The sequence below is a fragment of the Carex rostrata genome, chromosome 23 (genome assembly GCF_964058835.1).
Source record: "Carex rostrata chromosome 23, lpCarRost1.2, whole genome shotgun sequence".
Classification (NCBI taxonomy): Eukaryota; Viridiplantae; Streptophyta; class Magnoliopsida; order Poales; family Cyperaceae; genus Carex; species Carex rostrata.
In genome coordinates this window covers 3,312,780-3,384,868 of record NC_135940.1, presented here as the reverse complement: position 1 = coordinate 3,384,868, position 72,089 = coordinate 3,312,780, and the positions used below count along the sequence as shown (strand labels likewise).

At 31.7% G+C, this 72,089-nt stretch overlaps 3 protein-coding genes and 1 pseudogene across 5 annotated transcripts; 1 reads left to right on the top strand and 3 right to left on the bottom strand.

The window, feature by feature from the left end:
- Positions 1-18,288: 18,288 nt before the first annotated feature.
- Positions 18,289-25,926, bottom strand: LOC144574859 (phosphoinositide phospholipase C 6-like). 3 transcript variants are annotated; one of them, XM_078324943.1, is made up of 9 exons: positions 25,260-25,926; positions 23,316-23,512; positions 22,749-22,884; positions 22,005-22,274; positions 21,036-21,253; positions 20,588-20,705; positions 20,073-20,225; positions 19,581-19,667; positions 18,289-18,750 (listed from the first exon to the last, which is right to left on the bottom strand). In XM_078324943.1, exons 1-9 carry the CDS (start codon positions 25,617-25,619, stop codon positions 18,457-18,459), a joined length of 1,833 nt encoding a protein of 610 aa, XP_078181069.1. In that variant the 5' UTR covers positions 25,620-25,926; the 3' UTR covers positions 18,289-18,456. The 3 variants fall into 3 exon arrangements, with proteins under 3 accessions (XP_078181069.1, XP_078181068.1, XP_078181070.1); XM_078324942.1 differs by having other exon boundaries at positions 21,975-22,274; positions 25,260-25,924; XM_078324944.1 differs by having other exon boundaries at positions 21,036-21,246; positions 22,001-22,274; positions 25,260-25,924.
- Positions 25,927-38,916: 12,990 nt separating this feature from the next.
- LOC144574939 (nifU-like protein 3, chloroplastic) lies at positions 38,917-42,105 on the top strand. Its single transcript, XM_078325043.1, has 3 exons — positions 38,917-39,231; positions 39,594-39,883; positions 41,225-42,105. Exons 1-3 carry the CDS (start codon positions 38,997-38,999, stop codon positions 41,414-41,416), a joined length of 717 nt encoding a protein of 238 aa, XP_078181169.1. The 5' UTR covers positions 38,917-38,996; the 3' UTR covers positions 41,417-42,105.
- Positions 42,106-47,054: 4,949 nt separating this feature from the next.
- On the bottom strand, positions 47,055-49,360 carry LOC144574858 (GDSL esterase/lipase WDL1-like). Its single transcript, XM_078324940.1, has 6 exons — positions 49,075-49,360; positions 48,090-48,167; positions 47,811-47,951; positions 47,620-47,696; positions 47,370-47,519; positions 47,055-47,279 (listed from the first exon to the last, which is right to left on the bottom strand). Exons 1-6 carry the CDS (start codon positions 49,183-49,185, stop codon positions 47,063-47,065), a joined length of 774 nt encoding a protein of 257 aa, XP_078181066.1. The 5' UTR covers positions 49,186-49,360; the 3' UTR covers positions 47,055-47,062.
- Positions 49,361-64,492: 15,132 nt separating this feature from the next.
- LOC144575189 (BTB/POZ and MATH domain-containing protein 1 pseudogene) lies at positions 64,493-66,231 on the bottom strand (annotated as a pseudogene).
- Positions 66,232-72,089: the final 5,858 nt, after the last annotated feature.

Below are 72,089 nucleotides of genomic sequence, written 5' to 3'. Positions count from 1 at the left end.
ATATAAGTTTGTTTGATATATTTTCTAGGGATGTTCTTTTAGTGGCACCAAAGCTTAAAATCTCAAGTAAAAAATATTAGGGATATTTTTAACACAACTTAAAAATAATATAAGAGCACAGCATCACATTATTTATACTATTTTGACCAAACATTATTCATGTACAAGTTCTGTTGAGCATACTGCTATGACAATGACATGTTTGGCAACAATTTTGGTGGCATTGTACCTGTCATTTTAGAAAAAAAGTTTAAAAATCTGGAACAACATTCATAAGCCATGATCATCAAGTGTATTAATATCCACATGATTTTTATTCGGCAACTTAATTGGGGTCGTGATCCAACACACAAATGTGGCGGTACAATTTGGGCCATAAAAGATCCGAGTCTATATTAGAATGGAGGTATCCTTGACACGCACTTCAACGGTGCCATTTTCTCATGCTTGTTCTTTTGCAACACATCAATATGTAGTCCTATGTGTGGCACATTCACAAGCTTCCATATTAGAGATTAAAACCCACATTAATGCTTCTTGTCATCATGCCCAATTTTTTATCATAATGCAAATAGAATGTTTTTTCATAGTCCCAGAAGTTTTAGTTGAATATAGTTAAAAAAAAAAAGTTTTTGCTATACCAAAAAATATTGTATTAGGTTCTATCAATAAACGAATATTTCATCGTGTAAATTTTTCTTTTGATACAGAATTAAATTAATAAAGTGTACTTTATGAACAAACTAAACATATATTGATTTTTTCTTGAGAAAATATTCGAGCATTACTAATAATTGTATATAAATCTTCTGTGTTGCTAAGAGCGAAAAAAAAAACACCAACGTTTATATTGAAATCCAATATTAAAGCCTTTGCATCTCCACATATAAACATACACTGGTTCCAACCACAGTAGATCCATAGTGTCTTTTGGGTTTCATGATCGGCCAAGAGCATGGCTCATTCGGTACGCCGCGTTGTACCACAATTTTTTTTTAAAAAAATAAAAAAAATAAAAAAAACAGAGAGAGAGACAGAGAGAGAGAGAGAGCGCTTCAACTCAATCCGAAAGGTCACCACTCACACTCACCACCAAAAGAAAGAAACGGGTCAAAAAAAAAATAATAACAGCAAAATAAAAATCTAAAGAAGGGGATCTTTTTATGTTTGGTATACTTTTTGAACTGAGAGGAAAAGGCGTTTAGGTGATAGGGATGGAAATGGAAATGGCAAATGACCCACTTGCACTTGCAGCCTCCCCTTTTTCATGATGTTGATTGATTGGAATCTGATGCCACCTCATCTTTTCATGTCATCCCCTTTTTTGTAGTCTTCCATGTAGTGGGTCATCTTTTATTATTCGTTAGTGACAACTTCATGATTCGGGAAAGGTTTTGCGGGCTAAAATATCACGTTGAGTTTGGACCGGAGCTCTTAATCCCCACAAGAGAGAAAAATATATATACTACGATTTTTTTTGGTCCAAGGAATAATTCAGATATATAATTTGTAAAATTCGTGAATAATTTCGAAAATCGGATAATACGCATATTAATTCACCACCGTCAGATTCAAATAATTTGTGAATCTTGTTACTATGTTTGTCACTAGTCAATACACCTAGTAGATGCAAGTATATAGGAAAACGAGAGTTTGATGAGCATCAGGCTAAATTCAGTTCATTGTATGATATAATATGTTCTATATGCTTCAAGATTCACACAGCCTACTTAGGTTCACGGGCATTTATAATTTTAAAATTTTGCTCGAATCTCAAAGCAAATCAAACAGTCCTGATCAGGCATTAGATCAAATATGATCTAATATTCATTTATTCTTTCTTTTGTAGCCTTCCATATAACTGGTCACTAGTGATATAATACACTGAGTAGATGCAAATATATTGGAGAGCGAAGGAGTGTGATGATTAGTGGGTCCAATTTGATATACTATGTTTGATATGCATCAAGATTTGTGCCCTTAAGATTAAGGGTGGTTTACAATTGTAATTTTTCATACAAATCTCAAAGTGAATCAAACAATCCTGATTGAACATCAGATCGAATTGGGTCCAAGGTCTATTGAAAACGAGGAGGGTTCCAATGCCTCATATTTTTCATACCTCATCATACTTCATATTTTATATTTTCGTCTTTAAAGTTCAAATTATCAATCCGGACCGTTCAACGTAATATTTATACTAAAATATGCATCAAGATGAAATTTATATTTTTCGGAGCTTTTTTACTATTTTTTAAGATAGGTACAAAATCAATGTTTTTGAACTGTTCAAAAAACAATGATTTTCTACCCATCTTAAAAAATAGTAAAAAAATTTCAAAAATTATAAAATTTCACTCCTAACCATATTTTAGTATATATATCATGTTGAACGGTTCAAATCGACAATTTGAACTTTCAAAATAAAGATATAAAATATAAAATATTATGAGGTATGAAAGACATGAGGTATTGGAACCCTCCTCATTGGAAACCCTCTTCCCCGTTATATAAGGAGTTAGGTCCAATTTGATATGTTCTGTTTGATTCGTGTCTGTTTAAATTAAGGCTGGTCTACAATTTTATTTTTTCACACAAATTTCAAAGTAAATAAAACAATTTAAATTGGACATCAGATCGAGTTGGATCCAAAGTCTATTGGAAACCTTCTTTCCCAATGTATAGGGAGAAAATACAAAAGAGTGAGAGTAGAGATGCTATGAGTTTTTTTAGTAAATAAAAAAAAAAAATTTTAATATGAGCTAATTTTTTTTTCTTCTTCCAAAAATAATTAGTACCGGATTAAATTTTCCGTAAAATATATCAAAAAAATGATTATATATTAATATAAATTTTTAATCCATAAAGACAATTTAGCTCTCTTGTTTCCTCACTACCTTTGAAGCTTCTGACTGCATGGAAATTAACCTCTCATATAAAACTTAATTCATTCACAAATAAAATGATTAGTATTACCAAAATGAGTCATATTCATCAATCATCATTGTATTTGGTGGTAACCTGTGTTGATAGCAATTAATATTAATTAGGCGTGACTTGGACTGTCTATTAATTAGCATAATTAATTTTAAGTGCAAAACTTTAATCCTTAATTTCCGTTAAAAAGATATTCCAACTTGAGATGTGTACCAAATAGCACATGATTGACACTACAATAACACACACACACACTCTCTCTTGTTGATTTATTTAAATATATATAAGATAATTGACCTCTTTGACCTTCTTTTAAAAGAGTTTTAATTATACAAGACTCTATTTATTTATTTTTTTAAAATGTTCTAAAGATATTTTAAACAAAAACTTTTGACGCAACTTTTTAATCATGTGTACACATCGGACAGAGAATTGGCGCTAAAGCTGTGGTTTTCAACGATTTGATACTTGCTAGAAGGCCAAAAAATTATTCATACTTGACTATTTGTCGTTTATGAGTAGCTCTATATCTCCATTCCATTGGGTGTTCGATTCGTCAACAGTTACGATTGAAAGATCAAATTTCGGATTTAATTTCTGCCTTTCAATTACATAATCTGTCTTTTTTTTTTATTAAATGCATCTGAATAATGTGTAGAAGTCTAAATTTAACTAAAAACATACTCGCCACACATACCGCCACACGATGCATTACAATTAAAATTAAATAAACTGTGAAATTTAGCGATATAATGTGTTTCCTTATTTCATTCATTCCTTATTTCTCCCTCTCCAATTTAGTTATATAATTATGTTTCCTTATTTCTTTCATTTCTTATTTCTCTTCTATGTTTCTATAGCTACTGTCATGATAAATCTAGAAATATTATCAATTTTATTTCTATATAGATCTATATTTAAACTTGCAAATGATTGAAACCCCTTAAATAATCGGCCAAAATGTCACCAACAAAATTTATGTAAATATGTGAAGTTTATACTTATAGAGATAGTTTTGTATCAGTAAAATCAAATATGTGGCAGGTAGCCCCTAATTCGTAAAATAAGAAGACATGGTGATAACAAGCAGGTTATTAAGTCAAAGCATTATTTAACTGGAAAATTTATTTTTAATACCATAAACCAACAAAATTAACGTAGGTTGCACGGTCCAGGTTAATTAATTTTTACTACCTTGTAATTTTATGCTTATTTGTGTTACTGTTTTCACTAAGGTTATATCATTTTATACTTATCTGTTAGTGATTTTTAGCACTATAGTACTTTCAATCTTTGAATGTTTGTTATTTTGAATGGATTTTCTCTGAATTATGTTAAAATTACCTCCTGTTTCCTCAGATTTTGTTCAAGTGTGGTGGACCCTAAAAAATTAAAAATAGGTTGAAAATGAGAAGTGGAGACAATTAATTTTTCATATAACCTTATTTCAAAACGGCACAAGCTAATCTAAAAAAAATAACACTCTCTCTCTCTCTCACAGTCTCTCTTGTTGATTTATTTAAGTATATATAAGATAATTGACCTCTTTGACCTTCTTTTAAACGAGTTTTTATTATACAAGGCTCTATTTAATTTAATTTTTTAAAATGTTCTAAAGGTATTTTAAACAAAAACTTTTGACTCAACTTTTTAATCATGTGTAAACATCGGACAGAGAATTGATGGCGCTAAAGCTGTGTGGTTTTCAACGATTTGATACTTGCTAGAAGGCCAAAAATTTATTCATCCTTCACAATTTGTTGTTTATGAGTAGCCGCATATCTTCATTTCATTATTAAGTACGTTGGATATCCGATTCGTCAACGGTTCCGATTGAAAGATCAAATTTCGAATTTAATCTCTGGCTTCCAATTACATAATCTGTCTTCTTTTGATTAAATGCATCTGAATAATATGTAGAAGTCTAAATTTAACTAAAAACATACTCGCCACACGTATCGCCACACAATGCATTACAATTAAAATTAAATAAACTGTGAAATTTAGCGATATAATTTGTTTCCTTATTTCTCCCTCTCCAATTTAGTTATATAATTATGTTTCCTTATTTCTTTCATTTTTTATTTCTCTTCTATGTTTCTATAGCTATTGCCATAATAAATCTAGAAATATTATCAATTTTATTTCTATATAGATCTACATTTAAACTTGCAAATGATTGAAACCCCTTAAATAATCGGCCAAAATGTCACCAACAAAATTTATGTAAATATGTGAAGTTTATACTTATAGAGATAGTTTTGTATCAGTAAAATCAAATATGTGGCAGGTAGCCCCTAATTTGTAAAATAAGAAGACATGGTGATAACAAGCAGGTTATTAAGTCAAAGCATTATTTAACTGGAAAATTTATTTTTAATACCATAAACCAACAAAATTAACGTAGGTTGCACGGTCCAGGTTAATTAATTTTTACTACCTTGTAATTTTATGCTTATTTGTGTTACTGTTTTCACTAAGGTTATATCATTTTATACTTATCTGTTAGTGATTTTTAGCACTATAGTACTTTCAATCTTTGAATGTTTGTTATTTTGAATGGATTTTCTCTGAATTATGTTAAAATTACCTCCTGTTTCCTCAGATTTTGTTCAAGTGTGGTGGACCCTAAAAAGTTAAAAATAAGTTGAAAATGAGAAGTGGAGACAATTAATTTTTCATATAACCTTATTTCAAAACGGCACAAGCTAATCTAAAAAAATAACACTCTCTCTCTCTCACAGTCTCTCTTGTTGATTTATTTAAGTATATATAAGATAATTGACCTCTTTGACCTTCTTTTAAACGAGTTTTTATTATACAAGGCTCTATTTAATTTAATTTTTTAAAATGTTCTAAAGGTATTTTAAACAAAAACTTTTGACTCAACTTTTTAATCATGTGTAAACATCGGACAGAGAATTGATGGCGCTAAAGCTGTGTGGTTTTCAACGATTTGATACTTGCTAGAAGGCCAAAAATTTATTCATCCTTGACAATTTGTTGTTTATGAGTAGCCGCATATCTTCATTTCATTATTAAGTACGTTGGGTATCCGATTCGTCAACGGCTCCGATTGAAAGATTAAATTTCGAATTTAATCTCTGGCTTCCAATTACATAATCTGTCTTCTTTTGATTAAATGCATCTGAATAATATGTAGAAGTCTAAATTTAACTAAAAACATACTCGCCACACGTATCGCCACACAATGCATTACAATTAAAATTAAATAAACTGTGAAATTTAGCGATATAATTTGTTTCCTTATTTCTCCCTCTCCAATTTAGTTATATAATTATGTTTCCTTATTTCTTTCATTTCTTATTTCTCTTCTATGTTTCTATAGCTATTGTCATGATAAATCTAGAAATATTATCAATTTTATTTTTATATAGATCTATATTTAAACTTGCAAATGATTGAAACCCCTTAAATAATCGGCCAAAAATGTCACCAACAAAATTTATGTAAATATGTGAAGTTTATACTTATAGAGATAGTTTTGTATCAGTAAAATCAAATATGTGGCAGGTAGCCCCTAATTTGTAAAATAAGAAGACACGGTGATAACAAGCAGGTTATTAAGTCAAAGCATTATTTAACTGGAAAATTTATTTTTAATACCATAAACCAACAAAATTAATGTAGGTTGCACGGTCCAGGTTAATTAATTTTTACTACCTTGTAATTTTATGCTTATTTGTGTTACTGTTTTCACTAAGGTTATATCATTTTATACTTATCTGTTAGTGATTTTTAGCACTATAGTACTTTCAATCTTTGAATGTTTGTTATTTTGAATGGATTTTCTCTGAATTATGTTAAAATTACCTCCTGTTTCCTCAGATTTTGTTCAAGTGTGGTGGACCCTAAAAAGTTAAAAATAGGTTGAAAATGAGAAGTGGAGACAATTAATTTTTCATATCAACCTTATTTCGAAACGGCACAAGCTAATGTCATGACTATCATCTTTTACAAGTAATAGCACAAATAAATTAGAAATAATACCCTTCTTGTAAAATACACATATAAAACTGACAAAGGTCATTTTGCAAAATTTCAAATTGGTATATACTGTCTTCTCACTGGTAAAATTTCAAATTGGTATTTATACTTAATCAGCCTCATCCAGGTAGTATGCATCCTCACAAAGAAGAAAATCTAAAAATTTAGCAACTGATTTAAAAAAAACTCCAAAACAGTACTAAAACAAAACCAAAAATAAAAATGTATCTAGGAAAGGAATTAAGCTAAACTCTTTGTACATCAGTTATTAGACATCCTCGTGAGTGCACCACTGAAAAATTTTCATTTGTTAGATTTTCTAACTATTTTAGCAATTGCCCAAAGTCCATCAAATAAAAAAAATGGCATTGTTAACATAAGACTGATGCTGTTTTTCAAATAATACCTCTGATATTGACCCTTAAGCACAACAACACTTTGAACATAAACATTAAATTTTACAGGTGAATAGGGTATGTTATAACACAAATTTTCATTTTAAACAACAATTTCAATTTGAAAATGCACATGCTTACATGTTTTTCACATTATGTATTTTTCTCCAATGATATTAGGCAAAGACTCTTATTCTTTCTATCGGAGAAGAAACAATCAATAAAGCACAAAGACAAACAATTCTTAACGTCGGCATCTATTTACCCGAGTATGTTTTCTCGGATTGCCAGTTATATGTTGTATTTTCAAGAGGTACGTCACGACGTACAACAAAAATCATGCTGAAATGGAAGGAGGAAATTGATGCCCCCACCATATTAATTTAACATTTTTAATTTTATTATATTTTTCCAATTGGAGCAATTATAATCTACTTTTAATATTATTTTGTTCATTTTCAAAAATATTAGACTACATCGAAGATGATCACACTGGCAATGATAGTATAAGATTTTTTTTAATGTTATATTTGATCCATTTTTTTCATTTGTTGTTGTTTCTTTTACTGTTATTATTTATAATTTATCTCTCTATTTTTTTTTCATTTGTGTTTTTTATTTTCATTTATATTTTTTACTTAATTATGGATAAAATGTCAATAAAAAAAGTTTCTTCATATTCTATTCAATCTTATAATGTTCCCGTTGCTACGCACAGACACTAGTAGCGTGTCCGTGCGTTGCAACAAAAATATTATAAAATTAAATAGAATATGAAAGTCTAATCCCCAGATTTCATTAATCGTGACACAAATAGTGTCGAGAGAATTTCTAATCTTAAAAAAGCCTAAAAAACAAAATATTAGTTTTATATTCTTCATTCAAAAACATGCTTAATTGCAACTAGATACGGATGGAGATCCTGTGCACACTAGACATATTAAATTTTGAATAATAAGTATATATATATATATATAACATATACATACATGCATGCACATAAAAAAGTAGCTCATAGATATGCAGAGATATGGTTTTGTCTCTATCCTTTAATTAAGGGGCCCTCCTTTCATGAAATTAATATGTGGTGAGCATGAGCAACCAATTGGTGTGGCGGGTTACCGACGTTTAACAGATCTTAGTATAGCTTGCAAAATGCCAAGAAATTAATATATCAATTTTAGTTAGAGTAAGGCTACGGTGCTACGGCTTAATATTTGAGTTTTCAAAATCCTAACGGTCGATCCGAACCATTCATCTTGTTCTCCATATTACTATGTGTTTGGAGACCAAATTTTATATTTTTTGGAAATTTTTTATTATTTTTTTAGATAGGTAGAAAATCAAATATCTGAATGGTGCTGAATTTTTTAGATCAATTGATTTTCTACCTATCTAAAAAAATAGTAAATTTTTTTCAAAAAATGTAAAATTTGGTCTCCAAACACATATTAATATGGAGAATAAGATGAACGGTTCGGATCAACTGTTAAGATTTTGAAAACTCAAATATTGAGCCGTAGCACTGTAGCCCTCTATGCAACCCATAGCACCGTAGCCTTACTCTTTTAATTAATTGCATATATGTAGAGCAAACTTTACTAAATTAGCCTCACATCAAACTTTGCAAGTAGTAATTTTAGAGATGTAATGTTAATAATTGAAACATTATTTATCATGTCAGCAAAATTGATATTCGAGAGAAAAACATTCTAAAATAAATGTGAAGAAAATTACTAAATTAATGACGTGACAAATAAATTCAACCTTTTATAATTACAGGCATGGAGATGGTCTTATATGCTATATCACATTATCTAAATTAAAATAAAATCTTATAGAAAGGATAGTTAATCATACATTTGTATATGTTGTCTGTGACTCTGTCTTATTTCCCATGATCTTTTATTTATTGATTGAATTTTGAATTTATGTAATTTAACATATTGCAAAATTAAGATCGCGTACTGCTCACAATCTCTGAGATGAAAAGGTGATGATTGCTTTTATTCTTTGCCATGCATAATTGGTGCTCCAATAAGTGATGCTGTCTGTGAGCCGACATTTTTAAAAATAACTAATTAGCAAAATATTTTAATAATAATAACTAGGTTTTAGATAGAATTTTAAAAGTACTCAACTGTGGATTTTTTTCACGGTTCCAACTTTTTCTTTTTGCAAAACATAAATTAAAAAAAAAAAAAAAATTTTGTATTGAAATATTAGAAATGTTGAATATATTTCTTTGAAAATAGATGGAATACAATATAATTTGATTTATTAAAAAGACTGTAACAAATAACCCGGATCAATATTTTTCATGCTGGATTTTTCGCGACTGTAAGAAAAATTAATATATTTCTTTATGTGTTATTGTAAAAAAAAATAAAAATGCTTGGATTTTGAGTTATTGATCCTGATTGAAAAGTCACTTCTAGGTAATACATAAAATATTGTCATCCTTTTAGTACATTTAATTTCTAAAAAGTTGTATATAGTTTGAAAATTCTTTTTGAATAACAATCATTAAATAACTTAAAGTTTTTTTTTTCAAAAATAGATACAACTTTTGAGTATAAAAATGATATATGTGTATTTCGAGTTGAGGGAAATGATATAACAAGACTGCTGGTGTTCTTCATATTTTATATGTGAATGATGACCCCTTGATGAATTAATAAAATATGCATGCAATTGTGATTAAGGAGTTAATCATAAATTACTAAAATTACTTAAAATCGAGAAAAAAAGTTTTCAAAAATAACACACACCTATCATATTTTTGTTTTCATAATATCACATGACACAAGAATTGACACAAGACAGATATTACTCGAAGGGTCATGATACTATAATAGATCTATTATTTGGGTAATATAACACATTGCTTATAATTTACAAAATTAAAAAAATGTTTTATATTTATTGTCAACACGACATGAATCCCAACGAGTCACATCAAAACAAGAATACACTAGAAAAAAAAATTTAGACATATCATATGGTGATGTGTTTATGATGTTAATTAAATTAATAACAAGAGTTATAGTATATTTAATTATTATATGATGTCAGAATAAATGACAAATAATCTAAAGAAAATTTATTTGATATGTTGCATAGGTCATATAAATTCGAGTTGGGCTATGTTTATGAAGTAAGGGTATTTCACGCTTATATCTTTATTTTTATGGTTCAAACAGTCGATACGAACTATTTAACGTGGTCTTCATATTATAATATCCTTGCAGATTTATTTTATATATATTTTTTTAAATTTCTTACTATTTTTTCGATATGTAGGAAATTTATAAATTTGAAAGTTTCTAGACCATTGAAAAATATGAATTTTCTACCTATTGAAAAATAGTAAAATAAATTCTAAAAAAATATAAAATTTGGTCTCCAAATACATTTTTACATGGAGATCACATTGAGCGGATCGAATCAACTTTTTATAATTTGAGATAGGAGATACGAGTGTGAAATAAAAAGAATCTTTAATCCATAAAGATTTGTAGTCCAACTCTACAAATTTATTTCTTGATAAAAATATGGCATATTAGCTAGTATAACATCAGTGTCATTTCAACCTATATAACACCAACTCTAAAACCTATCAAATTGACTTCAAACGGTGAATCCAAACCGTTCAAACTGATCAACTTCATTAGTTGTGCGTTTACATGCAAAATTTATACTTTTTCGAATTTATTTAGTATTAAGTCAAGTGGTCAAATGTGTGAGTTTTTAAGTTAATTTTAATACATTAATTTTTCAATATTTTTACCGCTTGATTTGGTACTAAAATAACTCGAAAATATAAAAAAATTTGTATGTAAACGCATCACTCATAATGTAAATCGGTTTGAATGGTTTAGATTAGTCGTTCGGAGTCGATTTGATAGGTTTTAGAGTTGGTGTTACATAGGCTGAAATGACACTGATGTTATACTAGCCAAACTCTATAATAATATGGTATTTGATGAGCATAAATTATGTATACTTTTGCCTAGGGTTTTATATCAATAACTTGACCAATTTTCATGCATTTAGTTTAATTTAGTTTAGAATTATACCAAGAATCAAGTTACTGCCAAAGTCTATTTAAATTTCAGGAAATGGAGCAAATTATAGATCTTCTCGCAAGCTTTCCGAAAAGTGGTAGAACACTGAAAACGGAGTTACAGATAATGAGTTTTGCCCATTTGAAGTCTGGTTCACAGAAGAGGCAGTACACGGACCGTGCAGACTCCACACGGACCGTACAGAAAGCCGACAGAGCGAATATGAAAATTCCAGATTTTGATATCTTTTCGTATTTTGATCATATCTTGGTCATACGAACTCCGTTTTAGGCAAATAAAGACTTGCTGGAAAGAGGACAACGAGATCTACAATTCTAGGAAGGTTATAAACCCGAATTTATAATGTGCAAGTCGCATGAAACTTTTTAGAAAAACATCAGCTGAAATTTATTGCCATATCTCACGAGATCTTGATTGATTCACCCTCCATCCTTGGTTGCTTGCTCCCTAAGTCACAAAATAGCTATAAATGAGAGAGAGGTAGTAGGAGGAGAGGTATCTTACCTTTTGGGGGATATCCCCTTTGGGGAGGCCATCTCTGACTCTGAGAGACCACCATTCTTCTCCACTTTGTTTCGAGAGCTTGGAAAGAGGAGTCTTGGCTTGGAGCTTGTCTTCTTGGAGTTTTATCATTTCTTTCTTCTTTTTATTTATTTTGTTTTCTCTTTAATTATGTTAGTTTAAACTCTTTAGTTTCTAGGGTTACGATGTAATCGAATGTTTTGTTTGCATGTCAGTTATTGGATTTTTGTGTTGAAATTTGTGTTTGCTTGATTGTGTAGTATTTTAATTGCTTAGTGAAAGTTGTTTGATTTTTATTGGTTTGCCACTAAATGAATGATCACATCTAAAGCGCATTTCAACTCTTACTATCTCTCAACCAAACTAAGTACATAAGGTAGGATTAGTGATCCGAAAGGTGAACATTTCTTCTTATCGACGAATAAGATGTTACCTTTAGTATACCAAACAAGTAACTAGGAAACGAAACCAATATACGAAAGTTGAGGTTTAGAATTCTAAGAGGGTAGATATTGCAACTCCATACCAAGTTAATAAACCAAAATACGACGGTTGCGATTTAGAAATATTAGGTCTGGTTAGTAGATACCTACACAGGGGAACAACACAAAGAAACGGTATATGGTGCATTAACTCGAAGTCAACATGGTCTGGACAGGAAGCTGTACGGCCTGTGTAACTTGACACTACCCGTGTAGGAAGCTACACAACCCGTATTAAGGACTGAGAGGCAGAACTAAGATGAGTCTGAAACCATAGAAACCCTTTTTTTATTCTTTCTAAAACCAAAACCAAAAATCTTTATTGTTTTAAGTACAATTAAATTACCATTTCTCACTTCTAGATTTTAGTTAACCTAAGTAAAGTCCAGTAAAGTTCGAACCGTCCCTTGGATCGATACTTGATAATACTACGCAGCAGGATTGTATACTTGCAATCTGAGTCGAAAGTGTAATAAAGGTTAAAAAGTACAGTTTACTATACTGAAACTTTGTGCATATGCATTTGTGTGAACAGTATTACTTATATGGTTATTGGGCTTAACGTTTAATTAATTATTTAAATCATAGAGGGCCCAAATGACAAAGTGGTAATTAAGTGGGGATCATTGGAGATGCCAACCACACCTAAGAAATATTTCCTAGGTGATCCTATGAGGTGGCAATTAAGGATGAATACAAGTGTTGTTAATAGATTAATTAGCCTATACTTATCCTTTCGTAATTTGAATTTTGTAAATAATTTTAAGCCAATTAAAGGCATCACCTGTTTTCCCCAAATTGAACCAACTCGATTTGAGTCAATTTGAATCTACTTTCCCTCATGTGTTGAGATCAATTTACAAATACAATAAACATTGTTTGTTGCTGTGTGGAAGTCTAAGATTGAAATTTAAATCAATTCAGCACGTTTTAGAAAAAGGAAAAAAATGATTTCTGGTCAATTCCTTGATGGATATCACAGATAACATCTAGTTTTGTGTTATCAAGTAGAGGTCAATCATAAGATGGTAATTCATATCACTCCAGGTATATGAGGTGCAAGCTATAAATCTGAACCATTCTTTTCATGTGGTACAAATCTCGAAGCAGACTCCCTACAGTCCCAAGTCCCAACCGGTTCCGGATTGAGTTTGGCCCAACTGGAATTAATCTAGGCCGTTCATTCCTTTAAATTGCACCTCAGGTGCTTGAGCGGATACGCACTCATAAGATGGCGGAGGTGCAGAGCTTGACCTAAGACAATGGATGAGCTTCAACCTTACACCTCAAGAACCCTATTACCTGATTTAGAAATCAAATCTTGAGATATTAAATTTAAACAAGTTAAATTGCTAAATAAGTTCCTAATTAATCAAATAGTACAAGGATTTAAAATTTTTGTTTTTACACTGTTGGTAGTGCTTGTTAACTTTCATGTCATATGTGGATCTTTCTGTTTTGAAATCTTTTATGTTCAACTTGCACAGTAATTTCCTAATACCACTTTATGCCATTTGCCTTTTTGGGTCTAAATTTTCAAAGAACTTTTAGAATCAAAGGTCAAAACCATATAACGCATTTCTGGATGGGTTTGAAAACTAGAAAAAGGTGCAATTATTAACTTTACCTCCTGAGGGAGGCACAACTCACAAGTGGTCAACCATATCACAACAAATACATATTCCCCATAGCATTAATTCTACTTTTAATTATATGTTCCCCAAATTAATTTCTTTTTTTTTACTCAGTCCCCACCTTTTTATTTTGTCATCATCAGGTTCATGGTATTTCATTTTGGAATGAAATTTAATTCTGTATATTTTTTATAATAATAATAATAATAATAATATCATCGGTTCATCCATGATAATAATAATTTTAAATATAATAACAAATAATTAGATAATATATATAATATCAACTGGGGGAGTTTAATCATTCACACGTGAATCTGGAAGCTCAAATGCACACCACACAAGCGCACAGAAAAAAAAGCACATGCGTGCACATTAAAATGAAAATAATTTTGTGATATTCGGTGAGATTAGAAGGAATATACTTTGAGCTCCATTTGAGGAAAATGAAATAATAATTGATTCTTTTGGCCTTTTATAAAGTGCTGACTCGGAAAACGATCTGAGTACACCAAAAAACACTACATAGGTTCCAGATTTCCAATAATTTTTAGTTTTTTTTTAGTTATTTTCCAAATAATGCAATCCCTCTCTCACTTCATCAATCCGTTAATTTAGTTTCTTTAATAATATATATTTTTAAAATGATTTTTTTTTTCTTGTTTGAAATTAGATTTTTTAAAATCATCTTACTTGAGATAACTTTCATATTTAAATTATACTTTTCATAAGCTAGACCTCTTCATGCTCTCTAGTAAGAATTGATGCTTGCATCTCAAAATTATTAATTATTTAATGCCATGCTAAAGTACATTTATTTATTTTACTGATTTTTTTTTCGTCGAAAAAAGTAAAAAAAAAAAAAACACTGAGACAAACTAAATTTTTTCATTCAAATAAAAGATGCATCAATAAACATTTAATAATTTGGGGTTTTTTTTTCAACCTAACCATTTTTTTTAAGTAGAGAAAAAATGTACATATATAGTAGAGTTGGAAACTTAGAGCGATAACCATAGTCCATAAATAATAAATATGACTAATAATTAATAAGAGAAAAAATATATATTTTTTTAAGTAAAGAATTGAAGTTAAACTACCAAACTGTTTAATATTCAAAATAATTTTTTTCATTTGAATTTCGGCTCAGGATGTAGAACTTTCACATGAGGATATTTTTTTATTTTTGAAAAGAGATTTAATAAATAGAATAGATTTTTATATGTGTAATATAACTTGGCATTAATGAAATGAGATGCACACACTCTGTGTACATTTGGGGGACCAACTCCACTCACCATTGGGCCCACCTTGCCTTGCACTCTCCGTGTAGAGAGAGAGAGAGAGAGATAGAGAGAGAAAGAGAGGACAAAAACAAATCATGCGCTTTTAAGTGGATGCTAGAGAGCTTTCAATGGGGTAATCTGTTTGGCATTTGAACTGATTTCCACCAAAGGAAACACATCAACTGTACCCTTTCATGCATTATTGGTGTGTGTCTGACTCTAAACTCCAAATAGTATACTTTTAGGTATATATAAATAAAGAGAAATATGTTAATTTTGCTCTTCAGTTGTCAATAATAAAAGATGAATAAAGGTGAATGGAGAAAATTGTGTACAATCACTTTGTTTAATTATTAAAAAAAGTTCTTTTAATTTGAGGTAACAAATTTAACTATCCTCACATTTTTCTTCCATTTCCTTTCCTTGACAATGGATTAATTACAATATTGACAATCATTAAAAACATTAAAAACATGATATGTAATATACGCATATCACAACATATGAATCATTCAATTATTCTCATTCTTTATTTTTAATATCCAAAAATATATCTTTTTTAATTCTGACATCAAACGTGTGAATTATCTTTATTACTAGATCAAATGTTAGTTTCTCGATTTCATCTTTTATTTAATATTAAAATTTGAGTATGGAGCAACACCAACGATCACACATGAAGATGAAGCAGAGGATAAAAAAGGCAACGTGTGAGTAGTGTTCTCTCGATTCTCATCCTTTATTTAATTTTAAAAAATGAGTATGGAGCAACACAAATGATCACACTTGGAAATGCAACAGAAGATCAAAAAAGGCAATGAGTGAGTGGTGTTTTGTCAAGCTTTCTCCCAGGGTCAAGGTGTCTACATTAACTCAATTAGGCACCAATCAAACAACCCCTGCATGTTTGGGTTTGCCCCATTTGGGTCTGGTCCGGTACCAGTCACCTCAGAGACCGGTATCTGGGCCACACCTACAGAAGCATCTATGATAATTTTTTCCTTTTTGGGTTTTCTCAGAAAAAAAAAAAGAAAAAAAAAGTTAATGCAGAATTTTTTATTTTTAGAAATTTAATAAAAAGTTTATCAGGAACAAGAAAGAGTTTTATTTTTGCTTGATTCCATAGAAAGAACCAATTCATTCGTATTTCTAAAGAAATCGAATTATTGATTCAGTTTTAATAATGTATGCAAGGAAAATGTGTGAGTCTGTGGGGCCTACGGACAATTCTAAAAAAAGTCACCACTACTTAGAGCAGTTAGTAAGACACCCCACTCTCCCAAGGGAGATGTGGGTTCGATCCCTGCCAAAGACAGAAAAATGTGTGAGTGTGTGGGGCCTACAGGCAATTCTCCAAAAAAAAGTAATAATAATGTATGCAAAGATATTTTTTTTAGATAATTTTTTTAACAATGCTATTTTGACTTCATGCAATAGACGAGTTATGTATATTTTTTTTTATTTTGACTCTATTGTCTGTGTGCAACATGAAGTCAAAACAACGTTGTTAACTAAATTTCAAAAGAATCAAATTATAATTTATCATTTAATCATAGAAAAACCAAAATAATTATCAAAAGAACCAAATTAATTCATTTCATTCTATGGAAAAAAAAAATCAAAATAAGCTTTCTATTCCCGATAATATTTCTAATAAGTTTCTAAAAATTTAAAATTCTGTACAAAGGGTGAATGTAGTTACACATTGCTAATTAAGTAATTAGTTAACTAATGCTTTATATATTTACTGGTTGCTCACTGAAATAAGATCCAAAATTAGTTTATTTTATTCATCCTACTTCCTACATAGTAATTTGATAAGAGTTCAAGCTATAGATAATATCTTGTGAAATCTTGTGAGATCTAGCGTCGAGTGAGCTAATAGTTAAAAAAATAAAAATTATTTTGAGATACGCGTAATTTATTAACTTTACTCAAAACAAGAAGAGAAAAATTGATCCAATAACACAAACTTTCTACTTATATTGCAGTTGTTACTCAAAACAAGAAGTTAAAATGCACCATTGTGCTTCAACCATACCTCACGTCTCTATCTCCGTTTACAAAGTTCAAATAGTCGATCCGAACCGTTCATCTTGTTCTACATATTAAAATGTACTTAGAGACCAAATTTTATATTTTTTGGAATTTTTTTACTATTTTTTTTAGATAGGTAAAAAATCACTGCATCTGAACCATCCAAAAACAGTGATTTTGTACCTATCTAAAAAAATAGTAAAAAAATTCCAAAAAATATAAAATTTGGTCTCTAAACACATTTTAATATGTAGAACAAGATGAATGGTTCGGATCGACTGTTTGAACTGTGCAAACGGAGATAGAGATGTGGGGCATGGTTGGGGCACAAAACCAATGGTGCGTTTTAACCCTTCTCAACTTTATTACAATAAATTACCAATTAAAAAGGGAAAAATGGTAAAAAGCTCTTACCAGTGGATTAATGTGTTTTGTTACTTAAAAGAATGAAGTGTGACGACAGTTCTTTCCCCCCTTTTTTCAGGAATCATGACTTTTTCCTTGTTTTTTCTTTCTATTTTTCTGTAGAAGTTCAATTTAAAATCACTTAACAATTTAAAATTTTGAAACTGATTAACAAAGCAATGTTGTTCTTTTGTATACAGTTGAGACAAAATGCGTCAATTTACAAAAGGGTATTCGGTAAACTTACAGCTTTTTATTATTGTGATTTTATGTCTTTCAATTTCATACACTCATGTATCTCTGCTAAGGCAGCGAATATTCAATTTTTCTTTTCAAAATTGAATTTATCGAGAAGTCCACTTTCAATCATTTGAGTTAGCTTGCTATGAGATTGTATGATTTCAATTTTAATTTAACACAAAAGAGAGACTTCCAGTAAGTGTTTGTAATTTGTATATACACACAAGAACTCCAACTAAAGAACAAGAACAAACTCAAAAATAAAAACAAAAAAATACACCAAATGATGTTTACAACACAAGCAATAGAACCAAAGGAGACCCTTCTGAGTGATTGAGACCACACCTTATGCCAATGTAATTAATATTGATTGCTGCTTCAACAATCAATAATATCACCTCTTTTGAAAAACTTGCCAGAACTCACACAAATTTAAAGCGCATGAGAAGCCTTACAGACTTATATACAGAGCCCTTTTTGTCGTACAATGGAACGGCACGGATGCCGGGCCGGAGTTCTGAGATGGGCAAACAACTCTGACCACCAAAATCATGTTTTTCTGACATGTCGTATTCTTTGACCTCGATTCTAAGCAGTGCTAACTCGGGTACGGTTAGCGGATATGAGAATTCCTCGTCCCATACTGGGATCCAGTCGTCTTCTATCACTTTCGTTTTCTTCATCAGTGTGTCATCTGGTACACCTTCAATGCCTACCTGTTGTTCATTTGTTAAGTACAAAATTTTTAACTACTTTTGATTAATTTTTTTTTCTTAATTTTCAGGTACAAGTATAACAAAGGTTTGGAGTATCTTAGATAACAGAGCAAAGCTGTGCTTTGATGCAATGGGTACAGTTACAGGTATACTGAGAGTTCATTTCTTTTTTTCATGGTGAGAGTTTATGTTAAAAATGTCCTGCGGGCCAAGTTATTTTAGGCTGAAATTAATAGTTTAATTTCTAAATTTAAAAATGGATTAAACAATATTGAGCCGCATAGATTCTGGGCCATAGTTTCTACACCATCTCTGATTATGAATAGGTGCAAACTAGATCAATAGGATTATAAATATGCTGTAGCAGTTCGGATTTCAATTAATCCATCTGAATACACACATATTACACAGACAAAGAGAAAGTGAGAAAAGATGGGGCTAGCACACCAGCTGATGGTTGTTTTCAACTTGTTCATGTAGATACCAGTGGGAGACGCTGCTGCTAATGTTGCGTGCATTCGACACAATAGTGTGCAGAAGGAAAAGTATGGCTAGAGTTACAAAGAACTTCTGCTGCTCTTCTATTAGTAATCTCTATTTTGGATTTAATTTACACATGGATTTCTGATTCGGATAGAAACTAAATTGAATTGTAAACCTATATTCCTATCCAAATTTGTTACAGTTTCTTCTAACAACCACAATTAATTGCACACAAATTGTGAAATAATTTTAGGTTGATCTCCAATAGTTGGTTACACCACTATTGTTACTTCTTTATGGAACAGAGAGGCTCAAAATAGACATTAAACTGAATTAAATGTTGATACCTTGACGTAGAAGTCAGGAGGGGAGTAGGCATCAAAATGTGTTTTACTAAAATCCATTCGCCAACCATCACCCATGTAAATCTTCACCTGTTTCCAATTATACTGAGAAAATCATTATCACCATTTAAAAAAAAAATGATAGTGGTAAATTCACATTGTTTTGTCCATTTGTGACATATTTTTAAATCTTAGTATCCATGTATAAACTTTTTAAATTGAAGCCTGCAAAAATTGGAATTCGCATCGCATCCCCTGAGATATCTCAAACTTTCAGTTGATATGTGGAAAATCAGGCCCGTTCAAATTCTTTCTGCTCGCATCTCAATGCACATAGGCACCAGAAAAAAATTTGATCTGGTTTTAACTAAATTGAAAATTTGAGATATCTCAGAGGATACGGACCCAATATATTGAACGTGTTCTTCTCTTAAATGTTATGATTTCATACACTTTCAGAATATAATTGTTTTAGATTTTAGAAAGATTACAAACCTTCAGAGTTTGTTTCAGTGGTAATGAAACAGAAGGGTCAAAAACTTCGCCATTTGGACCCATATTCATCAAGAAATCAGGCTTTCTAACGTAACCACAACCACCATTGGCTCTGAAAAATCCTTGCATCAACCTAAGTTGTTTACAATGTCCCTGTGTAAATAAACAAAATCCAAAAATCAATATTTAAGCTTCAGAGGATTAATAAAATGGGATTGCACTACCTTTTATTTTAGTAGAGTATAAATGCCATTCAATTTTCAAGCAATACCGAACTTTACGCAGTTTGACTATTTTAGTAAAGAGGAAGTATTATTGTTGTTACTGAACTGATCATATGGCTTCAGGGCGAATGAACATATAATCAAAGAAAAGACCAAAAAGGTACCTAAAAGTATTAACCTTACAGAGATAATTAACTATGAACAAAATAAGATCACATCACAATATTGCAATATATTCTAGCTTTCTTCTTTGAAGAAATTTGTGTGTGTGTGTGTGAGAGAGAGAGAGACCTGCGTGTTGAAAGCAACCATCTGCGCACCGTGAGTCCACGCAAGCATCGGCTTGTAGTTCGTAGATCTGACACGGGTACCCTTCGGGTACACCCTCAAGAGGTTCCTCTGTGTAAACCTGCATTGTTCAAAAATTCATCAACTCAAATCTCCACCAACTTATATTTTATAACCACCCATTTTTGTCCATTTTACTATTTCTTTTTATTAAAGGGTCCCAGTGCACCCCAACATCTTTTAGATGCTATTCTCAATAATTGGACTTGCGTCTCTCCAAAGAGAGATGAGGGCTTGTGCCAATGCACTAAGTCCATGGTTCTTACTCATTTTACTATATTTTCTTTGTTTTATTTCATATTGATGTTGTTATCACTCGTTTTAGAAATCCAAACCACTTGGTTGTAATTTACTTTTGGTTGACCACCAAACTAGAATCAATAACAAGTACCTGATGACGTCTGCACTATGGGAGGTACACGCCTTAGCGAGTTTCTGTTCGCTGAGGCTGAGGCGCCTGACACTAGTGGGGTCGACCTGCAGAGCATCCTTCGTTGATGAGGCGCCTTTGGGTTTGCCTGCCTGGATCGCTATTAGCTTTCGGTACTGATATGCTGTGTCCTTTCCAAATTTCGGGTCTTCTTCTTCCTCCTCCGATTCATCTTCATCCTATATCAATTTGGGTGTTACTGTTAGAGATGACAAGAAGTTGCACAAATGAAGAAAGGGAGAAAAAAATCTCCAGTTGAGCACAGAAGTAAATAATTGGTATTTTTTAAGTAAAGCAAAAAAAATTAGTTTATTTTTGTAGCACAAGGTTCAAATGTCTCGTGTCTTTGTATGCCTCACATTCTTACCTCCCTTTTCAAAGTTTAAACATTCGATTTGAACTGCTCAACATGATATCCGTATTAAAATATGATTGGAGACTAACCATAAAATAAAATAAAATGTGCTTGGAGACCAACTTTTTTATTTTTTTTTTGGAATTTTTTAGATAGGTACAAAATCACTAAACCAAAAACAGTGATTTTGTACATATTTAAAAATATATTAGAAAAATTGAAAATATATTAGAAAAATTGAAAATATATATAAAATTTGGTTACCAAGCACAAAAATATGGAGATCATATTTGAGCAGTTCGGATTGATTGTTTGGACTTTGAAAACGGAAATAAGGATGTTGAGGCAAGAGTGAGATATGATAGACACGGGGCATTAGAACCCTACTCATTCTGTAAGAGTTATCAAATTTAACTTTTCAAGTAATACACATCTATTTTGATGCGTTTTTCTTAACACCCTTCAATTAATAAAGCATACTTCTAATGGCTAGTTGATCCTTTTATAAAAAAGACACACTGTATCAGTTATGTACAAGCATGTACCAGTACAAGCCCATAAAGAACTTTACGTGCCTTGTCATTAAATGACTCAGACTTCAAATCCGACAAGTCCTTTCCGCCAGTATCATCCGCCTCTTCACCTGAGATTCTTTGACTCGTTGCATTGCCATTGGAACTTCTTTGAGATCCAGTCGTTTTGGTTTGATCCTTTGATTCGAGGTACTCTTTGGGGGGTTTTGTGGAGATGATTATCCGGTGTTTTAGATCTTCAGGAGAGGGGAATACCGTCAGAGGCTCATCACCGGGGATATATAAAATATCTCCAAAGGTTTCCTTGATCATCTATATTGAACAAGAATGCATATGTAAATATCTAAGAGTGAGGTTACAGTACTATGCATAGCGCGGATTGGTGTGTACTATGGATAAATATCTTTGTTTCAAAGTTCTAAATAGTCGATCTGAACCATTCAATGGGATCTTCATATAAAATCCGGAGGCCAAATTTTACATTTTTTATAATTTTTTTACTATTTTTTAGATAGGTAGAAAATCACTACTTTTGAATGGTCCAGACTCTTTAGATCAAGTGATTTTTTACATGGATTGAAAAAGATTATCTTTTTCAATCCAAGTACATTTTCATATGGAGATTATGTTGAGCGGTTCGTCTCGTCTGTTTGATTGTTAAAAACAAAGATATTGATCCATAGCACAGACCGATCTGCGCTTTACAAAGTAACATAGTCTCACTCTTTGTAAATATCTAACAAGGCAAGGAGTAAAAAGAAGAAAATAATTGAAGTAATTAATTACCTCAGCTACTTTGGCTTGGAGATCAGGTGTGAGGTGATCTTCAAGAGTAATCACAACAGGATAAGGTGAGGCACAGAAGGCATACTCTTTAATAGACCGTAAGCATTTAATTATTTCTACTGGAGAAGTCAGTGTCCTTAAAAGGAAAAAAGTAAAAATAAGGGAACTATATTATTATGAAATTGAAGCTTCAATGAAGAATAACATGTCAAAACAAACAAGGGAACTATAGTTTTTCAGAACTTAGTTCTATATAGTAACATGCTTACAGTTGCAACTAAACGTGTGGTCAGTAGATTTTGTATTGGACCACTATTTTTGTTTGTCTTTACTTGTATTATTGTTTTGTTTGTCTTTACTTATATTATTGTTTTGTTTGTCTACTAGCAAAAATTCTTTTTTCCTGTCAATTTGTTAATTCTTTCCTTTTCTTTCGGTTTCTTTCATGTTAGTCACATTTGACAGAAACAAATGCATTTGTCTGGACAAACGAGCACCTTTTTTTTGTTTCTTTTACAGAAATAAAATAGAGAACAAAAAACTGCTCCTAAAAGGGCAAATCAATACCTTCCATGAAGAATATCAACATTATCTTTGGTAGAATTAGGCCACATATCGAGTTCGATAACCCGAACACCTCTCTGTAGTGCTTTAATGATTGGGATATCACTACAATCACTACTTAATTGGTTCCCCGTTAAATATGAATTATGCCCCGTAAATATGTAATAGTGCGATATAGGAAGTGTCATATCTTGGTGTACCTGAATAGAAAAGGCAAGATATCATCATTGACACATATTCAGATTCAGTTCTGGTATGTGGTAGGTACCAGTATACCGTTCCCATGTCAGTCTGTAATCTGTTAACCCTTAAAGGGGACAACCGAAAAAAGTTTCTCATCCAAATTATCAAGTATAAAAAACCAATACAAGACCAGATAAGTGAATTCATATAACCTATGGTACCTTACTCTTTGAGTTTGAATCTAATCTGTTCGTATATATTGGCACAAATCTTAAAATATCCCCTGCATTATCAGATTGCCACAGATTCTGATCGGGCGATCCAGATTTAAATTAAATCGGTGAGATAATGCAGAGGATCCAGACTCCCAGATAAGTTGGTACCAGTATTATAACAGTTAAGCTCCTACTGGACCTCTTTTTTTTTTAAAAAGATTTAATATGGCCAGCTTTGGTGACATCAGATACCAGCAACTCGTCTACAAGTCAAAATGGAAATCCAAATTGTTGTATAAGAATTATATCCCCACACTTTTGAGTGAAGTATTTTGTTATCAACACAATTTATAATCCTACCAAAATTTCAATGTGAAGAATTCGATGTATTGTTTTTCTTACCCATTTAAAACTTCAACGTAAGAAAGTGTCAATCATATAAATTTTTAAGAACGTATTTACAAATACTATTTGTTAGATTTGTAATTTGGAACTCAATTCCTCCTCTTTTTCTAACTAATTTTCAATGTGAACAGAATGTCTGATTTAAGTGCCTAACAGAGCTTATATGTTGCAAAAGCATGCATTTGGGAGGTCAAAATCCAAGAAAAGATTGCAATCATATTAGTTCTTAACCAATCTAATCTTCCAAATTAAAATTAACGTTGATAGCAATACCAGTAGGTACAGTACCCTTTACATAAATTTGGTACCAGTAGGGTAACAGTCAAAGCACTAAGTTTGCAATAATCTCTTAGTGCTACCATAGACTGACAAAGGCAGTAATACATTCTACCAATGGACCGTAATGTCTATATGTGCCATAATTAGTCACAACGTGACTTGGATCAGGTGTCATGTCATGACAAAATCCTAATTTTACATGCCGTGATGTGATCAAATTGGGATGGATGGTCATGGCACGTTAGTCATGCCGTGACCACACGTGTCGTGTTCAAATATACCTGATCGCGTTTGTCACATTTGGTCATGTTTTATTATTTTTTCGTAATTTAAGTTAGTATATTTAAAAGTTCACCATTAGATCAAGATCTAATGGTCCTGATTAGTGATCACGCATGATCACGTACTGTGCTAATTTTCCGAAGAATGATCACAGCACGGAACATGCAAGTCACGGTACGTATCGGCAGATGTCCCATGCCATGCTGTGACAGAACCATGCCGCATCGGCCACAACATGACTTTTTACATTTATACGAGACCAAATCGTCTGCTCCCCGGGGGGCAAGAAATTCCTGCCCCCAGAGTCACTGCGGGTGGGCCCTCATTTAAAAACAATAACAGTAGTTAAATCCTTTAACAGTAACCGGTCCCACCCCGCAGTAACTCTGGGGGCAGGAAATCCGGTTCCCATTTATACCTACCAATGGTTAGTGACTAACTGAACATTGACTTACAATTAATGTCTCCTCACGAATTAATTTATCCTCAAAACCCATTAATGTGTTCAAGATTTCTATCACCGAGTAGTAAAAAAAAAAAAAAAAAATGAAAAAAAAAGAAGGATATGAAATGAAAAACTAACCTCACGTTTTATAGGTGGGTTAATGTCAGGAGAGAAAAGGAAATGATAGAACTCTTCAATGGTCAGGAAATTTGAACCAGACGGTTTGACGATCTTCTCCAGGTAATGCTTCGGGCCTGTCACATGGCCACCTCGCAATTTCTCCATCAGTCTTGCCACCTCAGCAGTGCTGATTCTCTTCTCCCCTTGCGACTCCACAAGAAATCTCCTCAGTCCATCGGCACTGATTGTGGGCTCCCCGCCACCTCCCACCCCGTCAGCATAAGTCTCAAAAGCCCTGCGCACATCATCTGGAGGTTGTATCTCGCCGATCTTGAACTTACGCGTGAAGCAAAAACAATTGTATGTTGAGATCGCCATTGACGGGAAGAGCTGTCAATGGCGATTGATCGGTCAATGCAAGTACGAGTAGTCCGTTGATTTGATGAATAGTTGGGTTGACTTTTAAGGTAAAGATGTGGGCTTTGGGGACCTCCTCTCTCTACCTTTAATCGAGGTGCCTCAATGGAAATGAAAAGGATTTAGTGTCAACTGTCAAGAGTAGAGAAGTGCAGAAATCTCGTCAATGGAGATTGATTTTTAGTATAATTAGTAGTAGTAGGTAAATAAGAGGCGATTACAATGGAGGTTTAGGTAATCGGCAAGTCTTAAAATAGTAATATATTGCAAAGTAAAGGAAATGCTGCATCTACTCTTATGATCTTATCTAAAAATAAAGTAGATATAAAAAATAGAAAAGAATAGATGCGGAAAAATGATATCAGCGTAGAGAGCGTGGTATGGCATAATGGCAAGGTGACGACCATGTCATTGTGAGGACTGAGGAGGAAGACGGCTCACGGCTACCGTTGACCGGGATGTACGTAGGAGCGGTCTTTTGACAAGTGGTAGAACGAAATTGTCACTTGAATGTGGGATCCATAAGTCTCAATAACTGTTTCAATCTGTAAACCAGTCTCAATAACTGTTTCAATCCGGGTCAATGTAGGGCACGGTGTTACTTTAAGATTCGTGCTAGTATGAGATGGACGGAATGGATCTAATATCAAACGGTGCGTTAAGATGAAGCGAATGCACAAGCGTCTTTTACAGATGTTCACTTGAAAGTACGTGTCGGGTTTTAATTAGTTTCCCAGAAGTATTTCCTTTTATGACTTGTGAAGCAAACCATCTTTCTGGAAGGAGTACAAGTTTGTATAAACTCGCTTTACTTTAGTTGATAGGATATTTTGTTCCTTTCTGACGAAACAGAATCTCCTATCTGGACACCTTTATACGACTTTCTACTGTTTTGATGTGGTGACTGTCGCTTGTTCTAAACGTTTCCAATAACTTTTTACACGTACTTCAGTAAGAAAGGTCGTGCGCAACTTTTAGTACTTGTAGCATAAAATCTAAGAAAGTGGTCGGCTTTACAGTTCCTGGACAAATGGCAATAGAACAGGAGTGAGTCTATGGTACTATGCATATCACGGATTGTTACCGTGCTACGGCTCTATATTCGAGTTTTCAAATCCTAACGGTCGATCCGAACCGTTCATCTTGTTCTCCATATTAATATGTGTTTGGAGACCAAATTTTACATTTTTTGAAATTTTTTTACTATTTTTTTAGATATTTAGAAAATCACTTGATCTGAAAATTCTGAACCATCCAAAAACAGTGATTTTCAATAAATCTAAAAAAATAGTAAAAAAATTTCGAAAAATGTAAAATTTGGTCTCCAAACATATATTAATATGGAGAACAAGATGAACGGTTCGGATCGACCGTTAGGATTTGAAAATTCAAATATAGAGCCATAGCACAGTGCCAAATCGTAATATGCATAGTACCATAGACTCACTCATAGAACAGAACTAGTCTCTGTTGCGGAGTTTATCCTCTCCGTTTCTAACGAACTGGATTATTCGTCTTCCTTGCAAATTACAATAAAAATGAATAGTCTTGATTTGTTTTGACTCTGCAATAATTACACACAACTGGAGGAGAGCTTCATCCTACAATTATCATGGCACTCGTTATCTTTAAACGATCCTTCGAATAAAATTAACTGAATAAATACCCTCTTTTGTCTTTTCTCTCTCAAATTATTCGCACAATTTTAAAAAAATATAAACATGGATGCGTTAATTAATAGCAAATTAACAAATTTTTGTTATTAGCGGACAGTTAAACCCAGTTAAACCAGTTCGGGGACGAGCTCGGATTTGATGGCTCGAGATACCAGAACATTTCTCTATATATAATTTCTGAAAGGTCATTTTCTCATAGTTCTTCATTGTGATAAAAATATTTTTCTTGATAATGAAATTATTTCTTGATTGACTAGGTTAGATATTTCATTTTGGAATTATAATTGAATAGTAATATTATTTGATTGTAAAGTTGTATGTTAGTAACACAATTTAATGTTAAGAAAGTAAAATTATTTGATATACAATTTGTTGGATTGGCTTCAAAAGTTAAATTTCAAATTATTTATCAGATTTATATCTGGCGATATATGTTTGTTATTCGAGTTTTACAAATTAATATCAGCTTAAGAAAGGTATGAACTCACTTGATAATGACTTGTTTTAACAATTTTGATAATATTTTCTCGAATCAATTGATTTAAGTTTTGAAATAGAAAAATTAACTTATATTGTTGAATGTATAGATAGAATTAGGGTTGATGTAAAAGTTACGGGTCAATTGACCTCCATTCTTTTAAATTATTTTTGTATTTATGTATGATTTATATAATTTAGAGTAAAATGATATGGAATTATAAAATTGATCTTCATTCTTGGTAAGAAAATTTTATGTGATTGACATTTGATCCCATGGTTCGAAAGCTTGGCTCCGTTTTCGGATAGAATGCCAATAAATTTCATGCATTTTGAGTACATCTAATGCTGATAAAAAAATAATATCATTTGTTAAACGGTAAAATGTACATCTAAGTTCTCAATAACTTGTAGAACATATTCATTCAGAAATTCTACTTTTATTTAGCAACAAGAACAGTAAAATTAAGTATAAAATTATTTTAATCGCGTAACTTGATTTCTATTTTTACAAAATTATAAATCAAGTTCCTTAATTAGAGAGAAAGTCATCTTTATTTAGCAATATAATAAATATATCATATTATCTTTAGTAATGTTAATTTACAAAAAAATTGAGATCTATACAAATCAGATCCAATCTCTCTCTCAAAAAAAAAAAAATATGAAGTAACCGCTGCCAAGTAACCTCCAATACAATGATTATTATGGACAAAAATGTATTACTCCAAACACATGATTAACTAATATCATAAAAAGTATTACCATTAAGTGTCAACAACTATATATAAAGTTATCAACATATTTTCCACCTAGAACTCAATATCCAAAAATTTGCAACATTCATGTGGATATATTTTATGGGTAATTTTTTCTGTAGATGTATATCATATTCTTCGGAGACATGTTTCAGTCAATTTGGTGTTTGGAATTTGAAGTCAATTCCAACCAAGTCAATCTTTAATATTTTACATGTCAGATTTGGTGTTTGGTCACATTACTCTGTCATTCTTGATGATCCCACCATAAATCAATTTATCGTTTTAAATGATAAGCATTAAATATTCAATTTACCTAACATGTACGCATCAGATTTAAACTTTGGTTTGACAAATGAAAAGATACGACATTTGGTCACATTTATTAAATTGACATGTTAAATTTTTTTATTTGTTGCACAGTCATTTTGAGTCATCTCTTAGATCAACCACAACATTTTTTTTAGGAAATCAAATACTGATGCTCATTCTAATGATCTTAAAATATAAATAATTGTTGGCATGTTGGTATAAGCAATGAAGTGGATGTGAAATTTTGAAATTTTGAAGCACATTTTAAACATATTAAACGCTGCTGACTTTTCTATCTGTAGCATTATTATTTGTTTTAATTTTTTTTTAAACGGGTTCTGGTTCTAAACACTTTCTAAATTATAAATCACAAATTGATACAAATTATAAATTACAGATTCTTATTTGTATTTGTATTGTTCAGGCTAAAATGTACTCTATTATGCTACTTTTGACAAATTATCTACAAAATTATTAAAAAACTTAAATAATTTTGATTTAAACTATTTATGAGCCAAACATAAAAAAAAAAAAAAACATTTTTTTTATTTTGAATTATTTTTTCTCAATTTGAAAAATTTATGGATTGCCAAATTATGACATCCTTGTAATAATTCAAATTCCTTGATCGCCATTGCATTATGGTACTGCAAACACTAATACCTCAATTTTATTTAAATTCTCTGTACATATTAATATATTATACAACTTATTTTTAATTTCTGTGGTCCATTTCACACATAGATTACTTGAAACTAGACTGCAACAAAAATCCTTACTATAGAAACTAGAAACTAAATTGCAAAAAAAAACTGCTAGCTCCTACTTTTTAAAAACTAAAAAAGCCTCTTATGTTGCCCACATCTTCTCTTTTCCGTAAAATTAAAACAGATGGAGGGGCTTTTTGTAACTTTTCTTTCTAAACTCTTAGAAAAAACATTTCTCCTTACCAGTAATCATGCCCTCAACTTAAGAAATTGTTTGTTAGCAGCCTGTGAAAAAATCTGAACTGGGGTAGGCAAAATCAAATCCAGAAATCGACAAGACTTACTAAAGAATTTGGTTCAAATTTGCTTTTTTTTTTTTTTTTAAGTTGCCTACCCCTGTTATACTGTATCTAGCATATTATTAAGTTGAAGATACTAGCGTTTCAATTTATTCCATCTCATTTCAAAATATTAATAATGTCAACGATTTCGTCATTAATAAAGAAAGAGAAATTTCTCGTGTGCTCGTATAATAAGCTTCTAAAATAGTCAATTTTCCCATAAAAGTATCATAATATTCAATACCTTCACAAATACTTTCAATTCTTTCTTCTATCAACTTCTATTCATTTAACATTATATTTAATTATTTTAAAAATTAAATTAACAAGTATATCCTTTTATTTCTTCTTTCTTTCTTGACACCGACAAAAATGAAGGATTTCTAATCACTGGTACATGCAAGAGAGAAAGCAATAGAATTCCCTTCACAGACGGAGTTGTAAATCATTTCCCTTCTATGCATAGAAACATGCATAACCATGCTTTTTTTAGGGGTATCAATGGGTACGATACGGATAGGGTGAAAACATTTTAATACCCATACCCACTAAAAATAATCTTACCTATTAAAATTTGATCTTACTCTATCCTATCCTTACCCGTTAAAATTATCGGGTAACGAAACGGTAGCGGGTGAATAACGAATAATACGACTATAATAATTAGTTTTATTATATTTTACAAATAGAATATCAAAACTCATTTATTTTGCACATATACAATGATATTACTAATAAAAAATAAAAATAAAAATAATTGTGTAATCAATTTCAACTAAATTATATTTTTTATAAAACAAGAAAATTCAAAAACAAAAATATATCTTTAGAAAAATTTAATTATTTAATTAAAGAACAAAACATACAAATCAAAATAATATATTTAATATTTTTCTTGCAACAACAATAAAACACTAAATAATAAAAATACTTACTAATTATTACTCAAATATTATTATATTATTATGTTTTATATAATTATCTTATAAGGTAACGGTTACGAAATGGGAGAGGGGGGTGTCCGATGGGCATTGGACCAAATCCGGTTCGATGGGGGGTTTAAACCGTCAGATCTGCTTTAGGATTCGTGTGTACGGATTTTAAAGCAGACGCGAAATTGCGGGTGCGAATCCTAAAGCAGATCTGACGGTTTAAACCCCCCATCGAACCGGATTTGGTCCGATGCCCATCGGAAACCCCCCTCTCCCTTACGAAATAACCTTTACCCGTACCCTTATCCATTTAGCTAACGAAAAAAAATCATTCCCCATACCCATACCCATACCCATACCCAATAAGCTAATAAAAAAAAAAACTTACTCATACACGTCTTATCGAATACGGTACGGGTCAGATAAACGGCTAAAAAGGTATCATTGACACCCCAAGCTCTCTTCGGGGCATATATTTTGCTCGGATAAATAAACGCCTTATCTTTGAACTTAATTAATCAAACAGCCGTTGCTTTTACTAATTGGTTCCATTAATGCCAAAATAATTATGGGGGTTAATGAGAGATGAGGGGGGCATTGCTAGAGGCGTCAGAATACAAAAAGGTTCGTATGTTATTTCTGAATTTTATACTATAACAAGGAGATCAAAATCTTTTTCTAAAGTTTTGAGAAATTGTTTTCTGTCAAACGCATTTTAAAAACAAAGTACGTATCGGGGTTATTGAATATTAAAGTGTTTGTCATTTGTATTTTTTAAATAACAACATAAAAAGTTAAATTAATAATAGAGAACAAGAAAAATAATATTGAGTTTGAGGAAGGTTCTAATACTTTATATCTCATCATATCTTATGTTTTATATTTTCGTTTTTCAAGTTCAAATTATTGATCCGAACCACTCAACATGATATCCATACTAAAATATACTTGAGCGGTTCGGATCATCAATTTTATTTTTGAAAATAAAGATAGAAAATATAATGTATAATGAGATATTAAAACCATTCTCATTGAGTTTTTATAGAAATATTGGATATTACATATTACAATGCTTTTATGAACAAAAATAGCTACTTTAAAATTTATATGGACAGTAGAAATTCTCCCTAAAAATATTACTGATTTAATTAGCGGCACAATTTTTTTTTAAATGATACTGATAAAAAAAAAAATCGGTCCAAACGCTGTATTCTAAACTTTTGGAAGTGGACCCACTACACGTGGCGGGGCCGAGAATTTTTTATTGGTAGAAAATATTAAAAAGTAAGAGAGAAATAGAAATAGTATTGTTAGAATTTTATCAGTAGAAAAATGAGTAATATAAAAAGAGTGAGTCTATGGTACTATGCATATTACGATTTGGCACCGTGCTACGGCTTTATATTCGAGTTTTCAAATTCTAACGGTCGATCCGAACCGTTCATCTTGTTCTCCATATTAATATGTGTTTGGAGACCAAATTTTACATTTTTTGAAATTTTTTTACTATTTTTTGAAATTTATTGAAAATCACTGTTTTTGGATGGTCCAGAATTTTCAGATCAAGTGATTTTCTAAATATCTAAAAAAATAGTAAATTTTTTTTAAAAAAATGTAAAATTTGGTCTCCAAACACATATTAATATGGAGAACAAGATGAATGGTTCGGATCGACCGTTAAGATTTGAAAACTCGAATTTAGAGCCGTAATACGGTGCCAAATCGTAATATGCATAGTACCATAGACTCACTCATATAAAAACTGATTTGTGGCATCATTTTCGTGATAATGTAGAATATGGACTCAACTTTTGTATCTATATGAATAAAAGATAAAGTTTAGATCGGTACACATTTTAGATTGGTACAATCTTTTTATGCATTAGAAAACGAGCGCACTCGTTGTGTTTCTCTCACTACTTTTTTTAATAATTTCTACCAATAAAAAATCCTTGGCGGGGCCACTGGGAACTTTTGAAATCTGGCATTACATGGACGGATGGACCGTAGCCTGAAATTTTTGCAATTTACTATGTTGCCCTTTGTGAAGATTCCCACTAAGCAGCTTTTCCCTTTTGGTATCAATTGTTAGTCTATTACTACGGCTTGTCCATGAAGACAAGGGCATTTTTGTAGATAATTAATTAATGAATTAATGATTTGCAATTTGCATTGCTTTTATGTATATATATTTTTTAAATGAGTATGGCTAATATAACATTATTGTCATTTCAGTCTATATAACACCAACTTCAAAACCTATCAAATCGAGTTCAAATGGTGAATCCAAACCGTTCAAACTAATTTACTTTATGAGTGATGCGTTTACATACCAACTTTTTATATTTTCGAGTTATTTTAGTATCAAATCTAGGGGCAAAAAAATTGAAAAATGAATGCATTAAAATTAACTTAAAAACTCACACATTTGACCGCTTGACTTATACCAAATAAACTTAAAAACTTATAAATTTTACATATAAACGCACAACTAATGAAGTAGATCGGTTTGAACGGTTTGGATTCATCATTTGAACTCGATTTGATAGATTTTGGAGTTGGTGTTATATAGACTGAAATGACACTGATGTTATATTAGCCATACTCTTTTTAAATTATGTATTTTCTCTAAAATATATTTAACATTTTAATTTTAAGAATGATCACATTTATCCAATTTATTATCTTTTCTATTAAAACTAATTTTATATTTACAAAGTTTTCATTTCAATTCTTCATTGAAATATAAGAAACGTGGCTTGTGTAAGAAAAATAATCTGTTTTTTAATTGGCCAATTTAAGAGGATAAATGAGTTATTTTTCTGCTTGTGTATGTTTAAATGTCATTGTGTGTGTCATAATTAAAAAAATTAAATCATGTCTTCAAAAAAAAAATAACGCCCTATTGATTAAGTGACATTTGATTCTTTCAAAAGCTTTGTGAACGATCTATATATATAGCATCAATTTTCACTTAAATAGGACAGAAATTAAAGTGTTACACGCATTTGAATTTGCCATAATATTTTGCAGAAAAGAGGGGAAAAAAAGACAGAGAGGAGATCTAGGAGCGATATTCAAACCCTAGTAAGTCATGCATGGAGAATTTTTTCACACAACTATGCTAAGTACACTTATTATCAATAGATCAAACATTTTAAATTAGTATTATACTTACAGAGACACTGGCAGTCCGGTATGTCACAATATATATATATATATATATATATATATATATATATATATAGAGTATAGCTGAATTGCTACCGGTAGCACTTCGACCTAAGTGCTTACGGGGTCATATCTTCGTATTTGATGTTCAAACAATAAATTCAAATGGTTAGATGTTCAATCTATATTAAAATGTGCTTGAAGACCAAATTTTATATCTGTTGAAATTTTTTTACTATTTATTAAGATGGTTTGAAATTGCTGTTTTTTAATGGTGCAAAATTTTAATAAAAACAACGATTTTCAAACCATCTTAATAAATTTATGCTTTATTATACCTGCCCGTACCCGTGCCCGTGCCCGTACCCCTATACCCGTACCCCTATATAAATTTGTAAAACAAGGTGTAAAGCATAATTGGATGCTCGTTAATTTATTACATGCCAATAACACTTTCAACGCATGTTGTGCGTGTGTGGGTGGGCTTCTTTCTGTTATATTCTTCATTGAATTTTTTTTTAAAATACTGGTGGACAAACCAATTTCCTATCTAAGTTCAGTACATATTTTATGAATTTTTAACTAACTATTTTTGTCTACTAGCTAGATAGATCGGTTTCATTGAATCCATCTATCTATGCAAAACGATTTTATATATGTTCTTTGACAAGTAAACATTTTTAATTTTCTTCGATTGCATGTTTGGTGCAATTAAAGGTAATTTATCCGAGGTAATAGTACAATAATTGATTTCCAAGATATTGCGTGATTTATTGAAATTATTAATTTTTTTTTGGCTAGAGTGTCTTACAACTGCACAACTTCAAAAAGAGATGATATTTATATTCTCTGCTCACATTACTTATATATATATATATATATATAGAGGAGGGTTCAAAACCACCCAAATTTTTGTGCACCCAAATGCACCCTATCTTTTTTCTCTGTTTTCAAAGTCCGAATAGTCAATCTGAACCATTAGATGCGATCTATATATTAAGATGTGCTTGGAGACCAAATTTTGCATTTTTTGAATTTTTTTTATTATTTATTAAGCCACTTTGAAAATCGCTGATCCAATGGTCCAGAAAATGTAAAATCGGCGATTTTCAAAGTGGCTTAATAAATAGTAAAAAAATTTCAAAAAATATAAAATTTGGTCTCCAAGCACATCTTAATATATAGATCGCATCTAACGGTTCGGATTGACTATTCGGACTTTGAAAACAGAGAAAAAGAATTTGAAAGATAGAGTACATTTGGGTGCACAAAAATTTGGGTGCATTTGAACCCTCCTCATATATATATAGGAGTATGGCTAAATTGCTACCGGTAGCACTTCAACCTAAGTGCTTATGAGGTCAAATTTTAGTATTTAATGTTCAAACAACAAATCCAAACCGTTAGATATTCAATCTATATTAAAATGTGCTTGGAGACCAAATTTTACATTTTTTGAAATTTTTTTACTATTTATTAAGATGGTTTGAAAATCGCTGTTTTTATTAAAATTCTGCACCATTAAAAAACAGCGATTTTCAAACCATCTTAATAAATAGTAAAAAAAAATTCCAAAAACTGTAAAATTTGGTCTCCAAGCACATTTTAATATAGATTGAACATCTAACGGTTTGGATTTGTTGTTTGAACATCAAATACTAAGATATGACCCCGTAAGCACTTAGATCGAAGTGCTACCGGTAGCAATTTAGCCCCGATTTTTTTATTTATATCCAAAAATATATATAAATTAAAAAACTAACCCAACTGCCTGTTAATTTCCAAATCTACCCAAACTGGAAAAAAAATTTTCCGGAATAAATTTTTCCGGATTTAGGATTTTTTTTTTTCCTAAATCCTGAATAATTTTTTCCGGAATTAGGATTTTTTTTTTTTAGGAAATTTTTTTTCATTTTTCAGTTTTTATTTATAATTTATTTATTTATTGTATTGAAGTATTACAAATATTTAATATATTTTTTAAAAAATAGATGGAATACGATATAATTTGATTTATTCGAACGACTGCTACAAATAATCTGGATTAACATTTTTCATGCCGGATTTTTTACTGCCGTAAGAAAAAATAATATAATATAATATATGTATATGTAGAGTAAAACTAGGGTGCTCTTAAGCTCACCAAATTTTTGGTGAGCTTAACTCTAAAACTCATCAAATCGATTTCAAATGACGAATCTGAACCGTTGAAACCCGCCTACCTTACGTGTGATGCATCTACATGTGAAATTTTTAAACATTCGAATTAATTTAGTATAAAGTCAAGCGGTCAAAAACGTTCAAAAAATGAATGCACTAAAATTAATTTATTAACCTTCTAATTTTGACCGCTTGACTTTATACTAAATTAATTCGAATATTTAAAAATTTCACATGTAGATGCATCACACGTAAGGTAGGCGGGTTTCAACGGTTCAGATTCGTCATTTGAAATCGATTTGATAAGTTTTAGAGTCAAGCTCACCAAAACTTTGGTGAGCTTAAGAGCACTCTAGCTCTACTCTGTATATGTATATATAATATAACATATGTATATATATGTATATAGAGTAAAGCTAATATACACTTAAGTGTACCGTACTCTTAAGTTTAGGCCGTTCGATTTCTTTAAAAGTCGTGTAGATTCTTTAAAAGTCGTGATAGCACGACTTTTAAAGAAATCGAACGACCTAAACTTAAGAGTACTGTACACTTAAGTGTATATTAGCTTTACTCTATCTATATATAATATAAGAGGAGGGTTCCAATGCCTCATATTTTATATTTTTGTTTTCAAAGTCCAAATTGTCGATTCGAACCGTTCAATAAAATATTTATACTAAAATATTCATGGAGATGAAATTTTATATTTTTTGGATTTTTTTGCTATTTAAAAATATTTATACTAAAATATGCACATTTTAAAATATACATATAATATAATATATGTATATGTATATGTATATATAATATAATATATTTTTTAAGATGGGTAGAAAATCACTGTTTTATGAACGGTTCAAAAACAGTGATTTTGTACCTATCTTAAAAAATAGCAAAAAAAAAAAATCCAAAAAATATAAAATTTCATCTCCATGCATATTTTAGTATAAATATTTTATTGAACGGTTCGGATCGACAATTTGGACTTTGAAAACGAAAATATAAATTATGAGGTATGAAAAAAATGAGGCATTGGAACCCTCCTCTCATATACATATACATATACATATACATATACATATATTATATTATATTATTTTTTCTTACGGCCGTAAAAAATTCGGCATGGAAAATGTTGATCCGGATTATTTGTAGCAGTCGTTCGAATAAATCAAATTATATAGTATTCCATCTATTTTTTTAAAAATATATTAAATATTTGTAATACTTCAATACAATAAATAAAAACTGAAAAATGAAAAAAAATTTCCTAAAAAAAAAAAAAATCCTAATTCCGGAAAAAATTATTCCGGATTTAGGAAAAAAAAAATCCTAAATCCGGAAATTTTTTTTCCGGAAATTGGTATTGAAACCGGAAATTTTTTTTCCGGATTGGATAGATTTGAAAATTAATAGGCAGTTGAGTTAGTTTTTTAAATTTATATATTTTTTTGAATATAAATAAAAAAATCGGAATTTAGCCATACTCTCTATATATATATTTCATATGTTATGGAACTTTTTTTTTTATGACAATTTCCATGTTCCTTTGCCATGACAGGTACATTGTAGTTATCTCACCTATGCAATCTCTTAACGTGAGGCTATTCATATTTATAGCAGCCTGCTTAATTAGATTCACAGTCACTGTAAGATTAGCGTCATATTTAAACGAGCGGTTCGGACTCGATCACTCTACACCCTATCACACCTTAATGGATCGGAATTCACATTCTTCTTCATCATTTCCAGTACAAAGAGAATATACATATACATACAGAATCATAACGCCAACAACAAAAGCAACTTCCAAAATGATTCATATATCTGAGGTGGATAATTTCATGTTTCTAATGAAATTAGTCTGAAGGAAATGGGGCTATATGCCTATATATATATATATGATTGTACTGAGACAGGGATTTTCTCCAAATTCAGTTGCCAGATAACTGGTATATTATAAATTTGACCTAATGCGACCTGCTTCACTGATTGGTCCACTGGCACAGTCAAAACTCAAATTAAATCTGATTACAACCATTTCTGTCAAGGCACACTGGCAAAATCAATCTTAAGCCTCCACACAGTACCAGATAAATAAAAATGCTTTTATTAAATGTAAAACGGTAATACTCGAATTGTTCATACATAAACTTGCATGAGAAAGCTAATTAAGTTATATCAAAATCGGCACCTTTTTTTTTTTTTTTTTTTTTTCTAAAATCTGCACTACACTGAGGGTCTGCTTTTTTGCTCTTTCTGAGATAGTTTTGAGCTTAGGCTGCAATTTCACAAACATTGTATTTGCTCAAGGATCCAACAGTGATCGATGTGAAGGTTAATAGGTTATTAATACATTTGTTATCGTACATAAAATTTGATAATTCTTATTTCAAAACTGACAAATGTTATTCCCCAATAAACGCTAGTCTAGGGATGAAAAACGCTGCTGTCGAATTTTATTCCATATATGGCTACGCTATCTTCGGATCGAGACATCCAAACACATATTAATATAAAATTTAATAAGAGTTACATTAGATCCAGACATCCAGCAAAGTTATCTACGGCTACGCTATCTTCGGGAAATTATTTTAACAGAGTAATTTTAGCTTCATGCAGCGCAAAACCATATGCAACGCCGTTTTGATATATAGTCTGTGCGCTGCATGAAGCTAAAACTACTCTATTAAAATCTTTACCCCTATCTTCTCCATAGGCACCTCTGCACTTCTCATTTCGAATCTCTTCTCTTTCCAATTCTGACTTCGCTCTCAGTTCGCCTCGCCTCGCCTCGCCTCATGTCTGATACAGTGAGAATCTTGTCAGAAGACCTAATTTCCAGAAATAACATACAAGGGCGAGTAAATTGGATCAGTACCGGTTCGTCACCGGTATATTCCGGTCTAGCTGGGTCGCGTATCCGACTAGGGATGTGTCGAGTTTCCAAACCCTGTATGAAATCTCATCTCAGAGCTTCTACAGGGTTTACTGACATCATACTGTCACCAATTCCCTCGAGAAGAAGAAAAAGAGGTAATACCAACTTACAAATTTACTCAATTTACTGTTCTAAATTTCAAAAACTCACAAATTTAGACAATTTATTGCATTTTCTTGTAAAACTAATTCTAAATGTATAAAATAAAATAGGCAATTAATTGGGTAAATTTGTGAGTTTTTAAATTTAGAAGGGTAAATATGATATTACGAATTGTAGAGGGGAAATACGTAATTTCAAGGTTTTTAGGGGTATACATGAAATCCCCCCTTTCTATAAACCTGATTGTCTTGATTCAGTTGATTCAAGTCAAAAGAATGGCAAACTATAATTGAATAATCTGGTGCCATTATTGCCATACCAATTAATTCTCCGGTGAAATAATTAATTAGTGCAGCATGGGAATTGCGGGTTCTTCCGTTAACCGAGGAGAATGTAGAGACAGTGTTAGATGAGGTGCGGCCGAGTCTGATGGCCGATGGAGGCAATGTAGCATTGCACGAAATAGATGGGTTAGTGGTGGTGTTAAAATTGCAAGGGGCATGCGGGTCGTGCCCCAGTTCCACTATGACGCTCAAGATGGGCATAGAGACACGGCTCCGGGATAAGATTCCGGAGATCGAGGCGGTAGAGCAGATTGCAGATACTGAAACCGGGCTTGATCTCAATGCCGAAAATGTTGACAAGGTTAGAACTTAGAAACTTAGAATAATTGGGCCAAAAAGTATTTTTGGTGCCGATTTAGATGCATGAGGCAGTATTTAATATAAAATGGGTTGCTTTATGATTCATGCTGAACAGTTTAGATTTTGTACAGATCAACTTAAAATTTGAGATATCTTACGGGATGTGAATTCCCATAAATCCTGACAATGGTAGTAGTGTTTGCACATGCAATTGGGAGGTCAAAATCCAAGAAAATATTATTTGGACTAGTTCTTAACCAATTTAATTTTCCAAATTATAGTTAAAGTTGATAGCAATACCAGTAGGTTCAGTATCTTTTACATCAAATTTGGTACCAGTAATCTCTAAATGCTACCATAAACTGGGTCCGTATTCAACTTTTCAGCTGATGTCAAACCGGGCCAAAAAGTATTTTTGGTGCCTATATAGATGCACGGGGCAGTGTCTATATGACATGGGTTGCTTTAAGATTTGTGCTGTATGATTCAGATTTTGTACTGATCAAGTCAAAATTTGAGGATATCTTAGGGCATGCGAATTGTTGTTGGATTGGAAGGGAAATAAAAATATTGTTTTACCAGTAAGAAACAGTACTGTGTTGGTTACTTTCTGAACAGTTGACTAATTATCCAAATTTGGCCTCATGACAACTAAGCCCCATTGAGTTGTATTCAATTAAGCTTCAAATGTGAGTTAAATCGTGTTTATAAGAGTCTGTATCCTCTGAGATATCTCAAATTTTCAATTTATCCAGAGACATGCCAACTCTATTCGGAATACAGGGACCAGTATTATTGTGCTTTGAGATTCGTGCAGAAAGTATTTGAAAAATTCAGTTTTTCCACATATCAACTCAAAGTTTGAGATATCTCAGGATGCGAATTCTGTTTATACAACTCTTTAAAGAGAGTTAAAACTAGTGAAGGTCAAGTTAAAATCTCAGTTACCCAATTTCTAATTGCACGATTAAGACGAGAAAACACGTCAAAAGGTGGACAAATAAATGGACACTGGAGGATACGCATATAGTCATGGGTCCAGATCCTCTAAAGTAACTCAAAGTTTTAGTTTGAATCCGGACCGTCCGATCAGAATCTTGGCTAATTCGGTCCAAGTTAGAATTTACGAGTCTATTTAATATTTGTGCAGATTCTGATCGTATGGTTTGGATTCAAACTCAAACTATGAGTTTAGGGGATCCAAATATTACAGTCACCGGGTACCAATACAATATGGTTAAACTAGGACGACATAACCTTAAATGTTAGCTACAAATGGTTTATTGTGCTTTGTTAATTTGTTAAAAAAAAATCATGCAGTTCCCTGTTTTAATTTTTTCAGGTTTTGGATGAAATCAGACCGTATCTTTCTGGTACAGGAGGAGGTACGTTAGAGCTAGTTCAGATCAATGGTTATGTGGTTCAAGTTCGAATCACTGGCCCGGCCGCTGGAGTAATGACAGTAAGAGTTGCTGTAACACAAAAGTTAAGGGAAAAGATCCCTTCTATTGGAGCTGTTCAATTAACCGAGTAGTAACATTAAATCTTGAGTGAGGCTATGGTATTATGCATAGTGCGGATTGGTCCGTAATATGGATGAATATCTCCGTTTTAAAGCCCAAACAGTCTATTTGAACCATTGCAGATGACATCCATATGAAAATGTTCTTGTAGATCAAATTTTACATTTTTAATTACTTTTTACTTTTTAGATAGGTAAAAAATTAGTTGATCTAAAAATTCTAGACCATTCAAAAGTAGTAATTTTCTTTCTACCTTAAAAAATAGTGAAAAAATTTCAAAAAATGTAAAATTTAGTCTGCAAGTACTTTTTTCATATGGAGATCATGTTGAACGGTTCAAATTGACTATTTGAACTTTGAAAATGAAGATATTGATTTATAGTACGAACCAATCTGCGCTATGCATAGTACCACAGCCTCACTCTTTAAATCTTTGCAAACCCCTGTAAAGAAAACAGTGCATTCGATGACAGAGTTGAGATTTTCAGTGATTCAGGCAACTGAGTATTGACTGGTTTGTGAAGGAGCACTTTCAAGCATAGAAACTTCAAATCAAATGATTGGAATTCAATTTTGATAATTCAATATTGCCAAACAGTAGTACAGAAAATATTGTTGTAACATTTATTTACAGGAATGACCTATCTTCTCTTGACTAATATCAAATGATGAGTATAAAACTGAGGCATTTCTAATTTTGTACAAATTTCTATTGGAAAACATCATCTCTTGGAAATACAAAATCAATTTGAGTGAGTCTATGGTACTATGCATATCATGGGTTGTTACCGTGCTACGGCTCTATATTCGAGTTTTCAAATCCTAACGGTCGATCCGAACCGTTCATCTTGTTCTCCATATTAATATGTGTTTGGAGACCAAATTTTACATTTTTTTGAAATTTTTTTACTATTTTTTTAGATATTTAGAAAATCTCTTGATCTGAAAATTCTGGACCATCCAAAAACAGTGATTTTCAATAAATCTAAAAATATAGTAAAAAATTTTCAAAAAATGTAAAATTTGGTCTCCAAACACATATTAATATGGAGAACAAGATGAACGGTTCGGATCGACCGTTAGGGTTTGAAAACTCGAATATAGAGCCGTAGCACGGTAACAAATCGTAATATGCATAGTACCATAGACTCACTCTACAAATTTTCTCTATTTTCTCTGATATTATACAATCATGTGCAGTAGATTTCATTTTAGTGCTTCATAAAGCCCTAAATCCTACAATCAGAACTATTATGCCCCCATTAATGCATAGTAATGTATATAAGTGTTGTGTCATGACTAGTCACTCTGTGACTTGGGTGCCATGTCGTGTCATAATCAAGTTAGATTTTTATGTGTCGTGTTGTCCCTTGACCAAATTTTGAGGAAAGGTCATGAAACGTTAATCACGCTATGCATATGTGTCGTCTTCAAATGTCATTGGTTATATTTGTCATGATTGATCACATTTAAGTACTTTTTTTTTGTAATTTAAGTTAGTTTATTCAAAATTTGCCATTCGATAATGATCTAATGGTCCTTATCACACATAATCACAAATAACTCGTGTGATCACTTGACATGTTGTGCCGTGACCATACTAGTTCGTGTGCATTGTTGTGCCAGTTTTTCAAAAGATGGTCACGACATGTAAAAGCTACATGCGTTGTGACAAAACTGTACTGTGCTGTGACGTATCCGATCATGGTGCTGACTTTTACATCCCTATTAATGCACTATAAGCCAGACAGTACTGTTCGAAATGTCCGGCCGATTTTTCTTATTGTAATTTATTTAGTCAGTAGAAAATTTAGAAATATTGTTTTCAAAATAGACATTTTTTTATTCGAAGATGTGAAATTATTTGTCCATAATATTAGATGTGGATAGAAAGTAAGATATACGTTTTACACAATCGCATGAGGATTTAATATTTAAATTGATTACGGGAATTTTAAAAGCCAATTTATTTTTACCTATTTTTAAAAATATTTTATTAAAAATAACTATGTTTTAATTTTTTTTTTAAATACTCAAACTGCTGAAAAAATCTATGGTTTGGGCTTCTTCTTCTTTTTTTTTTTTTTTTTTTTTGCTTTTTTAATAATTCTGCAGCTTGGGGTGTTTTTATTTTTATTTTTATAAACTCATTTGTTTATAATATATGTATATGAGAAGGGTTAAAATGCACTCTCTTTTTGTGCTCCTAACGTGCATCCTCCCCTCATATTTTCATTTTCAAAATTTAAATAGTTGATTTGAACCTTTCAGCGTATTCTTCATATTAAAATGTGCTTGAAGACCAAATTTTACATTTTTTTTAGAATTTTTTTTACTATTTTTTCAGAATTTTTGATTGAACAATAATAAAAAATTCAGCAAAGTCATGATTTTCAAAAATTCTGAAAAAAATAGTAAAATTTTTCCAAAAAATGTAAAATTTGGTCTCTAAGCACATTTTAATATAAAGAACACGTTGAAAGGTTCGAATTGACTATTTGAACTTTGAAAATGAAGATATGAGGGGAGGGTGCACGTTAGGAGCACAAAAAGGAGGGTGCATTTTAACCCTCCTCTATGTATATATATGTATATGTATATGTATATGTATATGTATATGTATATATAATATAAGATCTGTGATTCAAAAAAATAGTTTTTTTTTATAAACTCATTTGTTTGGTAACTTGCTTTTTTACATATATGTATATACATATATTATATATACATATATTATATATACATAAATTATATATACATATACATAGAGTACGGCTAACGCGCTTCCTCTAGCATATGGGTCGAAATGCTTCCGGTGGAAATTTGAAATTTCAAAATCCAAAAAGTCGATCTGAACCGTTCATCTTCTTCTCCATATTAATATCTACTTGGAGACCAAATTTTACATTTTTCTGAAATTTTTTACTATTTATTAAGCCACTTTGAAAATCGCTGATCCAACGGTGGCTTAACAAAACAGTAAAACCATTGGATCAGCGATTTTCAAAGTGGCTTAATAAATAGTAAAAAATTTCAGAAAAATGTAAAATTTGGTCTCCAAGCAGATATTAATATGGAGAAGAAGATGAACGGTTCAGATCGACTTTTTGGATTTTTAAATTTCAAATTTCCACCGGAAGCATTTTGACCCATATGCTAGAGGAAGCGCGTTAGCCGTACTCCATATACATATATTACATATACATATATACATATAGAGATGGGCTATGGTGCATTGCAATGTATAGACTCTTTTGTACATTGGACTATAAATCACCGGATTCAAAGTTCAAATGACCGATCCAAACCGTTCATCTTGTTCTCCATATTAATATGTGTTTCGAGACCAAATTTTACATTTTTTGAAATTTTTTTACTATTTTTTTAGATTTATTGAAAATCGATGTTTTCAGACAAATCTGGACCATAAAAAAACAGCGATTTTGAATAAATCTAAAAAAATAGTAAATTTTTTTAAAAAAATGTAAAATTTGGCCTCCAAATACATATTAATATGAAGAACAAGATTAACGGTTTGGATCGGTTATTTGTACTTTGAATCCGGTGATTTATAGTCCAATGTACAAAAGATGTTATACATTGCAATACACCATAGCCCAACTCTATACATATACACATATTATATATACATATATACATATACATATATTATAAAAAAATGAATTTATAAAAAAAAAACATTCCAAGCCGTAGAAAAAATCTGCAGCTTGGGTTAGTTAAAAAAGACAAAAAAAGAAAAGAAAGCCCAAACCGCAGATTTTTTCTGCGGTTTGAGTATTTAAAAAAATAAATCCTAAAACATGGTTATTTTTAATAAAATATATGTTTTTTTTTATATACAAGTGGGATACCTACCTGTTTCATATTGAAACAATAATAGTTCATGTAAGTTTCCTACAGGTTCCAATGCTTAAACAGCACCATTGTCCAAAAGTTTAACAGACATATAAAGGCTAATATGCTAGATACAAAAGCACTAATGACATAGGGAGTTCATAAGACCAAAATGATCACTTAAAGACTAGTACACTGAGAGCTAGAAATTTTCACAACTGGAGTCTGTAGAGCAAGACACATAGTCTTGATTGGGGAAGCTAGGAATAGAAGATTCATCCATGCTTGAGTCAACCCTGTCTCTCAGGTAGCTTGTTAGGTCTATCCTTGCGGATCCATGTTCTTCCTCGAAATCTAGGAATACCTCTTTGGATATTTGAATCTGACACTATTGTCAAATGACTTACCTGAGTCAGTGGGTAAGTGTCCATAGGAAGAATAAGAGTTAGTTTAAGATAAGTCTCATCATTTCTAATTTTGCGCCAAAAAGAAGCAAGAGAAATAATAGAAGAACCTACACTAACTAGAGAAGGAATGACACAATTCTTAAAACATAGTTTATTTCTAGATAACCAGATAGTCCAAAGGGTGGCTGCACGGATTAATTCAACTAAAAGTCTGTCTTTTAAGGGTATACAAGCATCTAGAGTCCATAATTCATCAACAGTAGTGCCAGATTTGAATGGTAAAATGACAATTAACGAACAAGTGATCAGCTGTTTCATATGCACCAAAAAAGGGGCAGTTAGGGTTACCAGTCCAACCTCTCTGATTTAAATTGGCTTTGGTCAATAATTTGTCATGTCTTAACAGCTATAAGAAAACTTTTATTTTTAATGGGATTTTTGCCTTCCAAATTGTGGTGTATTGTGTATTGTGTATTGTGCATACCACCATACTCTAGCCAATTATAAAGGGAATGAACTGTAAAGAGGCCAGTGTTTGTCCATCTCCAGATAATAAGGTCTTTTAATAAAATATTTAAAAAATGAGTAAAAATAAAAATGTCGGAAAGACCAGTGTAATTACTAACTAAATAAAAATTCAGGCCAAGAAAATAAGAGTAAAAACATTAAAACCTTGGCATTTTCCAAGCATGTATGGCGTATAATAATGACAATAAGACAATGAAATTGCCATGTCAAAATTAATGAAGTTGTTATAAAAAAAGTTATAAATTGCAACTTCATTAATGCTCAATATACATAGTTTTTTTTTTTTTTTAATGAGTGCTCCAGATCCATACTCAACACTAGAAAAATGGAAACTGTGGAAAGCATAGAAGTAAAGATGGAGACACAAATGGATAAAATCAACACACAAAGAAAATATTAAAAAAAAATGAACTTAATCAGATCTTTTTTTCTCACCATCATCTATGACAGGATAGAATGACATGAACTGCCTCACTTTTTTTTTTTATTATTTCAAACTCCCAAATAATTGCTTCATAATTCATCACCGTTTTTCATTTTCGTCCCTTGTCTCCATTATTATTATGCAGGTTCTACCTCCTTTAAATGCCATGGGGCAAATATACATTTACATTACAGAGAATCACAATTTATATGATTCTAAACTCCTCCACATAAATAAAAAATTACAAGCAGTAAAAATCATAAACATTACCATAATCAGCAATGCAAAGATAATCAAGCAGACAGGAGGATATAGATATATATATACATATGGTACAAATGGTACCAGTGAACGCATGCAAACAACTGCCATGCCCATGCATGAAAAACAATAGTGGAGGGAGGTGTTGTTCAATATATATATATCCAGGGGAGCTGTTAAAGCTAGTCCCATCGAATTTTACGGTGATAGGTCCAGTCGGACTGGTTGATGGTGGATTTACCGTCAGGAGCCACGACGTAGTAATCAGAGGGCTCTGCAAACTCCGTCGGGAGGGATTTCCAGTGCAGAGAAGGTTCCCATTTTGCGTTTTTAATCACCTTAAATATATCCCCTGCCAACAATTTGCTTGCTTCCTCCGTCAAATGTATTCCATCGCTCCTGTACGTACAAGTACTGTTACAATTTTATGATAATTCAATTTCAATTAATGGATTTTGTTAATTATATCATATCTTAGTTAGTAATTACATGATGCAGGCAGTCTCCCAGTCGTCTCGCCTCTGGATCGTGTGGAAAGCATCGATGGCTTCGATTTTCATCTCTTTGCATAGCATGATTAAAGCATCAGAGTATCTTTTGCCAACTTCATTAGTCCTTGACACGTTGGTAAGTGCACCTCTGTCGATTTAAATAAAATAAAAACACGGTACTAATTACTTTTAGCTACTTAATTATGATCAAGTTTTATACTAATCGAATGATCAAGTACTTCAAGCACCTTTTGTTGTTTCGAAGAATGTTCTCGTTAACCGGAGGGCAACTGAGCATAATTAAGCGCGTCGTTTGTGAAAGACTCTGCATGCGTATATATATGTATCAGAAGCAGCTCAAGAAATTTTTACATAGCTAATTAAATCACCCATAAAATATATATGCTAATCAATACTAATTGTTTATTAAAGAAAGTACCTTTATGTGATTCGCAATTTTTCGCATGTTTTCAAGATACTCTTCAAGAGGCACATGGGGCCCAAGGCCAGACGGGTGCTTCCCGATCGAATCGTTTCCGCCAAAGTAAACTATTACTAGAGATGGCTGCACCGCTGCGTCCTAATTAAGATCAAAATGCAGAACACAAACCTCAAGTTTTAATTTGGCATTCAAATAATAATGTAACAAATCTCACTAGCTACGATCACCACATGCAAATTAAACTAACAAACAAGAAATTAATTAAAGATAATCTACCTTTGGGAAAACTTTGTCGATCACCTCAAGTGCACGTCTCGAGTTCCATCCCTGGTACCCTCGAACAACTATATCAGCCTGCCAAATGGAAAAGAAAATTCAAATAAAGGAACTTCTTATTTCTTTCTTTTGGTTGTTTTATTACTTTTATGTAGAAGAAAATTAATGATTCCTTTATTAATTCCTAGTTGAATCTATATATATTGCAAAAGCATGATATGTATGTGGTCAACTGAAAAGAAGATATACTATATCACACCATAGGCCCACTTTATCCCATTACAAATAATAACTAAGAATGTTCTCAAAATTCTAAATACAAGTGCTTATTAAACTGATGTCCTTGTCAATTAAAAGTTCATGCATGTTGTTGTAAGGAGGCTATGGACAAATTAATTAAACTCCTCATATTAATAGTAAATTATATTCTGTTCCATTATTGTGCAATAAGCAGTATGTTCATTCCTTTTTGTATAAATTATGATGTCTTTAATTAGTTTTCTTTAATATCCATTTTTGGACCAAATAATGAGGAGGGATCAAATTACACCTTTTTTGGTGATACCGAATTACGCTCTCAATTTTTAAAGTTTTCTAAGTTCAAATGTTCGATCCAAACTGTTCGACATAATGCATATATTAAAATGTGCTTGCAGATCAAACTTTACATTTTTTTCGAATTTGTTTACTATTTATTAAGTATTTAACAAAATCTCTATATTCCGACCATTGAATTTTTGTACCCATTTTAATAAATAGTAAAAAAAAAAAATGTAAAATTTGATCTGCAAGCACATTTTAACATATCCATCATATTGAATGGTTTGGATCGACTGTTTGGACTTTGAAAATATAGAGTGTAATCCGGTGTCACCAAATATATATCTATAGGATGTAAGTGGATCCCTCCTCATATATATATAATTAAACTGTGCGTGTTCGCATGTGAGAAAAAAGTTTGTGTGAGTGTGGTTGAGCACCAGACCTTGCGGGCATAGACGTCGGCTAGAATGGCGCCCCATCCACCGTTGCTAAAGCTGTATTGCACGAACGATGACCCGAACAGCGCTATCACCGGTCTCTCTGGCCCCGCCATTATATTTTTGTTGTTGTTTCGCTTAGCTTAAAACTAGCTACACCTCTCTTAGTTTTCTTTCCTCTTATATGTACATATGCACTGATGTGTATGCGTGCACATCTCTATTTATAGTAGCCATTGAATGATTCTATTGGATGTCTAAGGATAAAAGTGGATAAACTAATGCAATAATAGAGGAAAATTTTCAACCTGTCATAATTGAACAGGTGGCGCTTGTCTGGTGTGTCCCATCGTCTGGGTCTCATTATATTGCTGCTGGAGCCATGGAAATAATTACTACATAAATCATTTTGGATACATTTCACATCAATCGCGATTATTGGTGACTGGTACCCCCAAACAGCATGTACATGTGTGGCACGTGATTATGCTGTGCCATGTGGATCTAATTGAATCTCAACGCAACCGGATTCATGTGTCAGATCCAGTGCTGGCATATATAGATAGATCTGAATATCCTTGTTAATTATTATAGCAAAAAAGTAATTCATTATTTGTCTTTCTGACATGCTATCTGTCAAATAAGAGGTTCATATATATATATAGAATATATGACAAGATAGGAAGGTAAGATAGTCTAGTGTGCTTACCAAAATATAAGGTAACATGCAGGTAATAGCATGGATAAGTAGATGTGCTATTTTCATTTTTTTCTTCTTTTGATAATTCAGATTTATTTTTTATTGTTTCAACTTTTAGGTGACATGTAAGAACTGTAACATTGTCTAACTTGAAATAAAAAAGAAAAAGAAATTTACGTGATATATATAACACTATTTTTTTAATCATATTAATTAATTAAAATATGAAACAATGAAACTACGTACCTTAAGAAAATTGGGTTACTAGAAGAGTATACGCTACTTATCAAGAGCTGACAAAGTCAATATTCTTCAGTTGATGTTAAAATATTCTCCATTTGCTCTTGACCACAATTTTTTGGTTTTCTTTTTCTATTATTCAACGTAATTGGCATGACTAAGACAAAAATTAGAGAAATTTCTTATACCAAACTAAAAGTTCAAATTTACATAAATATCATTTGAATTAAAATAGTCATTTAATATTTGGAAACATAAAAAGTTTCACATTTATACTTCTAAAACTACAAAATTACATAGCCCCTCCAAAACTAAAAATATTATATGTATATACCCTTCTAAAATATAAAACTCTAGAAACGGACTTTTGAAATATCAAAATTAATTATATAATTCTCCTTTAAAATTGAAAATAGCAAGTTTAACTTTGTAAAACAACAAATTAATCCCTAATTACTTAATCAGTTAGCTTTTCCATGAAAACTAACTGTCTTAAAATTATATTTTAATCATCATCTAACCTAAGAAGTAGGTGCTATAAAAACAGTTGTAAAGTGCATCTCACTTATATAAATTGTGGCAGTCCCTTTCTTATCTATTCTCTCTCATCTAACAATGATATATAGGTTGAATAGAGAATGTATAGATATAAAATAAACACATTTTAATAGGATGTAGAATTTGTAACTTTGCAATTTTTCTATTTGAGAATTAAGTATTATATCACAATCTCTGGGTCATATCTTATTGTATTTTTTTTCTTGATCAAACAATGTCACATGGAGGCTGAGAGATAGATAGAGAGACCACGTACGGAAGCCTCTACCGGGTTTTAAAAGAGAGAGAGAGAGAGAGATTTCTTTTATTTAAATATGGATTAATTAAGGTTACTTAATTATCCGTATAAGTCCGTCTAGATTTATTAATAACAGTAATATATGATATATTTGCAATTTTGGACTATAAGTATTTAATTTTGAGCACAATAGAAGATTCAATATGAGTTTAAAATAATAAATATAATAATATTTTCAATTGGAAAAAATAATATAATTGAAAAATTAAAAAGAATAAATATAAAAGAATTTATTTTATAAAAATAAACATCATATTTACAATTTAAAAAAATATATATAATTTAAAATTCTAAATGAATCTGTCCAAAATTCCATCCAGATTCTTCGCATGAATCAATCCGTTATCAAGATACTCCACCACACACACACACACACACATATATATATGAGTGAGTCTATGGTATTATGCATATTATGCATATCTCGGGCTGGTCCGTAATACGGTTTAATATTCGACTTTTCAAAATCCTAACGGTTGATCCGAACCGTTCATCTTGTTCTCCATATTAATATGTGTTTGGAGACCAAATTTTACATTTTTTGAAATTTTTTTTAGTATTCGGTTAAAATGGCCCTGTATTTTGTCATATACAAAGTAATATTGTTTCATGAGTGAGGCTATGGTGCTATGCACACCACATATTGTTCCGTATAAAAGATTGTTTCTCAATATGATCTGAGATCTCCATATAAAAGAATGTGCTTGGAGACCAAATTTTATATTGTATGGAAATTTTTACAATTTTTTTGATAGGTAGAAAATCACTACCTTTTAGAGATTCTGGACCATTCAAAAACTGTGATTTTGTATAACAGTTACCACCATAGAATATACGCTGTGTTTGGATCGTCAAAAGAATAGGGTTCAGGGTTTGTGGTGATTGGATGCTCTCCATTTGTACGGATTTTATCAGAGCTCCTAGTATGGCTATGTGTGATATTCTGTGGATTTGAATGCTACATATGCAATGGATTCCGACTTTTTTATTTTGAAAATCCAAACGACCGATTCAAACCACTCAACATGATCTCCATATTGAAATGTGCTTGGAGACTAAATTTTACATTTTTTGAAATTTTTTTACTATTTATTAAGTAATTTTGAAAATCGCTGATCCGATGGTCCAGAAATTTTTACTAGCTCACAAACAAATTTTCATTAAAAGATCTAAAAATAAGTTATGTACATGCTCCACCATATTTTTTTGCAATAGAGATTCAAGTCAACGAAAACTAAATGAAGTACTAATTTAAAAAATGTGGTGATTTAGATGTGTACGTTACGAACTTGTATAGAGTAGATCAATATTGATTGATTATCATTTTTTTTTTTTTTTTTGCTCTTCATCATTACAGGCGGCGTCTCTAAATTATATGTGAAGATGGAGATCGAGACGCCGTAGAAATTAAGAAACGAATTGAATAATGCTTTCCTAATTATATGTTACAAAAGCTAGCCAGTAAAATATTAAACTCTATATGTATATTTTCTTAAAACAATTTTGAAAGCCTCTTTGTGGAGATTGGGATGTTGCGATCGATTTTGTCCTTTCTAAAAATTTTTTTGCACCTTTTTGGATGTTTAATTTGTAATTCAGGCTAAATTTAGAGTTAAAATTAAAATAAATTTTTGAGTTATGATCGGTAATTATAATTATAGGATGAAGAATCAGAAATTATAAGTCAGTATTGGAAAATATAAATTAAATAATTATTATTTTTATCGAGTACCTAATTATTTAATGTGTTTAAATTCAATTAACTATTTAAACCCAATTTGATATTTTTTTACCCCCGACAAAAATTCTGAATCCGCCTCTGCATACATCCGGTGGTACAAATAATGGGCATCCTGCCTGAATGTATACGGCATCATGTCAGTCATCATCTCAACAGCCTATTCTTCTATCAATATGTACTCTTTTGCAGTGATGGCAGGTGTATTATGAAGTTCACTAATTAGGGGCGTAAATGGTCAGATACGGATAGAATAGTGGTCTTTCTGTATCTGTATCTGTATCCGTTATAATTTTTCGAATACGATACGGATACCGATCGGATATTAAATGTTACGGATACGGATTGGATATCGGACGGATACATATATTTTTCATAATTAACTTGTTGGTTACAAAACATATATTATATTATTAAAATATTAGTCACTAATTATGTCATAGTGTTATATTGTTCATCAAAATATATATCTATATGCAATTTAATAATCAATTTAAGAACACATAGCACATTTGTTGTGGTTTAAAAGTTTAAATGGTCGGATACGGATAGTTAAAAGTCTTACCATATCCTTATCCGTTATAATTTTTCAGATACGGATACGGATAGTCTCGGATACGGATACGGATATGGATCGAATAATTTAGATAATTTTTTGGATTCAAATCCGGATAAAATCAGATAATATCCGATCCGTTTACACTCCTATTACTAATGCATTGATTGAATCGTTTAAGAAATGTAAGGTTAGTACAGCTCAATTGGGAAAATTAGGGAATAAGCCAGTGAGATACAGTATGTCAAAGAAAATTTGTTTCTAAGCATACTTTCATATGTTAAAGAATATAAAATCCAAAGACGTATGGAATTTGGAGAACAAGCCAATGAGATACATTATAAGAAATAAGGGCAAAATCGTCCTTTCAAAATTTTTAAATTTATTTTAATCTTTATTTTTAAGTGGTTGAATAAAAAATGAGGATATTTATAAAATAAGTGAGTTTATAGGGAAAAATAACTAATTTTGAAATGTTGATGGAAAAATATCTAAATCAACAAGTTATGATGGGTATATATATAAATTATATATTACAACAGAGCTCCTTATATAGAGTAGATTCATATACAAACCTTTTTTTATATATGTAATTAATAACTCTCCAAATTAAATTTATTCATTAATTTATAATTAATCATTTTATACATGCAGTAAATAATATCGATACATTTACACCCATACCGTAATATCAATAGTGTATCACTATATCAATTTTTTTAGTAAAGATTGAATGTCAAGTCACTCGTATAGTTAATTAATATTTATAAGAAATTTCTTATCCATATTTCAAATCTGTTATTTTCTCTCTTGTCACTGGATTAGAGATTGGTTCCCACTTTTTGTCAATTTTAATAAAGTTCCTTAGTGTTGTGTCATAATAAGTTATATTGCGTAGCAATTCAAAGCAAGTTATATTGTGTGAAATTTAGATATTAAAAAAAATTTATCATTAAAAATGGATAATCTCAAGTCGTTTTTTCTCAAAGAATTCTTTGAACTACTTGTGAATTGTGAATCTCATGGAATTAATGTATGTGCTGGAGTTAACGTGTCAAACATTTAGAAATTTGATTGAATTTCTAATCATCACATCACGTCGATCACATCACTAGTTAACTATAAATCTTGACCTCTTTTAGCGTCAAAATTAATTAATATTTCTCATTTCGTTTTCCCCAGATAAAATTGTATTTGGCAGTAAGTAGTGGGTTATCTAAATCTTGAACCAAAACATATTTATTTTATTTAGGGGCGGAATTCAAATTCAAAAATTGAGATTGAGGTGGTTGGAAAATCAAATGAAGTGTCGTTTTTAACTTTCTTGTTTCAGTAAAATGAAACTAAACTTCCAACTTTTCTTTTTTTTCCAAAAAATGAAGTGTCATTTCATGTTTACTTGTGCATTCCGGCTTATTTAAATCTTGAAGAAAAGCAAGCGGGTCAAATTTTGAACCAAAGCGTACTTAATTATGTTTTTGACATAATTAATTAAGACTTAAGAGTGAGGCTATGGTACTTTAAAAAATGCGGATTGGTTTATGCTATGAGTTCATATATATCTCTATTTTCAAAGTTCAAACAGTCTATTTGAACTGCTTAACATGATATTGATATATGAAAATGTAGTTGAAGACCGGATTTTACTACTTTTTTTTTTGAAATTTTTTTTACTATTTTTTTAAAAAGATTAAAAATTACTAATTTTAAAAGATACATAATTTTTAAATTAGGTGGTTTCTACTTATTTTAGAAAATAGTAAAAAGAAATCTGAAAAAAATATATATAAAACTTGATCTTCCAGTACATTTTTATATGAAGAATGGTTCAAATGTATGGATTTTAAAAACTAAAATATAATCCTTAATACATATTGATATGCACTTTACAAAGTATCATAGTCTCATTCATTAATTAATGTATAAGCATAATAAATAATTAGAAAACAACAGCACATGTAATTATATCCTATGCATGTACGTAATTATGTAATTTACATGCATCCCTGTGTGCGATCTACTTCGAACAAATTAGGATTCGAGGTGAATATATAGATTGACATTTATGTTAAAAAATATGAATACATCCAAGACCAATTCATTTTTTTTTTTCTAATTCATCAAATATTATTCGATGAGAAGATATAGAGACTTATATTTAATTAGAGTGAGTATTAAAAATTATTTATTTTTATATAGAAGCCAGTTGAAGAATTTATAAAAAATACATATGACATTTGTAAATTTGGAGGATATACAAAATTTTAATATTTTAGAAGGTTACATATGAAAAGTTTATTTTTTATAATTTAATCCTTTAATAATACATGATTTGAATATTCTAGAAAAATCACTACTAGATTCTTTCAATACTGAATTTCCATGAATCAATGAAATTCAAAACTTAAATAACCCCATTAATTGATTGGGATCCAACCCAATCTTTCCAGCTAAGCACCAACCATATCTGGCCCACTTGTCAGAGATATACAACAGCAACCTAGGCATCCTTCACTAAGATCCTCTCACCAACAATTTGATTCAAGCCTTTAAATTTTGTGGGGCTCTCAATGGAGCATTCATTCCATGTGGGTCCCCCAATTATGTATGAATCCTTTCAAAACATCCAATTAATGGCAAGAATTAGGACGGTTCAAATGCCTCCATTTTTTGTGTCTCTATCGTGTCTCTATTTTCAAAAATTTTAATAATTCAAAATTTAAAACTTAGAAGTTAAAATAAAACCATTGGATGTGATCTACATCATTTCATCTATGCACGTGTAAAAAATTATAGCATTTCAATTTTGTTTTGATTGTCATCAAGAGCTTGTAAAAAATGTACTAATGTGGATAATTTCTAGACGTTGATTTTTCAACTTATTGATCCTCATAAAAGCAAAATTGAAATCTGATAATTTTTTATGAGTACATAGAGAAAATAATATAGATCACATCTAACGGTTATATTTTGATTTTTAAATTTTAAATTTTGAGTAATTGAAGTTTTTAAAAATAGAGACATAATGGAGGTATGAACTCATCTAGCATCATTATCAGAGTAGATAAGTATATATTATAGATGCTGAGGTGGATATACTGTACGGAAACATGTCTTTGCTTCCTCATGTCATTGGTGGGGTAGAGAAGTCTGACTAAAGAACAATAATTATATTATTATATTAATAAATGCAAATAATTGCCCTTCATTATTGAAGGGGTGATTCTATTTTTTTTTTTTATGTGAGTATAATCTCAAAGAGTACATTTTTAGAAATATAAATAATATACAAAAGGTTTTATTTTTAGAAAGCAAATTAAAAAAAAAAGTTTGTATTTTTTTTAAATAATGTGGAATAATTACGTATTATTTGTAAAATTGAAAATATTTTAAAATAGTAGCAACATAATATAGATATTATTCATGAACCTTATTGATTATTATTCTAAGCCATCCGATTAGATAGGAGGTTTTTGATAGGAACCTCTTGTATGTGGTGGTTGAGAGAAGAGGTACAAAAGGGAATAAGAGCCTCCAAGTGTCATATTTGGAACTACATCTCTTCGCGTAACGTCCACAAAAAAAAGGGGGAATTTCATGTATATCCCTCAAAAACTTTGAAATTACGTATTTATCCCTCTAAAATTCATAATATCATATTTACCCTTCTAAATTTTCAAAACTCACAAATTTATCCAATTAATCAATAACTAAAATTAATTAGGTTTAATATTATCTAAAATATAATTAATCACCTGAGTTACTATGAATGAACAAAAAGTGTCATTAAAAATCTTCTTTGGCGATCCCTCTCTTTTCCTTCCATGGCAATCTCTCCATCACCACCGTGACTAAAATCCTTCCTCCTTATACTCTCCTTCTCTTGCCCCTTCTTCCTCCCAACTCCTAAAACCTTCCCCCAATCAAAACCCCTCCCACGCTAATACTAAAAATCATCCCAATCCTCTCCCCCAAACCTTTAAACTCCTAAATCCCAATTTAGCTCTCAAATAAAACCCCTGCTGTAAAATTAGAAATATCAAACGTAGAACTCTGATCTTGCATTGTAATTTAATTTAATTTTAAATTTTATCAAAGACTGACTGCTTTTTGGTCATGCGTGCTAATCAATTTTAAACATGTTATGTTGGTTGTAATTGTTAGGATAGTGGCTGTAGTTAGGAGATTATTCAGAGGCACCTTCATCTTTAGTGAGCCCATAGGTAAGTAGGGGGTTATATTTGGGAGTTTAAAGATTTGGAGAAGAGGAATTGGGATGATTTTTAGTATTATTGTGGGAGGATTTTGATTGAGGGAAGGTTTTTAGAAGTTGAGAGAAAGAAGGGGCAAGAGAAGCAGAGTAGGGGGGAAGGATTTAGGCATGGTGGTGAGGGAGAGATCGTCATGGAAGGAGCACGAGAAGGATCACATGAAAGGTTTTTAATGACTATTCTTATTCAAAGTAATCCAGGTGATTAATTATATTTTAGAGAATATTAAATCTAATTAATTTCAGTTATTGATTAATTGGATAAATTTGTGAGTTTTGAAAATTTAGAAGGGTAAATATGATATTATGAATTTTAGAGGGATAAATACGTTATTTCAAAGTTTTTGAATGATATACATGAAATTCCCAAAAAAAAAAAAAAAACTGTTGGCATTTAATGCCTTCTACAGTGAGAGAAATAAGGTAAGGAATAAAATACAGCCAATAAATATTGGGTTGCAGTCTCGTGGGGGAGAGTATCCTCTGCGGAGTATTCTCTGTGGAGTTGTGTGGAGCTTTTAATCTGGTTTGTTTATTTTGATCGGACGGACCAGATCAGATCTCAAAATTTGGACCCCCTCTAATCTGGTTCATCCGATCAAAACAAACAGACCAGATTAAAAGCTCCGCAGAGAATAGCGTTCCGTCTCATGGAAGGTTAATGGATATCCGAAATATACGTCTTCTGAAGTTGAAACTGTGTCTATATCCGCATAATTTATATCCATATTCGCATTCATATCTGTAAATTATTTGTATCTGAATATCTGAATTTACAAAAAAAATAGATACAGATCTGGATCCAGACGGATAATATCCAATCCGTTTACACTTCTAGATTGAATATTATCCAATCCGTTAACACTCCTAGATTGAATAATCAATAATTAGGAGTTAGGACTGAAATCATGTGTTGCTTTTCCGTTTAGTTAATTATTTTGTAATAAGGTGGGGATTTAAATGTCCCACATTCATTGACATGAAAATAATTCATTTTAAAGAAAAAAAAAACATGTTTTTAATGGGAGAGTTGGAGTTCAAGTTATCGTATATTTTTTTTTTTCAAATTCTTGTTATTATAACAATTTTTTTATTTGAACTTTGAACACATGACCTTTTACAACAAAGAATATGTGTCTCTGTCTTTAAATCAAATATAATTTCTTAAAAAAAATACACATTCTTATTAGGTCGGTATAGGTTTTCAAACTCTAAGCAGGGTAGGAATTTTGAAGAATAGGCCCAAGTATATCTCGAATTGAGAGTGAGGTTAGTGAGAATAGCATGCTAACTCCGAATTCAGAATAGCCGCTAATCCAACATTTCAAGGGTATGTATGGTTGTGTTGAGAATATGTTATTCTTGACATTAGGCTATTCGGAATAGCTTATTTGGTGTTTAATTTGATTAGAATAGTTAGAATAGGAATCTAAATTTTTTGTTTTATTAGAATATGATATTGCTAGGGGTTTTGAGATTTGACTATTATAATAAGAAAAGTAATAACTATTCTTAATTTGATTATTCTAATTATTTTTGTTTTACAACCAAACATACTAATTGGGTTAGCAGTGACTAACCCAAGCAAACTCAAGCGTTGAAAATAGCTATTTTCTCACTTAAATGTGGAAAATATAATCACTAACTCGAATTTAGAATAGTCGCTAGTCCAACTAACCCTGCTATTCTTTAGCACCCAAATGCATTCTAAAAGTAACTCAAAATTTTATTTTAAATCCGAACTGTTTGATCATAACTTGCACGAATATTAAAAATATACTATATTATAAATTTTCATTGGCCAAATTTGTCCAAATTTTGATCGGACGATTCCAATCCAAAATCAAAATGCTAATTACTTCAAAGAATCCGCTTTTCCTAGATAAAAAAAAAAAAAAAAAATCCAGATTCAAGATATACCGTGGGGAGTACTTGCTGACAAATCATTTAGATAAGAATTTTTTTTTTTTTTTGTGTGAAGAAAAACAAAACAAACATGTGGAGAAGAGGATGGTGGAGTGGCCAAGTGGGGTCGTATAATAAATGAGGAGAAGCGAAGGCACACAACAAATCAACAATGACGATGCAACAAGAAAAATAATTAAGAAGAATATTCTCAACTGAGTCAAAGTGACATTAATGCCTATTTAGAAATTAGAATATAGGAGGAGTCCGTTTCGAAGTTCGTGCTATATTAAATCGAACGATGCAGATTTAATTCTACAGGGTGCGATATTGCAGTGGATATGAATTCGTTGGAGGGAGCCAAGATTGAATTCAGAAACATAGTCAGAATATTTTAATATGAGTCAGTTTCCACATTAAATGTCACAATTTCGTTTATTACAGAAGTTTTGGAGGTCAATGGTAAAAAAAAAAAGTTTGAGGGTCAATTTTATGCACATATCCTAATTTATTTAATTATGATTGTTAATTAGAATTATAAGTTAAAACATAAAAAATTATAAGTTAAAGCATTAGAAAATATAAGTCAAAACATTATTTTTTTTTTATCGAGTATCTAATTAATTATTGAATTTAAATTCGATAATTTTTTGTTCCTCGACGAAAATTCTGAATCCATCCCTGTCTTTTTTGCTTGTGCCGTCTGGTGGATAAGAAAGAATAAATAAAAATCAGCGCAAGAAAAATAGACCCAGACAGATGAGTATATTATGATTTGCACATACGTGCACGGTGCTCCCCTCCTTTTCCATATTATGGCCCCAGTCCCCAGGATAGAATGAAGATCGAATAGCTATCAAGTATGAAGCTTATCTGATAAAGCAACCTTGTCAACCTGACTAACTTATCTCTCCTCCCCTCAATCTCTCTTCTTTCCGTTGTTCAACAGGACTTATCCACCTCCTTATCTAGTTATAGTCACTTCCAATTATTTGAGCAATCAAGAAGTAAAACACGAATTGAACACGAAAATCAAACGGTACAGTAAATGGGGAAAACCAAGTTTGAGAATTGAGAGGCGATCTCACAAATAAAATTGATCTAATACAAACATTTTTATATTTATAGACGATGCCTCATGCCTCTCCAACAAGAAGCATCTCGATTCATTTCTTCTAACGCTCTATTTACTCTCCGCTTGACAAATCAGCTTCCACGTCAGACACTTTGCTGATTTGTAATAACCAAGTCATTCTTTTTATTTTAAAATGCTGCCTTCGTGCCCAGATATCTTCCCCCTTCTTTCCTTTCGTTGACCGAGTCAAAATTGAAGTCAATCATCCCACATTCCTTCTCCGAGTCCGAGCCTGACGTAATCTCACAAAGCACCTTTTTCTCTCAAATTTGAACTAATCCGTCTCTTCTCCCTCATAACTTCCCTCCTCTTCCCCAAAAACGTTAGGTGAAAAATGTGACCTAAACAAGAAATATCATGGTGGAAGAAGATAATATTGTTCATCGCGGTCGGCTCTCTCCATATGAAAATTCTTCGCCCTCTCCCATGGAAGTCTCTCGAAAGTGTTCTCTGTGTTGTCAGATTATTACTCTATTTTTGTTTTGATTTTTTGTTTTTTGACCAGTAAAGGTATGCAAAGATTTCATTGTAAGTATCAGAAAAACCAGTACAATAGCGAGGCTCGAACCCAGAATACAAGGCCGAAGTAAATCAAGTAATAGAAACAAATTACACTAAAAGCAGTCCTAAAACATAATAAAAAGGTAAATTGTGATGTAATTTACAATTGAAATATCGACCATGTTGATTTTTGTTTTTAATATCGAGATCAAGTTAAGTTTGAATTTTGCATCAATTGTATCCCTTAGGAAGTTTAAAATTGTACAGAGTATCAAATTAAGGGAATAAACTTAACAAGGATGTACAATAAATGACCACCCTCAAATCTCAATTGACATCATCTCTCATAATTTTTGTTTATTATAGTTAAACACTTAATTGTACCAAAATCTATCTCATGAGTTCATTTATTGGTTTGCATAGTGTTTTTCTAAAGACGATGCACTACATTTCTACTCAAGATGAGGCCGAGTGAAGATTGGAGTTCATATCTTCTGAGACAACTCAAATTTTGAGTTTCTGTGAAGAATTTGGACTATATGGATTTTTGCAAATTGAATTCTGAACTATCACTGATAGCTTCTATCAGTTTATCAAAAAAAAGAATTCTGAACTGTCTAAGTTGAAACCAAAACGTTTTACCTCTCTAACTGTCTAACAGCATAACTTGTAAAGGTGCAGACTTTTATAAGGAATATTTTTTTTTTATTAAACTCCTGGTTTCAGGTAAGGTAAATATGGGCCTTCTAGTGAGCGAGTTTCGGCCCAAACTCGGCACAGCTAAAGTTTGACCAATTGTAGCCCAGTAGTCAATTGTCAAGTATCAGTAACAGTGCACAGATGAATTTTCTCGTAGATGCCCCGTGTTTTCTATTTTTTATTTATTAATGGCCGAATTAGAAATCGACAAATAACTGTGACCAATCCAAGCTAATAGACACTTTAAATTAAAAGAAGTCCCTATAAAAACACGAGTCGCATACCATCCTAAATTCAAAATTTTACACTGAAGTCCGATCTTTATCATGTTGTCTCAATTAAATTTGGAAAGGGAGGAAAATAAAAATGTATATACACACGAAGCTCCAAACATGCATTGAGCTCAAAATAAAACAAATTCGAACTGTTTTCCAATTTCCTAATCTTGAAAAAAGATAATAAAACAAAAAATAAAAATAAAGAAGGAAGGAAGGAAGACGAGAGACATCCACTCTTTAATTGAGCGCTCAACATGGCATGGCAAAATACCAATTTGACAATTGTATTTCCTACCTCCAGTGCATGTCATCAGTACCATCAACGATGTGCAAGGAAGGGTCCATCTGTTGTACTGATCTATATTATAATCACGTACACACTAACAAGAGATAACAAGAGAAAAAGAAAATAGGGGGCTGTCAAGGAAGCACTAACAAGAGATAACGGGTAGTAGGGGGCTGCTGGTATGGGTCCGGAGGTCACTGGTACGCTTACTGGTACGCAACAGGAAGGGCATCATGCTTTTGGGTGAATTCTGATGAATTATCACCGGTGCAGCAAAAGGAAGAACCAGGGGCCTTTTTCATAAAATTTACAGTCCCAAATTTTCTTTGTTTTATTTTTGGAAAAATAAAAAAAAAATCTTCTTATTACTTTACTGTTATTCTCGTTTTTATGTAATCGTTATTTTGGCTCACCTGTTTGAGCCTCTTACCTTTTATTGTGTTTTTACTGTTACAAAACTCTTGTAATCTTTTTACCATTATTAATGTTAATAATGTAAATATGGACCTGATCCATATTTTCTCTCAAAATATTATAATCACGTACGGCAACTGTTAACTTTTTTAGAAATTATAACGGCTCATTTGAATAAAAGAACAAAGAAGAAACCGAATCGTCTGCCCCCGGGGGGCAGGAAATTCCTGCCCCCAGAGTCTCTGCGGGGTGAGACCGGTTACTGTTTAAGGGTTTAACTATTGTTACTGTTTTTAAATGGGCCTCACCCGCAGAGACTCTGGGGGCTGGAATTTCCTGCCCCCCGGGGGGCAGACGATTCGGTCTCAACAAAGAAACCAACAACACAAATTAATTTAAAAGATGAATGATTTATTACTCGTCCAGTCACGTCCGGAAAAGTAAGTTTTTTTCTTACCATACTATGCTTTGATCACATAAACAAAACAGAAATAATTAAACCTGCATATTGTGCCCTCAACAATGCTCTTTTGTAGATCTCAAAATGCCTTTAATTAGTTGATAATTGTATTGTGCATCAAATCTCAACAATGATCTTAATTAATTACTGGCATATATGTTTCCAAAATTAATCTTTTTGTTCTTTCGTCGCTCTATGTATCTGCTATTTGTTTGATGAAACTTGGTACCTACATTAATTAGATAGCTCTAGATAATCCTAATTTAAATTAAATGACATATATATGACCTCAACTGAACGCAAAACATGAAAATAAATAAATGATGCTACTAGCATGGTGTTATTTATAAAATAGGAATGATTTTTTGTTTCTAAAAACTCAGTAAGGTGATTTTATGACTGACTACATACATTTTTATTCTTCAGTACTAGTATATAACAATTCATAAAAATAGGAGTTTTCATTAAAAATATTACATCTGGAAAGATATGTACATGTATTTAACTATTTTTAAGACGAAAAATAGTAAAAATAATTAAAAAATACATAAAATTTGGTCTTCAAGCATATTTTAATATGAATCTCATGTTGAGCAGTTCGAATCGACAACTTCAAACTTTGAAAACAAGAATATAGGATATGAAGCACAATGAGGCATAAAAGGGCATGAAGCATTTGAACCCTCCTCTTAATATTATTGATTTTATGTTTCACAACAACTGATGATCTTTTGGTTTGTTTTGCAAGTTGAACCTTCAAAATATGTAAAATTTCACAATGATCTGATCGTTTTTTTAATAATTTGATATTTGATCAAACAGTTCAAAGAGAACTCGATTATTTATTGTCGTTATCCTCTAATATCTACTAGGTTATTAGTTGTGTTTCTGCAGCGTTTTGACATATGGTCAGAAGACACTATACCTAACTATCTAATAAAATTCATAACGTTATGAAATGAAACTCAAAATAATTAAAAGGAAATATTCCTGTTTTAGATTCAAGTGTGTGTGTGTTGTTTTGAAGCTATTCATTATTTTTTGGAAATTAGGGCCCTTGATGTTGATGTGTCAACGGTAAAAAGCCATCCAAAGGATGTTTTCACCATAACAATACTATTACTGCCCTAGCAAGTAGCAACTATTAATTCGATGTTTTTTTTTAGTTTACCATATTATAGAATGGAAGACAGACTTATAGCTCTAGCAATGAAATTATAAAAATAAAAAAGCAAATAAATTAAAGAAACAAGTTGACATAAAATATGTAAGTAAAGAAAAGGCAATTTAAATAGTACATGATGACTCATACATAACATAAATTTGATTAATAAACCAAAGAAACAAAGTAATATATATTTTCCAAGAAGCAGCATGACATATTATTGCATTGAGAAAATTCAAAATGAAATGGACGCTTTAGAAAACCTGATCACAAGATCTCTCAATACAACGGGATCAGTAACATTGGCCAATATCTCATTAAAAATGGAGGGGCAACTCAACATGAGATGTCTGAATCCATCGGTGGCAAGCACCTCCTTCAGATTCCCCCCTCTGGAGATAAACCCAATGTAAGCTTCCTTAAGCCGGCCGCAGTCGTGTTGCTTGGCCAAGGCTATCGTGGTCGCCACGGTGTCCGTAGAGATGGTTTTTGATAGCCATTGTTCGCATATAGTCTTCAACCTCTCTATTGAGTATCGATCAGCAGCAGCTAGTAAATGCTGAGGCAGAGCTCTGCAACTCAAGCAACAAATCGGTATACAGATACTGAAGCAAAACCTCAAAAACCGTAGCTTCCATGTCTTCAACCTCAACCTTGTCGAAGCTTTTCTCGCTCATTGGGCCAAAAAACTGTGCATGAAACACCGGCGACCTCGCAGCAAGAATACACCTATGTGCTGAGAAGATCTGGCCACCAAAGTGGAATGTGACATCAGCGCCTTCCCCTCCCTCCAATAGCTTTCCGAGCTGTCCATGTTAGAATATTCAGTTATTCTATTAAAGTTAGAATATTCAGTTATTCTATTTCTAGAATCTATTTATGGAATTCTATTTTGAGTAACCTATTTATTAAACATATCCATTTATATATGTATATATATTTTTGGGGAATTGTTACATGAATTATAATTGGATATCTATTTATGGATTAATGGTTACATGAATTATAATTGGATATCTATTTATGGATTAACCGCTCACTCATCCCCACTCATATCGTTGATGGATAGAATGAGTGTAGGGTATAAATTAGAGTCCTGGCTGATCCTCTCTCTACATATTCTCACATACAACCATTAAAAGGATTTTGCTCTCCATTAGCAAAAGTGAAACAGAGCGAGAGAGAGAAATCGACCCGGCGCAACCTCGAAGGATCTAGGGTTTGCGATCATCGTTGAAGTACTTGCTTGTTGACCACCATGAATGCTAGAGGTACGCTTATGTATTATGTTTTAATTTAATTATAGTATTTAATGTAATATCATGTTGTTTCAAGTTCTTGGGATCTTTAATGGTCTTTTGCTCTTATGATGCATTTTCTAATGTATAATTAAAGATGATCAAAGTGCTTATGTTCATGTAGTAATTCTACTTACAGTCCATGCAAATCGGATGGCGGTAAACTGTCAACTGGGACGATGTCATGGTCAGGAGATTCGGATGTCTCACCAACGATCGATTCAAAGATGTCAACCGTGCATTGGACCACAAAGGAATCATCCCTCAGGTACCCTGATTCATCCAGCTCGCTGTGTGTAACGAATCCCGAGAATCCTTGGTTGCACAATTGGTAGCCAAACTCGCAAAACGAACTGACTTTATGAACCTGAGAGTCTACCGTTTGAATCCATGAGGCAGAACTCGAGCCTTACTTTCACGTCGGTACCTTTACTCTGAAGCTCAAGGGTGAATGCGATGCCCGGATCGTCGTACAAAGTAATGCCATTGGGGTAGTACCTGATGGCCCAGCGGTAGCCTCCGGCAACAAATGGGCTTGACATAAGAGATTTCCCAAAGGGTATATCTTTGGTGATTGAGTAGCCAGAAATGTTGAACAGGTGCGATCCGGTGATGATGGCTGTTGTCGACGATGATGCTGATACCATCCCAGCCTGGTTCATCTTTTGTATTATTACAAAGGGAGGATGTGGACTTGTGGAGAGACGAATCGCTAAGTCGCATTAAATTGGTGAAGAGAGGTATACATGTTGTTAATATTTTTTATAAGTACACATTGTTTAACTTTTTATTTTATATGTATATATTAGTTAGACCTTTAGAACATGGTTTAATTTACACATTGTGTTTGACTGGTTGACATGCCTTAATTACTAGTTTCTTGCAACTGTCATGAACTTGTCATTTTGTTCGATTAAATCAATTCACCTATTTAATTATAGATATATATATATATATATATATATTTTTTTTTTCTTTTGAGACACTACAGAAAAAGTAGACTCATTCCTATTTCATTGATTACTGATAATTTCATCTTGCTTTTAAAATTTTGAGAAAATATCAGAGATATGTAAACGGAAAGGGAATCAATTCCTGCAGACTTCCCGAAATAATAAAGGGGCAATTCTCATTACAAATGTTACAAAGAGAACATGTTTAACACTGAGTTATTTGTTAATTTACAGTTAACCACATTAGATTCATTTCGAGATCACATGTATTTTTTTGAAATTTCTGTAATCTATTCAAATTAACTAATCCACGAAAGAAACTTATTATGTAAAAGTAAGGAAAAATAATAATATTATATATAAAACACATAAACAATATTATATACATACCTTATAATTTGCCAAATAAAAGATATAAGTTCATTTTTCTTATGCCACCGGCTATTATTTTTCCATGCGAAGTCTGAAACACAGCTCTACTAGATATAAAACTTGCTGATATTTCTTTGTGACTAAAAAAAAAAACAATTATCAAGAAAGTATAAAATCTGTTTTCTCTACCAAAAAAAAAACCCCTGTTTTAACCACTGATATCTAAGAATCTGAGCATGGGAATATACCAATTGAGAAGTATATTCCCCACCTCCAATGCATCTCATCTCTGCACCGTGAGCGATGTGCAAAGGAGGCTCCATGTCCGCTGTACTGAATAATAACTTGTTCATTATAATAAAAAGTACAAAACTGAATTAATGGTGCTACTTACAAAAGATGAATGATTTTGCTCGTTCGGATATATAGTCGTCCAGTCTCGTTCGGACAACTTAAGTTTTTTATTTTTCTATTTTGACATACTAAGCTTTGATCCCCCACAAAAAAAAAATGGAAAAATACAACCCAGGACAAGGAACCGGGGATGTCCAACGGGCTTCGGAGTTCGGACCAAATTTGGTGCAATATTGGTTTGAGTTGTTCGATCCGGCTCAAAATTCATGCAGAATGCATCAAGATTCGTGTAAATAAAATTCCCATAAATCTTGACACGGATCAAACAACACCATGACCACAATACAACAAGCATAACCACGGTAGATAAAGAATAAAATACAATACAATACATTCTTTTACAGAAATCTTCTTCCCAACGATTTATTTTTACCCTCTACCTTGCTCTTTTGCAGATCTCGACATTGACATCTTTAGTTGCTAAATCTACAAAAGTACAAACAGAAAATGGAAATCAGCTTTATAGTATTGAGACTTTCATATACTATGCATCAAATCCACATACTAATATAATTAAGGACTAGTTGCTGGCATGTTTCCAAAATTAATCTTTTCTGTTCTATTTTTCCATCCTATTTATCTGCTTGTTTGTTAAAACTTGATACCTGCAAAAGATAACACTAGATAATTCCAATTTAAATGACATGTATACCTCAATAAAAAACATGAAAATAAATAAATGGTGCTAATAACAATGTCACTTGTTGAGTACCACTCGATGCCTCTAACATACAAGTATGTTATTAGTTTTACGGGTTTAATTAATTTGTCATCTATTTTTAATGTTATCAAGTAAAATGGATGAAATTTTTTCTTTAGGATTACATAATTTATTACAGTCCGTCACATAAATAGCCCAGCGCAGAAAAGATCAGCTGAATGAAACAAATACACAAGGCATTATTATCAATACATATATACATTAAAAATAAAAATATTAAAAGAAACGTAAAAGAAAAATTCCCAAGACAAACATCAAAAGCACCTCTGACCTCATAGACATTTCACCGAACAGGTTTTGTGCACATGATAAAATATTAAAATGTCCACCAATATAACAATTTAATAAAATGGTGCAATATATGCAACAGGCTAACTCATCTGTACCCTTCTACCTTGTTGAGTAAACATCAACCATGAAATTTTCCTAATTATATATGCATTGGGGTTAAACAGTCTATAGCAAGCTGAGAGAATTGACACTTTGACATGTACATCCAGTATTATAGAGGATATTAATTGTGCACATCAGCATGGTTTTTGTGGGTTGGGTTCAAATAAGAAAATATGGAGAGATAGGGCCACTTGTAAAAATGAGATATTTAGGGCTACCTCCACTTTTTTCTTCTCTCCATTTCGGTTCCAATTGTACCCATCCATTTCCATAGTTTTTTGCATTTGCTTTTTAATTGTTTTTCCATATTTTCCTACCTCCTTTTTGTTTCCTTTTCTTATTTTATTTTTTTAGGGATCAAAAGTATTTTATTTACCAATTTTTTTTTTCTATTGTTTCAGTACAAAAAATAAGCTTCTCTAACAAAAAACCAGGTTTCCAATCGATTTGACCGATTCATCTGTTTCATATTTCACGGTCAAGTGGCTGGTTCCGATTTCGATTCCGATTTTGTAAACCTTGATTGACAGTACATCCAATACATTTTTTAGTATCATATAGAGGGTAATTAATAGTGCTCACCATCTGTGCATCTCTTAACATCAAGATTCAATATCAAGCTTCTGCTACATCCTTTTACTCTTTCATTTTGTTCCCCATGTTTGGCTGCCCCTTTAGTGTGCGCATACGTACTGCACACCTTGGTCCTGTGTGTGCACCATCTAAATAGAGAGTTCGCATTAATTATCTCAGATAATTTGTGAAAATCATTCGTACAGTCAAGCCAAGCCCCGATAGACTCTTCAGGGACCTGATCAGCTTTGACTAAAGTTCTGGATGTTGTCCACACGAGTCCAATCAGGGGCGAATGGAGGTCGTGACCAAGCACCCCCTATAAATTGAAACGTTTCATTTTTATCCTTTTAATTTTCTATTTCTTGTAAAAAAAAATAACACTAGCCCCCTCATAAAATAAAATTACTTGATACTTATTTATCCAGCCCTCCTCAATCTCAATATTCTGGTTTAGCCCCCGAGTTTGATAATATAGAAGATGTCAAGTTTCGAAAAGAGAGAGGTCCCTGTCCTTCCAGCAGAGATAAAGTCAAACTGTGGAGGGCCTATTTGGCCCCAGTAAGTAGACAGAGGATTAGAAGTTTAGAACTAATCATGCAAGTGAAAATACCATCAGAAGAACTGATTGTGTTCTGGTTCTACCACAGGCTAAAAGAAAAAAAAAATTAACATGCAAGATGGTTCAAGTAAATTTTTTATCTATTACCTCATTTCTAAAAAAACTCAGAAGAATTGGAGCAATTCAAACTTCTAATTATGTTGGCCTTTTCAATGTCTTTTTGCTACATAGATTTGGAGATTCTATAAAGCCAAGTAAGAAAAAGAAAATACCAGTAGTTCTAATAGCAGTTGTGGGGGTGATTGTGGTGCTTCTCATTGCTGGTGCAATTATACTAATCCAGTGCTTCAAAAGAAACAAATCGTAAGTCATCCAATTTTTGTCAGTATTATGAAATTTTAGGTGCTTTATGGTCAATTCGATTGATTAGAGGAAACTAGCTAGGGACGAAGTGGGAAAATAATTAGTGAGAGATTATTGAGAATTACTTTTAAACGTTTATGCTTAAATTATATATATCATACATGTAACAAGTGCATTAACCTGTTCTATATAATCTACCCCTTAGCCGTCCATAATAATTAATATACTAGGTTTTGGTACTGCTAAGGAACTGCTGGCTCCTTAAGTGTTTTTGAGAAATGAGAAATGATTAATATGCTTCCAAGCTGCTCATGTGAAATCATTTAGAACTATTATTTTACTTATTATTTTTTTGGTGACATATTGGACAGGTAATACTAAGCAAAAGATTAAAGAGGCCACCACAGACTGGACACCAGAGGTGATTGAGGCCATTCCCCTTGGGTGTGGGACACAAGGGATAACACAGGTGATGCTATTCCAAGGGAGTCCTGATGATGGTGAAGTAGATTGAGGATTAACTAGTTTGTTAGCTACTTAGCTGTTAAGCTACATATTTTGGGGATGTTTTACTTGCTTTGTAGTTATACTTACCTGATATAGCTAGTTTTTGTGCTAAGACAGTGCTATGCTGTTTTGGCAACTTAACAATATGATGTGGTGGCTATGGTGATCACATTACAACAAATTTTGGATGTCCATAAACAGGCAGTTTCAGTAATTAAACAGCGCGTCAAGCCTTATTTAAACAAAATATATAGTTTTGGGGTGTTGTTCGATGTAATAGCTCATTGTTCAGTTATATATTTAGACCTCCAATTCAATTAGGGTACTTCTTGGATCCCATTTCTTAATTTTGGAACATTTTGGGTGTTTCATTTCCAGGTAATGTACTGGATCAACAGGGCACTATATTACAAGAAGCGAAACTGTGTAGAAATTCATCTCTCTTTATTTTCTCATCTATTTGTTCATTTTCTATTTACAAGAAGAGAAAGTGTGTACTAATTTGACAAATGCATTAGTAGTGAATGTTAGATTTCTTTACTATTTTCCTTTCTTATTTTTGTACCAAGTTACTTGTTTACTTTGGTAACTAATGGAGAAAAGTCGAGGATGATTGTAGGACTCGATCTTCAACCTGACAGTAATTTTGTCTAAAATAAAGTTTAAATCTCTTTAATTTTTCTTTTTAATTTCACTTGTTATATTAGTCAAGTTGAACTTGAACAGTGACATATGAGATTTGTTGAGCCTTAATTGAGCTTACAAACTGATTTCTGGCCAGAAAGATATCTTTGGTACAAGAATCTTGCAGTAAATGTTGCCCTAATAATATAATTGTGGGACAAAAACATGACTATTGCCTAGGGTAAATGATCATGTGCCACACAGCATTTGGTTCATAAGCTCAGAGGTCAATTATTTTTTACACAGTCATTATATCTTTTCTAAATATCGAGGTTATTGAAATAGTTATGGGGTGAAATAATATAACTCTATTTGTAAATACTTTACTTATTAATACGATTGTTAGCAGCATCAAGCCAACTAACCTTAAAAAAAAAATAAAAATAATATAACTTTAAGGTTTTATTTTTAGATGTGCAGATAATGGAACTATGCTTTTGCTCGACAAAATATTTTTCCTTGAGCTGATTGATAAATTTGATATGCGTTGATTGCGATGAATTTGTTTGGAAATTTTCTAGAGCAGAATTATAATGCCTTTCTGATTTTGTTGGCCGTTTTGATTAAAAAGAAGGTGCTGCATGCACACCCCTATACTTTCTAGTACTGCATGTACCAACCTTTGAATTCAATACTGATGTGTTGTTAAGTGTGTCCTTATTAGTACCTGTCAGTATCAGTTTATAGGTTCAGTTATGTTGTTATAAGATCATTTTGACTTGATACCTCGACATGATATCCTTTGGTACCTCTCTATAAACCAGTCCCAGTGTAATACTTGCTCTGTTTGGGCTACTGTCATTATTCTAGCACTGGTACCAGCCGGTAACTTTCTAAGACTTTGGGGTTTTAATCTGTAACTGTGGCATAGTCACTTGTCAGAGGGTCTCAACTCTCAAGCATAAAATTTAATAGTTGCTGGGCTTTCGGGCTTTTGAATGTTTAAATGAAAAAGGGAAAAGGAATATGGAATTGGG

Excerpts from the sequence above, each read along its gene's own strand:
- LOC144574859 (XM_078324942.1), bottom strand. The coding sequence starts at position 25,619 with ATGGCGATCTCAACATACAATTGTTTTTGCTTCACGCGTAAGTTCAAG. Across the intron at positions 23,513-25,259 it reads ACCCACCTATAAAACGTGAG|GTACACCAAGATATGACACT; the intron begins GTTAGTTTTTCA and ends TTTTCTATTCAG. Across the intron at positions 19,668-20,072 it reads CACTGAAACAAACTCTGAAG|GTGAAGATTTACATGGGTGA; the intron begins GTTTGTAATCTT and ends AATTGGAAACAG.
- LOC144574939 (XM_078325043.1), top strand. The coding sequence starts at position 38,997 with ATGTCTGATACAGTGAGAATCTTGTCAGAAGACCTAATTTCCAGAAAT. Across the intron at positions 39,232-39,593 it reads CTCGAGAAGAAGAAAAAGAG|CATGGGAATTGCGGGTTCTT; the intron begins GTAATACCAACT and ends TAATTAGTGCAG. Across the intron at positions 39,884-41,224 it reads ATGCCGAAAATGTTGACAAG|GTTTTGGATGAAATCAGACC; the intron begins GTTAGAACTTAG and ends TAATTTTTTCAG.
- LOC144574858 (XM_078324940.1), bottom strand. The coding sequence starts at position 49,185 with ATGGCGGGGCCAGAGAGACCGGTGATAGCGCTGTTCGGGTCATCGTTC. Across the intron at positions 48,168-49,074 it reads CCGACGTCTATGCCCGCAAG|GCTGATATAGTTGTTCGAGG; the intron begins GTCTGGTGCTCA and ends TCCATTTGGCAG. Across the intron at positions 47,697-47,810 it reads AAATTGCGAATCACATAAAG|AGTCTTTCACAAACGACGCG; the intron begins GTACTTTCTTTA and ends ATACGCATGCAG.